Below are 71799 nucleotides of genomic sequence, written 5' to 3'. Positions count from 1 at the left end.
CCTGGGCAAACATTCCATAATGATAAATGCAGAATAGCATTTGAAAATTGAGGTCATGGTGGTAGGTGTTTCATGTGTGTTACCAACGATCCTCATCACAGCCCCATGAAATAGGTGTTATTACTACCATTTTACAGATGAGAAACTGTGAGGCAGAGAGCAAAAGTTCCAAGGTCATGCTCAAGTACACAGCAGATCCAGGATTCAAACTCAGTTCTGTTTGATTCCCAAATCCATGCTCTCTCCATCAAACTGAGCACACTACCATCAAGTTTTACGATGTTCTATGATTTAGCGGTTGCTCCATCAGTATTCTTCAGCCTGGCATTCAGAGGCTCTTCTGTGCCACTCTTCCCCTTGGCTCTAATCAGACTGGCCTCCGGGCTGGCCCAGTATTGCTATCACCCGGCAGCACTCCGCTCATGCTGTTCATCTTCGATCTCCCCATCACCTTCTCCCTCTCCCACTGGAATGAAATCAAGTAAGCAACTGGACGATGACCCAGAAACAAAACACACTGGACATGGTCATACAAGCACGTGGGAGGAGATGTTACAGGAGAGGATATCTGAAGCCCAACTAGGCCTTCAGAGTAGCCTTAGTAGAAGGAATGACAGCACAAAGCTCTTGGTAGGCAGGTCACTATCGGGAGTTCCTGCAACTGCGACAACTGCACCAAGTACAGTGGGGTAGAAGACACACAGATCCAGGCATGATGCTGAGCCAGAGTGGCCCGGAAAATGGCAGGGGAATCCCTGAGACTGTGGAACTGGGTCAAGTACCAAGACAGGCACTTCAGCCATGAGAAACAAGGCAAGAAACACCACAAGAATGGAGCCCAAGGTTGGGACTTGGCTCCAAAGGGCAAAAAAGGAGCCCAATCATTGATGAGTGATGCCTCATATGAGCCAGACCAGCAACAAAACTTCCCAAATAGGATGAGGGCTGGTCCCAGGTGTTGGAACAAATCTGAGTCTGATATCTTGGACAGGGAACCAGTGAGACCATTTCAATGATCTTGGCTGCTTTGGTTCTAATCCTATCCCTGATGCTTACTAGCTGGGTAATCTTGAGACAGTAATGAGAGACAATTCTCCTTGGGTCTCTCATAAGTTTGCATGGCTTATGAGAGAGGCACTGACTACTCTTTGTTCCAGATTTATCTTTTCAAAGACATTGGTATAATAAACAGCCTTGGAAGACAGAGTCTCCCTTCGGAACAAAAATCAAGGCTTTTACTACCCATTATAAAAGATTTGGGTTCCCTAAGCTCAAGATTCCTCTTCTGTAATGAAACCCACTTCGTGTGCAGGTGTCATCTGGTCCACTTAGCATATTTTTCGACAAATTCTATTCCTTCCTTCCACCACCTATCTCAGAGAGGTGGTATAGGGATCATAAAAAGAACTCACTGTAAATGGTAATGTGCTCCATTATTATAATTATTATTAATAATACAAATTCTACAATTTTTTCAAGTCCCAGCTCATTTCTGGATCTCCATGATGACCTTCCCCAGCACTCCAGGACAGAGGTTAGTCACACAATTTATACATATTGTCAAACATTTTTATGCTTACATCTTGAGTGTTATTTTTAACTCCTGGACTTTATTATTAGTGTTTGAGGGCAGGGACAATATCTCCCACCTCTTTTGGATCAGGCATCTACACTTAGCTTTATAGTAAAGATGTCCACTAAACACTTGTAAATTGATAAGTCTCATATGTCACCGTTCTACATACCTATTACCAGAAGAAGCTTAAGAAAAGCTTAAGGAAATAGGAAAGAATAGGAATATGAATGTTAGATATAGGAATAGGAAATAATGTTATATTATTTATAGGAATAGGAAAGAATGTTAATTGTTTTTAATCAGTTTTACTGTCTCTGTGATACAGGTTTTGTAGCCTGGAGAGAGGGCAGCTGTTAAAAACTGTTTGTGGGATGACAAGCCCATTGAACTTATCTGAAAGGCTGATTTAGCAGTTCATGTGTTCATAGGATATTTACATCAAGGATATTATTAAGCACAGACTTAAATATTTATATATGCAAAGCAGAATACAATAATTCATGTAAGTTCTTTCCAGCAACTCAGCATGTGGAACAGACCACCTGCCCACCCACAGGAAACCGCCAGGGTTAAACTTCAGAAGCCACATCTTCACACTGTTCCTGGGATCTCTGAGCCACAAGGTGTGTCATCTATTCAAAAAAGGTGTCAATGGAATTAAGTTCTGAGCCATTATGGTCAGCAAGCAATAACTCTTATGAGCAAAAGCAAAACTAAGGCAATAAGAACCAAAATTAAGCAGATACTACAAATAGTTATCATGCTATTGACATCATTATACATGTTCAGGGTATCCAGTGAGTTTATTTTCTCTGAGATACTTGTCCTGCAAGATGGGTAGAGGTACGTTGGTCATGGCCTGATCACCTAACAGCCATGCATCTCAGACACATGATTTATGAAGTGCTGAGAATGTTCTCTCAATGAGTCATGCTAAGATGCTAAATTGTTTCTTCAGGGTCACCAGTACAAATCCAAAACGCTACTGCCATTGGGTATGACAGTCCACAAAGTAATATGAGCCTATCATTTCACAAACCTGCAAAGGAAGATGTGCACTCCCAAAAAGTGCCCAAATGTGGAAGTCTATCAGTGTTAGAATCTGGCATTGTGTCAGCATTTTCATCTCCTGTGAGCAGAGAGAACTGAGGAGCTTCTACAAAGAGAATCCTCCTGTCCCCTTATCTCCTGTGTTCTGGTCTGAAGTGTAGATCATCCGCCATGTTCCTTAACATGGATTTTCAAAAAAGCCAGGATTCTCAGGGAATGTTACAACCTGTGAAATCATGTATGTAATGTGTCTGATTCATTATAAGGACTCACCAAATGTTAATTCACTTCTCTCTGTCCTTCTCCTTAAAGAAACCAGAAATTAGGAATAAGAATGTGCCACCAAACCCAAGCGGGCAGTGACAGAGACTACAGATCACTTCATCAAATGCTTCCTCCATCCCACCAGCCATGTGTGGGACAGAGGGCAAGAGGAAACCCAGGCACATCTGTTGCCACTGGAGATGGGAACACACATCTTTGAAAGTCTGTGCTGTGAAGAGATTCTCCCAGATTAATAGATCCTCATCTTCCCAAGAGGTTCAGGTTATCCCTAGGCAGATGACACACCCTATTGAGAGTGTTCATGTGGCCATCAGGAAATGGAATTTTAGCATCTCTTTCTTTCACCAGAGCATGAGGGATTTGCAATGTGATTGAATGCAGCCTTTGACCATTCACGGTTGTGCGTGTGACAACCTCCAAATCACCCACTATGCTGTAGGGAAGCAAAATTTGCCACCCCAAAATATGCCTTTTTGGCCTGAGGATTAATTTAGGCTGATTATTTTTAAGAAACAGAAGACTCAGGAACTTTGACCTTCCCCATAACTTCCTAAAAGAATTTAGATAGAGGGCCTGTTCCTGGAATAGAGCTGTCACTAGAGGGAACTGCAAAGACTATGGGCTGAGTGTAGTGGGGAAGCTCAGCAGGGCCTGGAGAACAGAGTCCACTCTGTATCCCACTGTCTCTGGATGGCCCAGTAAACATTCGTTTACCAAACATTCGCTTTACTAACTCCATGTGAATTGCTTTCCTCCCCTTCCAAATCCCAAACCCCATCCCCAACATTTTCTTTCGTCTTTAGCTGAAGGTAGTATTTAAGGGGAGGGCTTTGGCCAACACTGTGGTGAGTTACCCCATTTTCCTGGGTCTCTCCCATGTATACTTGTTATTAAACTTTTGTTTGATTTTCTCCTGCTAATCTGTTCTGTGTCAATTTCATTCTTAGACCAGCCAGAAGAACCTAGAAGGGTGGAGGAAAACTTCCTCCCCAACAATGCAGTCATGCCCATGCAGGTGGCCAGGCCAACCATGCTGCCCAGAGCTGGGACCAGAACAGACCTCCAGCACCTCCTTGATTAAGGAACTTTGCAGAGTTAATTAAAAATCAGAAACAATGGGACTGATCTCACAAACCAATATATCGTTGTTGTTTTTGCTTATGCCTAAGAGGTGAAATTCTAACCATGGGCAAGTCAAAACACTCTCTACATAAATTAAGTACAATTATGTCTGACTGCAGATACAGAAATGTCAAGTATAAATAGCTGTGAGGTCTTAAGATGAAAGGTCCAATTCTCTTTGCTGTTTGTGATGTGATTTTGCAGGAATCCCATGTTACTGCCTTTTTCCTCTTTTGGCCTGCGCCTTCCTCTTCTCCCATCTGAGGAAATGGAGCTGGAAGGAGTGCTCAGAGCCTTTGTCTCTGGTTTGCCGGAAGGGAAAGAAAAAAAGAATGGAAAGGAGACTCTGGGTTGAGCTTTGAAATTTAAAGCTTACTTAGAATAAGCTCTTAAAGCCCAAACTTCAGATAATGAGCAATTACTACAGATAACGAGCTGTATCAGAATGACTTCTTGTACCTGCCATACAAATGTCCAGAATTTTAATGATTGTTTTGGCTTCATTTATTCAAGGGCCTTGGAATTCTTTAGCATGAAAGGCCCCAGGAGCCTGAAAGGGATTAATGACAGGCTTTCCATGTTATTATCCTCCCACAGAGACACCTGCAATCTGGAAGGCAAACGTGAGTCTCCAGCCTGAAGCACTCAGGTGAGTTGTAGTTTTTGCTGCTTCAGAAAAGTTCTCCAGGAGTGACCAACAGCACCAAGAAAAAAGGACGGCAGAGAGAGCAACAACACTTATAACAATAATAGCATGGGTGAGACTTACTTGTCACCAGGGGCTGTCCTCAGCACCTTAAATTCCATCCTGACAACAGCAATATGATTTTACATTTTCCAGATGAGGAAACTGAGGCACAGAGATTAAGTAACTTGCTCGAGTTTAGACATCTTATAAGTGGTACAAGACAGGATTTGAATCTAAGTAGTCTGAGTCTGGAAACTAAGCCCTTGACAGAAAGTCAGCCAAAACTATTTAATCCTGTCCATTTCGTAAAAGGCTTGACCAGCTCAGGTGACCTTTGGCCCCTGTTCCTCCTTCTGCACCTGTGGTCTCATCCCTGATGCCTGCCAATCCTTGCCCACCATGCCCGAGAAAGTGTGTGGAAAGAAGCTCAAGAAAATAAGAGGGCATCTGCTGAGCATCTGTTCCTCAGGTCTGTCTAAGAAGCTGCTGTGTCAGGCCAGGTTGAGAGATCTAATAGCTACAGGCAGAAGGAGGACTGCTTTTGGCTCTGGGCAGACACTTTCAAATACAGACAAAGTGGAGCTCTTTCAGAAGAGCAGCCCGGAGGGCAAAAGACCAAGAGACTACACCAAATAAGGAATTGCTGAAGGAACTAGAGAGATTTAGTCTGAGGAAGAACAGACTCAGTAGACAGGAGAACTATCTTCAAACATCAATCTGTTCTTGTGGGAAGAAGGATGAGGTCCTGCCTAATGGCTCAATGGAGAGAATCCACACAAAGGCAAAGAAGCTGATTTCAGCTAATGCTCAGAACTGTCCAGAGACTAATGCACTGCTGAAACCGAGCAGGACCCTGTGGGGCCCTCCTGGGTACAAAAGACTTTCCATGTCTCAGTTTCTTATTTGTAGGGGAAAGGCTTCAGCCTCCTACCTTCTCCGAGTTCCAAAGGGCAAATTTAAGCAGTTACTAATTATGGAAGTAAGGGAGTATAGAAACAAAGGAGAAGCAGTCAAGAAACAATAGTGCAATGATGGGGCAGGATCCAGGCCCTCCTCAAGGGATATACATAACAATATCTTTGAGTCCTTCTGCAGGAACTAAGGTCCCCGCCCAGGTGGAGGATAGTAACTTCAGGCTGAGCACAAGTACAAGATTCCTAGAGTACCACCCTGTTACCTCACCACCAACCAATCAGAAGAAAGTCACACACCCTGCAGCCCTCACTCCAAATGTTGCCTGTAAAAACTCTTCTCCAAAAACCATTGCGGAGTTCAGGTTTTTTTGAGCACCAGCTGCCCATTCTCCTTGCTTGGCCCTGCAATAAAACTTTCTCTGCTCCAAACTCTGACATTTTGGTTTGCTTGGCCTCACCATACGTCAAGCACACAAACGTGCATTCAACAACACTGCCTAGTCTTAGTAAAGGTATTTAAGTACAGACTAGAAGACCACTGGCATCCTCGTTAGTAGTGCATCCTTTCACTCTCAAATGAGTCCTGGTTTGGGTCTAATTGTTACCAGAAGGGGGACCCCTTCCAGGGCCCAAGAGTGGGGCCTTGTCTAACACTCAGAAATGAATTATCTGAGGAGACACATGTACTGACAAAGCAAAAGACTGTATTGGGAAGGGGTGCCCAGGCAGAGAGCAGTGGGGTAAGAGAACCCAGGAGAACTGCTCTGCCACGTGGCTCACAGTCTCAGGTCTTACGGTAATGCGGTTAGACAACCTGGTTGTCTCTGGCCAATCATCTTGCCCATGCCCATATTTGGCCCAATTCAAGGCCCTTCCTGGTGGTGCACACATCTCTCAGTCAAGATGGTTTCCAGCGCAAGGGTTTCTGGAAGGTTGGCAGGACATATTATGGGCTGGCGTCTCCTCCCTCCTTTTAGCCCCTCCCGAATTCTCCTGGTTAGTTTTCCAGCAGCAGCATGTTCCTTATCAGAACCTCTTGTTGTGAGACAGCTCATGCAAGCAGTTATTATCGTGCCTGGCCAAGGCAGGCAGTTTCGGTCAATGGTTCCCTAACAAAATTACTGGTCACCAGAAGGAGGGAACACAGCCCTTTGGCTCCCAGATAACTTGAGCAGGTTCCAAAACATTTCCAAGCTGTAATTTTTATATTTGCATATACAAAATTTTTTGAGATAATAATCCTATGAATGATTTGTAACTACAAGGATTATACTTTGTATCTACTTTTCCATCGTTTCCATTGTGGTAATTGAGCCTATTCCTTCACAGGCTTGCTCCATTTTCCTCTTTTTGTGAGTCCTCTGCCAGCAGAGAAAACAGTCCTGTTGTGCTGAATGGAAAAGGCAGGAAAGCACTGTTTGACTTGGAATTCCATAACATGTGGCAGACAGGGTAGAGGACAGACTGGGCTCACTGAACAGGGTGTTCTTTGGGGTCTAGGGAACTTGGTGAAAGAATCTAAGTTCAAAACAAATGGGAGGGAAGAGCAGAAGGGATGAGCAGGGACCAGCCTGGTGTCCTGATGTGCCTGGCGGAAAACAACGTTTGGGATACAGTTGCCTTGCCACATGGCAGCACTGCTTTGTTTTGCTTTGTGTCTTTTTTTTTTTAAAGAAAATACATCACAAGCCTAGGGACTAAAATAGTAATATTTAATTATAGTGTATAGGGAGGGAGGAATTAAGAGAAAAAACAAGCAAAAATGAGAGAGTGAAAGACAGACTTATAAGAGACCTCAGTGAAAGAACATCATGTAGGAAGATGAAGTAAATAGATTTGCCTACAGTCTGGGTGCCAGGTCAATGCTGCCTCAATCAGGGGACTAGAGCAGAATCTCGCTCAAGTTTCCTTCTAGTTTATGATACTCCGTTTATTGCAAAGAGGAATTTCAGCCCCATGCAGTGTGAGAGAGCAGGGAACATGTAGCTGGAGCCAACTCGTCCCTTAAATCCCCTCATCTCTTTGAGCCCCCAGGTCCACATGTGTCCACATGAAACTCTTAGGACAGCGGTTTCCAAGGCCTCTACTGACTCTGAAGTTCAGTGATTCTGTGATTAAATTCTAAAGGAAGTTATAATTGCCCTGGAAATGTCTTTCTCCAGGTAAAGTGAGAAGTGGAGGGAGTAGCAGGAAGGGAATTTGTCCATGAGCGTCTTGGAGTATTTGTAAAAAGGAACAGAGCCGATGAGAAATGTAAGCAGGGAAGCCTCTAGACTTTTCCAGAGGATCAATTACCTCTGTCTACTCACGTCTGATGATTACCAATGCGAGGGGCAAAAGCAATCTCAGATATACCCCTCTCTTCCGGAAATGTCCTCAAAAAATGAGGTGATGGGTAGTAATGGTCACAGCTGATAATGTCCCTTCTCCTGAGGGACCTGGGGAGACATAATTGACCTATGACGCATCAGCCAACGATTTTGCCGTTGGCCAGGTCAGACGTCATACTCCAAGGATGAGGTGTACAAGTGGGTCACTCAACCCCAAGAGTTACAGCAAAGACTCTGGAAGGAGAAGTCTGGCAAAATGTAGAAATACTTATAGAAGACTCTGGAAGCACCAGGAAGCCGGAACAGTGGGGGAATGGTTACCCTCCCACAAAGAAATTCTGTTCTGGGGTCCTCGACTGCACACCAAATACAGCCAGTTGCTGCCTAAATGTCTGCTCGTGGCCACAGGCAACTCTGGGCAGAACAGTGACTGGTGAGTGCTGGAGCCGGGGGAACAGATTCATGCACGCCTCCCGCTTCTGGAGAGCCAGGTTTGGGCCCTGGTTGCTTTGGAGAAATTGACAGCACAGTCTGTGAGCTGGAGGACGAGGGCCACTGAGGGGGCACAGCCCCTGAAGTGTTCTGGACAGCAACCTCTCCTGGAAGCCAGTGGAGTACTCAGCGCTTCAGATGTAGCTGACTGTCATCTCTGGGCAAGAAGCCACCAAAAAGACCCATGCCCGTAGTGGGGGTGACATCATAATAGTACCTGTGTGTACCCAATCCCGTGTATCAGTGTGCATAGCTTTTATGTATGCCTTCTCATCGGTGCTTAGGACAGCCCCGTGAAGCAAATAGAATGGATATTATCACCCCATTTTACCTTCTTTTAAATTTTTTAAAATTAATTTTTATTGGAGTATAGTGGCTTTACAATGTTGTATTAGTTTCTACTGTACAGCAAAGTGAATCAGCTATATGTATAGATATATCCCCTCTTTTTTGGATTTCCTTCCCCTTTAGGTCACCACAGAGCACTGAGTAGAGTTCCCTGTGCAATACAGTAGGTTCTCAACCCCTGTTTTAAAAATAAGAAAATTGAGGCTCAAAGTGACCTAATGACACACTCCAGCTCCCACAGCTAGGAAGTATCAGAGCCTAGACTTTGGCGTCTAAATTAATGTAAGCCACTACTTCAAAAGAGAAAGAAAGGAGCCATAACCAGTCCTCTGGGCTTTGCTTCAGAATTTACTTTCTTTCATACCGCTGTGGATGTCAGCCCCAGGGAGAAAAGCATGTGCGCTCTCCCGAATAAGAGGCTCCCAATCCTAGCAAATCATTAGCATCTCCCCTGCTCCATGTCCCCTACGCGCAATTCCCCAGAATCACACTGGGCGGAAATGTGAACCATTCCTGCCATGCCCCAACACCGATTAGTACTTAATGTATTGAACACACATGCCATCCTCACCAAGGCGCACGCGGCTCAATAGTCACCGAGAAAATGCTGTCTTTATTCTCAAGGAATTTACAGTCTTAGGAAGTAGAAGATGCATATCAAGTTACACATGGAGCAAAACGCTTCACAAAATGCCAGGATTAGTAGGAATACCTGAAATCGAAATAGAGGTGGATAATGTCTCAGCTGGGGAAAAATCATTAGGGCTTGGTCGTACTTCTGTGTCTAGAGCTAATTGCCCGAACAAGCATATTTGCCTTGCTCACTGTCATTAATAAATAAAAACGTATTTGCATTTTTCACAGGCATGCTTAGATCTTGCGAGCCTTGTACCAACTACTACTGCTACTATTCAGTAAGATGCTGCACAGTTCCTTTTAACCTTTTAAATTCCTTGTATGTCAATTATGACTCTTAATAATCAGAGCTTCTATGAATGAGATGTTTACTCTATGCCTGGCACTATTAAATGCGTTGTACTTGTTATCTCGTTTAATTTCCTCTAAGACCCTATGCAGTAGCTGCTACTATCTCCACAGTTCAGACATAGAAACTAGACTAGAGAGATTTTGAATAAACTAGTTCAAAGTTCTCTAAGTGGAAAAAGTAGATTAGAACCAAGATCTGTCTAAATCCAAAGCTCTTAAGAAGTTCACATTTCCTCATTTTAGCTTTACGACATCCTCATGAAGTAAGTAGGAAAGATTTTATTAACCCCATTTTAGATATGAGGAAACAGATTTCTTCAAAGTTTCAATGACTTAACCTAAGAGTTTTGGCACTAACCCTGCAATTCCATTCTACCTACCATCCATCCCGTCATCTTTATACAGTGCCAGCAACTACTTATATCAAGAGGGAAAGCCAGAATATTATAATTGGCTTAGAGACTGAAGTATCAGCTGCATTTTTTAACCATGCATTTTTTAAACTGTTCTTTGCCACATGGGTAATATCACCTCCAAATGTTCAAATTCTACCCGTTACCCAGTAGAGAATGCAGATGGTTTAGAATCTTCACAGCCAAGATAGAAATGACCTACATTCAAGAAAACTCCTGACCTGGACTCTCTCAAAGTCACATGATACCAGAGACAGTTGGAAACCTAAGCAGACTTAGTTATGTTGGAATCACTGATGACTCCACCAACTTCAAATTCCACCGGAATTCCTGTCTGCGGGCCCTGTCCATTCTGTTTGCCTCCGTGGAGATTCACCTTCTCTGAACTTCTGCCATATTTGCTAATCACCCCAGGAAGTTGGGCAAAATGTGTGTCCAGGCCATGCTTGCATAGAACTCCCCTTAGATCTGCCATCCTACCATAACTTATCAGAAAGTCATGAATCATCATCTGTAAAGTCACTTCCTCAAGGTCATCCTCATCAGGAAAATAATATTAATAAACCTACCTGGTTGCATTATGGGGATTAAATGAGACAATGCACCAAATTAATGATGAGGAGTTTAAGTGCATTAAATTTTATTAAAGGGAGTATGACTAATAAGTACATGCAATTGGATTTCTTTTTAAATTCTGAATTAGATCCTTTCTCAGCCAAATAATGATTTAAGAAAGAAAAAGACAGGAGGTAGGATTATTCATATAGTCAATTTGGATCACCTTGTGCCTGTGATATCTGGATGGATCAGAGAGAGGTGGCAAGGTTGGGAAGCACCTACCTTTCCGTATTAGAGGGAGGAAAGGCTTGCATGATGAGGTTGTATTTTGCAGACCTTTGCTCCTTTACCCTCAGTATCCCTACATATTCTATTTTTCTATGTTATAAATTTAAAGCAGTAAGGCTCAGGGAGGACACACCTTCCTGAAAGAATATGTAATGGGCTGGAGGGTGAGGACAGAAGTTGAAGAAAGTTCAGTTTCTACCACTGTGTTAGTTTCCTAAGACTCCTCTAACAAATTAACACAAAACTTGAGAGCTTAAAACAGCAGAAATTTACTTCGCCAGATTTCTGGAGGCCACAAGTCTGAAGGTTGTTTCACTAGGCCAAAATCAGGATGTCAGGGGCCCACGTTCCTTCTGGAGGCTCAGGGGAGAATTCTCCCCTGCCTCTTCCAACTCCTGGTGTGACTGCCAGCATTCCTTGGCTTGTGGGACATCACTCCAGTCTCTGCAACCATGGTCACATTTGTGACATTGACATTTTTAGGAACACAGTCCAACTTTTTAAAATAGAATGTTATATATTTATTTGTTTATCTATCTGCCTACATATTTATTAGTAGGGACTTATTAATTCCTACTTTTTTCAATGGTTTATTATTCAATGCTATACTTAATTATTTTGGTGCTCAAACTGTACCAGATTTAACCAGTAGCAATCCCTTCAAGGTGGTTCCTGTGTCCTTGTGAATGCCCCTCATCATTTTTTTTTCATGCATTTCTTTACTTTCTGGCCAAATGTTCCAAGCTCATAATGTACCTACCTTGTCCCAGCTCTGGAACTGGCCATTTCTTTGAGAAGCTCTTGGAATTAGCAGCCAAGATTTGAGTTGTAGGTGCTCATTGCTACTGGGGTGTCTCTGCTTCTAGGCCCTTTCAGTAGACAAAGCTAGAAAAAATATACATGTATTTATATACATACATACAAACATAATACTATATACATATTATATATAATACACATGCACAATACATATACATGTATACATATTTATGTGCACATGTGTATGTATATATGTATATGTATACATACATATGCATATGTGTGTATGTATACATACATGAAATCATGAGTTCACGTTGATGCCTCTAATTCCAATCCAGCCCCACAGGGTTCCTTCTTGCCTTCCCCATTCCACATTTTGATGTCCATTTCCCATACGGTACTTCTCACTGCCAATAGCATTAACACATTTCTTCACTTGCCCAATGCCACAGTACATCTAAAATAGTTTCCAAATTTCTTGACACATCTTACCATGAGATGAATAAGATTATATACTAAGAAGAGTTCGGGAGTTGATTACAATTCTCCTCCACTCAACCTCAGCCAAGACAGAAGATAAATAGTCAAACAACGTGTTCATGAGTTACTTAGATTTGTTCTTTCTTTTGCTTTTTCTCCTTCAGTGTGGTTGAAATACAATTGGATTCATTCATTTCAGTTTGTTTTGTTTTAGGCTTTTCTTTCCCTTCCCATCTTGTTTTAATTTTATTTTTGAATATGTGGAAGATTGACATGCTTCCAAAAGTCAAACTATACTAAAAGTATTATTCACATAGAAGTGTCACTCCCTCCTGAATCACTTCCATCCCCTCCCTCTGGTAAGTAATCAAGTTTATTGCTTTCTGATTTATCTTTCCTGTGTTTGTTTTGATAACGATAAGATATATGTATGTTTCATTTCCGTTCCCCTTTTACACAAAAGATGGCATACTATATATCCTCTTCTGTACTGTCCATTTTTTCAGTTAGTATTTCCTGGAAATCATTTGATACTAGTTCAGAGAAAACTCCCTTATTTTGTTTTTTGGGTTTTCTTCATACAGCTGCACAGTACTCCATTGCATGTATATACCATATTTTATTCAACCCATCTCCTATGCTTGGAGATATAGGTAGTTTCCAATATTTTACAATTACAAATAATGCTGCAGTGAATAACTTTGTGCATATATATTTTCATACTGTTGGAGGTGCACCTTCAGGGTAAATTCCTAGAAGTTGGATTTCTGTGGTCAAGGGATAAAGCACATGCAATTTTGTTAAATACTGCCAAATTCTCCTCCACAGGGGTGGTACCATTTTGGATTCCTGCCAGCCGTGAATGAAAGGACCTGTTTCCTCACAGCCTCATCAACAGAGTATATTGTCAGGCTTTATAGTTTTGCCAATCTGACAGATAAGAAATGATTTCTTTATAGTTTTAATTTGCATGACTCAAATGAAGTTGAACATCTTTTCATATATTTAGGGCCATTTATATTTCTTTTTGTGAACCACCTATTTCTGAATTTTTACTTTTCTATAGGAAGTGTGGCCCTTTTCCCTCCTTAATTTTTAAAATTACTCTCTATATTAGGGATATTAGTCTTTTATCTGTCATACGTAGTACAAATATTTTCCTCCACTTTGTTTCATTTGTTTGGTTTTTTAGTGTAGTCAAATTTATCAATCTTTTTTTCTCTAGTATCTGGATTTTTAGATCATTAGGAAGTCTTTATTTACACCCAAGTTGTAGAGGAATTTACCCATGCTTTCTTCTGGTACTTGTATAATTTCATTTTTGCATTCAGATCTCTAGTTCATTTAGAGTTTGTTCTTATATAGGGTATAAAAATGAATCCAATTTATATTTTTCTAAATGGCTATCAGTTTGTGCCAACACCATTTGTTAAAAGATCATCTTTGCCCCAGTGATTATAGATATCACCCTTGTCAGATACTGGATGTCTACCTGTAGCTGTGTTTATTTTTGGACTTTCTCTTCTATTCCACTGGTCTGTTTGTCTAGCCATGCACCAGTAAATACCATATTGTTTTAGTTACAGAGGCTTAGCATGCTTTAATATGTTAGGGCTAATCCCGCCTCAGAGCTCCTTCTTTCCAGTGGTTTCCTAGCTAGTCTTGGGCATTTGTTTTTTCATAGGAACTTTAATATCAATCTGTCTCTTTTTAAATGCTCACTAGTATTTGTATTAGGGTTCCATTACATTTATAAATTAACTTAGGGAGAACTGACATCTTGATCAAATTGAGACATTCTGAGAACGAGGCATGTTATTCCTTTTGTTCAAGTTATTGGTACTTTGAGATCTGATGTTCTCTCTCGGACATTTACTTAGGTACCTTAGCTCATTAAATCAAATAATATTTATTGAGCAGCTATTACGCCCTTAACGCTATATTAAGCACAATCAAAGTAAAGAAGTAGGTCTGTCCTTCAGCAGCTTAGGATCTCATGAGAGAGACAGGCTAACACACCTGAAGCATAGCAAGCAGCACAAGAGCCCCCGGAAAGAAGCTCCCATAGTGCAGCTGGGCCATCCATGCTATGCAAGCTCAAAGGCAAGGGAGAGAAATGAGGGCTAGAATAACAAGGCAGGACTTTTGGCTGAATTGAGGTTGGAATTGTGTGCCCTGAAGGTCATGTAGGATTTACGTGGGGTGACAAGGAAGAAAAAGGAGTCCCAGTGAGGGGCCCCCAAGTAAAAGCTCAGAGGTGGACTGAGCATGACACTTCACAGGGCAGAAAGTCCCCAGCCAGACCCTTGGCTGGAAAACTCTCTTTAAGCCTCAGAGTTACGTCTCAGTGTTAACAGCCCCCAAATCCTCATTATGTACTTCTTAAAATAATATTAGTGAACACCTACTAGTTTCCAGATACTAGTCCTTTAGAGTGCTAATTTCTGTACATCACTGTCTTTTCTGGGAATGGTCTAGAGCTGAGATGTCCAGTAGCCCAGTTTAGCCACATGCAGCTACGCAGTCCTCAAAGCCCTCGGCGGAGTGCAACTGAGGCACTGGATTTCTAATTTTATTTCATTTTAATTGAAATTTCAAAAATGGAAGCAGGATTGCCCTGGCGGTCCAGTGGTTAAGGCTCCGAGCTTCCAGTGCAGGGGGCATGGGTTCAATCCTTGGTCAGGGAACTAAATCTTGCACGCCACAAGATGCGGCCAAAAATAGTAAATAAATAAATAAATAAAAATGGAAACAGTGTAAATTATTTTTCCATTGAACCCAACTTTATCGTTTGGGGGAGGACTGCATTTGACTTTGACGACAGCACTGCATAAGATATCATTGTTGTATTTCAGGGTGTGTGTCCATTTTCCTTTTTTTAATGTGGCTACTAGAAAATTTTAAATTACGTCATATCTCATTTCTCTTTGTCAGCACTGGTCTAGGGTCTTACAACCCCATGTGGTCTGGTCACTTTCACGTGGGAGCCATCCCCAACCTTCAGAATCTGATCGTTTACTAAGATGCCCAGGTGATTCTTATGCATAGTAATCAAAGCACTGATCCAGATGACAGAGAAGACACCCAGGCCTCCGATAGGTACCCCCGGAGTGGCCCCAGTCCTTCTGAGAGTGGGGGGATGAGGCAGAGGGCGCAGCAGGGAGACCCCTGCTGCCACTGTGATGTCACAGAGGCAGCCTCCTGTGTCAGCCAGCCCCACCTACATAGGTGTCCTGGCTGCAGGATATCCTCTTCATCATCTCCAGCCCACGTCACACCACCTGACCCCTCTGCTGGCAAGAGGGGCCTTGATTCATCTTCAACTCCATCCTCATCCCATGCAACCGATTAAGACAGAGCAGAAGAAACACTGAAACCCCTTGGCCTCAGAACTTCAAAAGTGAATGAGCAATTCCTCTCAGCTGACTCAAAATGTTTCTCTCACCCAGAAGGTAGGTACCTTGAATTCTGAAATCTCAGGGCTATCTCATGTATAGTACTCTTAATGTTGGATTGGTAATAGGTGTTATACAAATTCATCAATTTATTTCACATGCTCAAGGTAAGGAGCTTGAGAACACACGGTAGGATTATCCGAAATGCAGTAAAAATGTGTTACTCAAGCCCAGTTTTTATGGATAAACCTGGTGATGTCCCTACCTTGGCCTCTTGTTTTTTCATCATCTTCCATTAAAACTTCCATTTCTTCCTCCTTTGACTCTTATCATACTTTTCCTCTCTGTTCCCAGGGCAGCTTAGCGTCTTCTAGCTCTTCTTTTTTCCTCTCCATCTGTATGATTCCTGTTACAAAATCTGGTCCCCGGTAGAAGGCCCAACGACCATGGCAGCGATAAAGATGTGTATCACTCTAGTGAACAGAAAGAGATGGTGAGGCAGCCCCATGGCCCCACTCAAAGCCAGCTCTGATGGGAAATCTGCTGGAACTAAGGAGGATAGCATGACCTTAGGTTCTTTCTGGTCTCAAAGAATCTGCAGAGATGCTTCCAGACCCAGAAAGACACTCACAGCCAGCAAAGATGTCTTGGCTTGTTTAGGGTAGAACCCACATCTGGAAGGGACTTGCCTCCCATTTTGAGAAAGTTGGGAACTACCAAACTGCAGCTCTCAGGGTTACTAACAAAAAAAGGCAATGTTCATTCTCCTATATCTTGCCTTTCTCAGGAAAGAAAAATGAAGCTTACAATTAGCCAGAGAAATAAAACACACAGAGCAATGTGGTGTGCTGTTCATGGGCTGGAATTTAGGGATCTCAGAAGAAAGGATAGGACGGGTTCTAGGAAAGAGATCCTTCTGGGGCCGCGGAGAAGAGCTCATGGTGGGCTCAGCCCGCTTGCCTGGTTCAGAAGCTCCCTAAGTGAATAGATCACAAATAAGAGAACCCTCAGAAGTGGACAGGCATAGGACAGGAAAGCCAGCCACAGTGAAAAAACATTTTGTTGGTCTATGAGGAGAGATACAGAGGAAATATGGGAGAGTCTGTTTATCGGTATAAATCCGTGAAGTTTAAAGTACGCAATCCGTCACCTCATTCTGTGTGCGTTCTCCTAACTGGGCCTCAATCTGGGCGATGGTTAAGGTGACTGGGCCTCCCCTTCGCTGCGGGGCGGACAGGCCATGGCTCAGGACGTTTCCAATATTTACCAGCGCTGTGGCCTTGAGCGAGTCAGCCTCTGGGAATCGGACTCGCGTCTAGAACGGAGCGGCCGCCTCTCCTTCGGGCTGGTTGTGAGGATTAAATGTCTGTGGAGGGACTGGTAAGCCGTCCAGGACACGGAAGGGGTCCGTCCTCTTCCTTTCCACGTTCACTCCACCGCTTTTGATCTTCACAGCAGAACCGTGAAGGTCAAACTCTTTCTAATTCGCCTCTGAGAAAACAGTCGCTCGGGGAGATTAGGGAACTTGGCCAAAATCTTTAGTCCCGTCCTGGGGTCGTGGGTAGAGCAGTGACTAGAACTCAGATCTGCTGAGGGTTCGTGGCCCCGAAGTTTAGCCTCTTGGACCCACGAAATGAGGCAAAGGCACGGCCTTCCGGCAGAACTGGAGCCGGGAGAGTAAGTTCAGGGGAAGGGCAGGGGGCGGGGAAAGCCTTGACTGGATTCCAAGGCACCCGGCTCCTCCCGACCCTCGGCCCACCAGCCGGTGCTCGGAATTCAGGGGATGGGCAGGGTCTCCGCACTCCCTCCGCCCGCCCCGCCTGGGAGGGGCCCCGGGCCGCCGCTCCGGTCCCCGCAGGAAGATGGAGGGCCCGAAGGGCCCTGGCGGGGAGCCCCACCCGCTCGGGACCTTCTGGCGCTCGGCCGCTGGGCGGAGCCTAGCCAAACAATTCAAAGCACGCGCCCGCGCGTCGCCATGGCAACGCGCGCCCGCTGCTAGGCGACCGGGAGGCGTAGTAAACCTTGGGCTGGGGTGTTACTCCGGGAGGGAGGGGGCTGCGGGATGGCGGCGGGCACTCGCCTATGCTCGGGCCTCGCGGCTGCCGGGGGCAGGAGGAGAGGAAGGGACGAGGGGGACGCACGCGGGATGGAAACGGGGCAGCCCAGTGCTGCCCGCCCGGGGCCGCGCCCTAAGCACCCCTCGAGAGGCTTCTCGCGTTAGAACCCCGCCCCACCCATCGGTCCCCGAGACCCACCCCCCACCACCACCACCCTCACCCCCTCCCCAAGCAGGCCACGAGGGCTCTGTCACCCCAGCGTGAGCGATTGCCCCACAGGATGTGCGGATGGGCTGCCCCTCTGATTCACTCCAGCTGCTTGCGGCATGGAAGAAAGGCGGCTTCCTCTCCTGGAAATGACTGCATTAGCAAAAGCCCTCAAACAATTCCATTAAAAAGCGGAAAGGGAAAAGGCACAGAGAGGAGAGGCCCCCAGATGCTTTTCTTTGGGCCTTCCCACTGCACATAAGTAGGTGTTCCCAAAACTCCGGGACCCATGTTAGGAAGACAGGAGTCGTTTTTTATTCTGTGAGCCCCTAGGGTCATGTGGACATAAAGCATGGTTACATGAGAATTAACCTGACGCTAGGAAATCCCAGAGCTCAGTGTCCTAGAGTGGTGTTAGTATTTTGGATACTCGGCATGGGCATTTTAGCGGCATTAGTCTTCCCTTTAGGGCTGGGAGGCAGATATCAAAAATGTCCTGTGTGAACCTTCTTTATCTTCGTTAATAAATGAGTCACATGTCAGGCATTGAAGTAAAAATTGTAATTTAGAGCTTCGAAAGCTCGAACGGTTCCAAGATATGTCAGCCGAAAGGGCTCCAGTCAGTGGGGAATCAACGAGCTTGGGAAAGGACATAACATTTCCAATCTGTCACTGGCTTGTGAGCAATCTGATTGTACCCTGGTGTCTGTGAACTGAAGATAATACTGGTTCATGAGATCATTGCTGTTTTCTGGGCTTGGCTGGTCAAACAGCAGGAATGTTTCCACAGGTGGGAGGAAATGTATTGGCAGAGGGTCTGTTTGATGAAACTCTGGGTGCATCTGTGTAGAAAGGCATAGGGTGTTCCTGTGGACCTGTGGACCCTCTTTTTAGCTTCTCACTGCTCTTCTGTATGTGAAGCAGGAGGATTCGTGTTTCCTCTACAATAGAAGGCTGTTTGAACACCTTTCTTCATTATCTTATCTTCACCCATAGTCTTCCTAATTGTATTCTAATTGTATTCATGAGCCTGGTTTCCATTTCACACTTAATTCATTCATTCCATTCATTTGTGGCTGTTAGGGCTAGGCTCTGAGGATCAACAATGAATAAAGCATAGTTGCTACTGTATCTAGAAACTTAGTCAAGTGGGCAGAACAGCCAAGTAAACCACATGATGAGTTACATGAGAGAGGCACACAGTAGAACACGCTGGAACAGAGAACAGGGCAGTGTAGATCAGAGCCAGTGACAACCAAAACATTTACTCTTCATTCCAGCCTTTTGTCTACTGAGTAACAGAAAGGAGTTAGTTAACAGGGCCTGGGTCAGAAATCTGACTCCTGGGAGAAGGACAGAGATACTACTATCTGTCCCAAACAAACCTCTCTTGGGACAAAATGCCAGAATGGATATATGAAAAAAAAAAAAAAAAAAAAATGGGGATCCTGTAGCCCCAGGCTTGGACCTGAGGGAAGTGGTGTGCTATACAATCTTCCACTGCTCAACATCTCAGCATTCTTACCCATTGTTTTAATCACTTCTAACCTTCAGCGTAATCACAAAGCAAATTGAATTCCTGTTTACAAAGTAAGTGTGGGTGTCCCAAGACCAGTTTCTCTTCATTCATACCTAGTAAATGTGGTTTTGCACAGTGCAGGGCATGGCGACTTAAGACCTTAGCAAGACTAGGTTAGTCCCAGCCCTTGGCTTTGTGATGTCATAAATGTTCAGTCGCACATACATCCCTGTGAGGTCAATCCTGAGATGGTAAAAGTCCAACACACAAAAGTTCAATATTGTTTTGAGATGTGGAATCTTCTCATCTGTCTTGAATCATGAGCTTCTGAGCCTAACCAAATTATATGTATGTGGCATTGACTAGTGATTACTTTTTCTGTCCTAAGAGAAGAAAAAAAAAAGATTAACATGCCCAAATTACAATGAAAGGAAGTGAGTGGGATGCTGGGCTCTGATTTTTGTGGCCAGGCAGAGAAACTCATGTTTTGTCAAAAAGAGGAAATTAGACATTGTGGCCCAGGGTCCTTGGGGAGGGAAGGGGGGTGGTCTCAACATTGGTCACAGCTCGGAGCCAGCCAGCCAGTCAAGGACACACACTAAATGCACAGCCTCCCAAGGGGTAGATTCAGGCTTTGGGAAGGGCTAAAATAATATAATTTGAGAGGCCCTCTTTAAGAAAAATAATACAAAATGACAAGTACAAATTAGGTAACAGCATCTTGGAAGGGGCCTGAGTAAGTGGGGGACCACAAAGCTGAGGTTTCATCAGCTACACTCTCGAAATCCACCTCTAGACCTCCTCATGTGACCCACCTGAGACTCTGCCACTCCCATCCCCTTTTCCCTGGAGAAGGCACACTTCGGGCTATTAAGACACAGGGGGCACGGTTCATGAGCAGAGGCAATAAAAACCCAAAGACAGAGTACTGTGCCAAACGGTGACTCAAGCGGGATATGAGAAGTGTCTCCAAGTATTTGAAGGGTGGAAGCAGAGAGAAAGGAAAAGAATTGCTCACTGTTCTGGGGTGGAAAGGGAATGAGGATACGATTAAGTAGGGAAAAATGTGCGCAAAACTCATCAGGAAACATTGGCTAACAATATTTTCTGTTACTGCGGAGTTGTATTTCCCATGGGAAGTATATGAGGACCTATTGAGTTACTGAAAACTAAAACTGGCCACACAAAAAAATGTGCCACAGCAAACAGTCTTACAAGATGTCCTCAGGGGAGCAGCTGGATGGCCTCAGAGTTCTTTCTGAGCCCTGAATTCCAGAAGGCTGACGCACGGCTTCTATAGATTCGTGTGTGGGGAGGAGGCCAAGGGAAGAAGAAAAAGCGAGAGTGCCAGCCTGCCCAGCGGGCAGCCACCTCCACCCACCTTTGCCAACTGGTGGGGGAAGCTTGTGTCCGAAGAGGGAAAATATGGGGAGATAGTGCCCCCCAGCGTTGAGATGAAAACTGCAGCCTAGAGACCAACAGCCAATTCAGGGGTAAAAAGTGACCACAAGCATCCCTGCTCCCTCCTCCCAAAAGAGAGGGAGTTCTGTCACCGTGAAGAAAGGGCCATTTGGGTGATACAGACATCACGCCTGGACAGAAGGACATGTGTAAAACGTGCTGTTAAGAGTAGAGAACATATCCGGTGACAGACTCATTTGGCTGGAGTGTGGGCCAATTCAAATGCTCCGAGGGAAGCCTGCCTTTGATTCCCTAAACCAACTGCACAAACATAGGATGGGAAGACCATGACTTGGTTGGTGGCAAATCTGGACAAGGTGGCAGAAGGGCAGGGCAGGGTAGAGAGGCTTTCATTAAATGTCAGCCCAAAGTGAATCAAAGAGGTGTGATTTTATGGTACATTAATCCCCTGGCTATATAGTTTTCAGTCTGTTCAGCTTTTTACTTGTTTTTTGGTCAGAGTGGTGACTCCCAAGGTTCTCACATGCAGAACCGGAAACCAGAAGTCCATCCCTGGTTGGGTACCAAAATCTTTCTAAAATTACAGATTCCTGGGCCTCACCCCAGAACCACAATGGCAGCTCAGGATGGAGCCCAGGAATCTGCATATCTTCCAAAGTTGCAAAGATTGTTCTGATGCTCAGTCAGAATTGAGACCTACTGCTCTTGAACAAGCAGCAACCTTTGAGGACTTTACAGTCAAGGCAAACAATTAGAATGGAATATAGAAAGCGTCATGGGAGGGGTACAGTGTGACAAGGACAAAGCAAAGGGAACTGTTCTTAGGAAGCAAATTTTTTTTTTTTTAAGTATTTATTTATTTATTTATGGCTGTGTTGGGTCTTCGCCCCTGTGCGAGGGCTTTCTCTAGTTGTGGCTAGCGGGGGCCGCTCTTCATCGCGGTGCGCGGGCCTCTCACTATCGCGGCCTCTCTTGTTGCGGAGCACAGGCTCCAGATGCGCAGGCTCAGTAGTTGTGGCTCACGGGCCTAGTTGCTCCGCGGCATGTGGGATCTTCCCAGACCAGGGCTCGAACCCGTGTACCCTGCATTGGCAGGCAGATTCTCAACCACTGCGCCACCAGGGGAGCCCCAGGAAGCAACATTTTTAAAGAATGAGTGACTTTTATTAATCTTGATGAGAAGCAGATCACCAGGTAAAAGAGAAGACATTCCAGGAAGAAAGAGTATCTGTCAAGGGGAGGAGGATGAACTCACAGCAGTCTTCCCGCCTTCTCATCCCACTTGGTACAATTTTTGAGTACAGAAAGCACAATTTGTACTTCTAGGGGACTGACGGCAAGAAGAGATGCAATCAAACCCTTATTGATTTGCCAGATTCGTTTTTTTTGTTTGTTTTAGAAATGATTTTTTAAAAAATAAAAAATTTTATCCCTTTGCCCAAAGATTGGGAGAGAAATGGTAGATAGCTATAGCATTGCTGACCCTGGGATTTATTTCTCTCCAACCCTCCTCCAACTGCATCCTCACCCCCAACCCTATCTAACACTCTGACGGTCTCAGGATGTTGTAATAATCCTTACTAATATCGCTAACTGGACGGTGGAGACCACCCACGACACCAAGAAGCCTTTTCATACCCATGGCTCCATGAGGCCCTGACACTGCAGGTCACAGAGTTTATTAAAGGGATGGAAAACCCAACACAAGGGAATGTAGTATTTTGTAGTAATGGTGACTCTGGAATATTTTGTCTGCCATAAAATCAAGACCAGTCCATTCACACTAGTTACCTAGGGAATGGCAGTGAGATGGAAACTCAGTGATCATGTACTCTTTAAAGAAATTTCCCTCTGCACATGCAGAGGTCCAGGTTCTTGCTTCTTATGCTGAATCCCAGATCCCCACTGGCAAGCTCTCCTGTGTAATCTCCCAGAACAGCTGGGTCATGATTGCACGGTCAATTATTAAATGCCCAAGTTCCCTGCAAGGCAGCATTTAATCATGAGGTACTCCAAAAAAATATGAGGTAGAGGGGAGGGGTGGGAGGGGGATGCTGACCACGGCCAAGGTAACCAGCTTCCCTCTCTTATTACTCAGAACATAGATTCCATAGCTGGTTTGCACCTGATTCTTTTAAGAGATGTGCCAGTCTCATCAATTTGCTCTCCTTACTAGCCTATGTTAAATCTGAGGGTTTTCTGTTAACCTACGTCAGTGGAAGAATTACTGACATTTTCACATCTATGTACTTCCTAGTGATCTGAGCAGGGAAGCCACACCCTGTCCCTTTTCTAGAGAGTAAATAGTCCCCTTGGCTTGGGGCTTATCAGTACAGCCCCAAGTATCTGGATCCTAGTGAGAAAAGGCATATTTTGGAGGGAGGAATAAAATATGTGATGCAGGGCATGGCACTGCGGGTGTTGAAGATAATTCTTGAAAATACTGTTGAATGGATTCTCATTCGATGATTAAATGAGGCTCCTTGAGTCTGTCCTTGCTGGACACTCCTGGAAACAACCTCTCTGGGCTTCATTCTAAGCTCTTTTTCATTCTCTGCTTCTCAATTCCTTAATTTGCTTGTCACCTTAGTGCTGCTACAAAGTGGTTGCACTGTGGTTCATGATTCTTATTTCGGAACAGCCTGAAGAATAACTTACAAATATATATGATTTGAAATGGATTGAGGGTAGAATTAAAATCTGATGTGATGTGATTGAAAATAAAGTTGTCGAAAATGTAGAATTGCATAAATCCTTAGTTCTACTTTTATACAGGATGATTGATGAAGATGTTTTACCTTGAAGTCTATTTTCCTAGTCAAGCAGTGGATATAAAAATAGAAAGGATAACTAACTCATAGTAACAGAACAATGACAAAAGCCAATAGGATTTTCATAACTAAAAACAAGAATAAAACATTCTTTTGCAGGAAGAAGGGGGCCTCATAATGACTCCCGTATCTGGCAATATAAGATCATCCCCCTTCCGGATGCCATGGCTTTTGAGTCCTCAGCAGGGTCATCCAGAAAATTCTTGGTGGAGTTAATTTGTTGAGTGCTTAAAAAAAATCATATTAGCAAATTGCTTTTCAGAAGCTGTTTCATCATACGTTTTGCTTACTGGCTTTTTATATACATGTGAATCTGATATATTTCTTATTGCCATAAAAAAAAAAACCTGCACTTTGTCTGTGGTATGCACTGACATAACAGTTTGAAGAACAAACTGTTATGTTTCTAAGAGAAAGTTCCCTGTTTAATGTAGAAAACGTTAAGCTGGAGGTGATGAGAGGAGATGGGCCTGTCTCATTTAGCTATGGTTTTATTTACATCTCTTAAGCTAAGCAGATTTGGGTCTGATTAATTCTGATATGAGCGATCGCCTAGAAGGCTCAAGATGGTTTACTTTAAGAAGTGTCTGTCAGCAACTAAGTATGGGCTTCTTCTCCATTCGGTATGTATTAATATAACAGTACAAACCGCTTCGTAATGCAAAGGTCTCAAAATCTGAAACCTGTCAGATTTCTTTATTTTTCTAAATCAGCTTAAATCTGGCTCCAAGCCACCACTCCCCAACGTTGAAATATCTAATAGTGGACTTTTTCAGCCCGCCCTTCTCTTCTCTTAGGCTAAAAATGACGAGGTCAGGGGCCCCAGCCAGAGCTGCCCGGGCCACGTTCATTCTGCTGCCACGCACTGGCTTACCCCCGGGAGTCAGGCACCGCGGCTGCATCAGTCTGTGGGCCCGGCCCTGCGCGTTCCTTGTCCACCCACCAAGGGCACCGTCCCGTGTCTCCAAGGTCACAGCACTCGGCGTCCAGCCTCCATGGGTACCATGCAGCCAGCTGGCGTTTGGAAGCTGGACCCATATCGCCACCCCTCTGAGAACCCACAGCTTCCTCTCCTCTCCAAAGGTCGCGGCATCCCCCCATCCCAGTTGGCCCACTGCCCTCTTATCCTCAAGGGCCCAGTGCCTCTATCTGCTCCCCCAGGGATGATCCACTTTAACATTCGTTGATAGGATATATGCCCCTTTACTCCTCTCAGAGGAATCTAACGCAGGGAGGAAGACATCCAAAACTTACGTTGTCACAATAACAAATACCTCCACAAGTCAGTGCTGCTACCTTTCAATGAAGACAAAGGCAAAAATTACCAGCAGGAGCATTTGGAGAGCTCCCAATTCTTTTTCTCAACCAGATAGATACTAGCGCAGTGGCTTAATCTCATTATTATCTGATGCTTATTCAGATTATCCCCAATAAGCGTTTTAATATAATAAGGTCCGGCTTAAATGAACATCATCACTACGGTGCCTACTCTGGGCCACTCCTGGGGCCCGAGCTGCCTCACGGCTACTTGGAGAAAACTCCCTGTGGCTCGTTGTGCCCGTCTTGTTGGAGGAAAGTGGCTCGAGCTTAGGGAGCCGCAGGGGAGGGCACTGATCTCCGAGGAGGTTCTGAAATCGGGCTCCGCTCTTGTGTTTGTCTGTTACAGATGGAGCTCCCGAAGGCCGTTTCTGACCAATGGACATGCCTATCTGCCTTCCTCAACATGCTGTCACTCAGCCTCTCCACAGCACCCCTGCTCAGCAACTACTGGTCTGTGGGCATACAGAAGGTGCCTCAGCCCCTGTGCTGGAAATGTCTGCCAGCCAAGTGCGTTGATGTGCCGGTGCCATTGCATGGGAGCAGCGCCGACGCATCATCCCAGCAGGTGGCGCAATACAGCTGGGAGACTGGGGATGACCGCTTCACCTTCCGTGCCTTCCGGAGTGGCATGTGGCTCTCCTGTGAGGAAATCGTGGGAGATCCAGGTGGCCCCTCACCCCACCCACCTGATAGCTTTTCCCCACCAGGGATCTCATGCAGGCAAAGAATCAGTGGGATTCTTTGTACGGCCCTCACTCGCCCCCGCCGGGCCTCACCTCCGCCTCGGGGTCTCCCCACTCTGCACTGTGTCCCTTCCCCATTAGACTTTCCCAAAGTCCATCCATCTGGCGTTTCACCTCCAGTCTCGCTGGTTTCAAATAGCATTACCCTTAAAGGGTTTCATGCAGACTTTTTTTTTTTTTTTTTAAATTGGGGTAGAGCTGTTTTACAATGCTGTGTTAGTTTCTACCGTACAGCAAAGTGAAGTAGAGTTCCCTGTGCTCATGCAGACCTTTAACATTATGAGAATTTCCATCCCAGCGAGCTAGAGTTGCCTAGACAAAACGAGGAGAATATCATAGAAAAAGCCCGGGCTCTGCCCAGCTGTGACCTTATAGGGAGAACTTCATTCCTACAGGCCTTGATTTTCTCATTTGTGAGATGCAGGGATCAGAGTAGATCGCCTTTAAATAAGACCCCAAAAGGGTGTTCTCATTCTAAGTGTTACTGTTACAATTGAAAAGGTAGGGGAACTGAAGCCCAGAGGGGATAACTAGACTGTGGAAGGTGGACCCAGACGGACCCTCCCAGGTCTCACGCCGCTGGGTCTCACACTCGCAAAGCAGGCACTGTGCCAGCCCGTTAGGTAAGGGTCGTCCTCGGGCAGGAAGCAGTGGGGTTGAGGACACCCCCTCCTCCCTGCTCAAAGCATGCAAAGATTCCCCTGGTCGTGAAGTTTTTCTAAAGCCCAGAACTGTGTACAATTTGCAATCTGCTGCTTCCCCCGATTTAGGCTAAGGGGAAAAGGAGATGGGACAGGATTATAATTCGTGTGTATTTTCATTTACACTTGAGTTATTATTCTGCCACTTAGCACTGCTTCAACTCCAGTCCCGGAAACAATTTAGAGCCCTGCAGGCCAGTGGTACAGCAGGAGCAAAAGGTGCTGGTGAACCAATGCTGGGAACATTCCCCGGGGTGACTCAGGGAAGTGTACTCTTCATTATCAGGACTTGAGAGAGAAATTCATCTTGGATGACTCTGGCCTATTTTGTTCATCCATCCATGCATCCTTCCCTGCTTCCAAAGAGACATTCATTGCCTGCCTACCACCTGCTGGGCAGGCCTGTGTGGGACCAAATGGAGCAGTACCTGGGATGGGACTGGGGAAAAGTCTGCATCCCTCGTCCAGGGCAGCACCTCATCGCCTTGTACCTTGTCTGTTTCAGGGGAGAGGTGCCGAAGTTTCCTTGAACTCACACCACCAACCGAGAGAGGTGAGAAAGGACTACTGGAATTTGCCACGTTGCAAGGCCCATGTCACCCCACTCTCCGATTTGGAGGGAAGCGGTTGATGGAGAAGGCTTTCGTCCCCCAGCTTCCCTTGGGGCTTGGGGCAAGTATGTGGCTTTGATAACGAATTTAGTTGCCATTGAGTTGGGCCTCTGAGTATCTAAACTGTACTGTGATCTCTTGCTTTTCTCTTCTTCTGAGCCCTATAGGGTGACACAAACTCCTGCTAGGCTGACTCTCATTCCTATGCAGGAATGCAAAATAGGAACAGCAGGGACAAATAAAGTCCGCAAATAGAAATCCGCCAACAGCTCTAACCTACTCCAGTTGCCAAGTAACCATGTAGAAAGCTTGGGTTTTTCCTTTTTTCCTCCCCCGCCCCCCGATAATTTTATTGTAACATAGAAGGGAGTCAAAGAGGGCAAGGCGGGGGTGGGGATGGGGGGGAGGAAGAAGAGAAACAAAATGGATTGGTCCAAAATTAAACTTCAAAACAAAGGAGAAACAAAAATGATAACTAGCAAAGTCATATCCCTGCAAGATTTGGTGAAACTTGGATGATTTCTTCTCAAACCTCCCTAAGAGTATTTACAGTCAATCAAGCGTACTTGGCTATGTATTGGGTACTGAGCAGAGTAAGAACACAGAGCCCCAGGTTAAGGGCTGTCCCAGCTGCTTTCAGCTCTGTCTCCTCCTCTGGTGCCACGAGGCTCTCCACTTCTCATGGGCAGCATTTGTTCACCGCCGGCTCAGTTAGTTAACTGTCAGGGTGAGGGTTCTTCTTCCTCTGGTTTCTGACAGAGATCCTGTGCTTATCACTGGGAGTCCAATTCGTCTACATCGGACTTGAACTCATCAGCTTCTTCCTGCTACTGATGGACTTGCTATTCACGGGGAACCCCGGCTGTGGCCTCAAGCTCAGCACCTTCACCGCCATCTTCTCCGTCTTGTCAGGTGAGCATCTCCAGAGCTGGAGAGGAGGGTGGGTGTCCTCTGCTACCTTTGAAGCACTAGCCGAAAGGCTGGAGTCTCTGTCCCAAGGGAAGAAGGAGCCCCAAGGCAGTCTCAAGAACGGAGCCAGGAGATAACAGCACAGGCGTCTTTAATTTTAAATTGAAATAACATGTGAAATGTTGTATTAGATCATCATGTCCTTTGCTAAATGATTTCTCTCTAGGCTCTTTTTATTTTTCATTTTCATTTAAGTTTTCTCATTATGTACAATACAGTCTGGTTTACTTTTGAGTCATGACATACACACAGCTTTTCCACGCTCTGTTGGATAAAGTGAGAGATGCGTGTAGACGAAGGACAGGGATACAGGTGGGAAAGAAGTAAAGAGAGCAGCAGCCTGTGTGCAGCATTGACTCAGAAATGTTCCCACAGCTTGAAACCAAACATCTGGGGAAGCGACTGCAAATATGCCTTCAAGGAGAAGCCCCCATTGCAGAGTAGTCTCCCTGGAATGTGGTGGCATCGGGGTAATGGAACGCCTCGACACAGGTTGTACCTGCTGCCAAATGAGGACGTTGCTCCCGAATCGTGTTCCCTGTACATGGCAATGCCAGCCTGCCTCTAAGGGAGCTGCTTTCCTGTTTCCTCTGTAGGGCTTCTGGGGATGGCGGGCCGTGTGATGTATTCACAAGTCTTCCAAGCAACGGCCAACTTGGGTCCAGAAGACTGGAGGCCCCATGCTTGGAATCGTGGCTGGGCCTTTTAGTAGATGCTCCTCCACCTTTCTTCTCTTCCCTGGTCCACCTCAACTAGAGGCTTGCTCTGTGTCCTTCTGCCTTCTCTTCATCCCTCATCCCAGATGTGCATGAGTCACCCAGAGGGCTGGACCAGCATCCCACACCCATTCCCTCCCCACCTTCTGAGGAGGTACAGAGTGGATTCCTCGGGCTTATTTTTTCTGCTGATAAAGCTGTAACAGGTGCTTCTTCACCTGATACGTATGACGCCCTTGGGAAGTGAGACTAATTTTGCATGGCTTACAGAAATGATGCTCTCTGTTTTATATACTTTATGATTCAAGGTATTGGGAGACACAGAAATGAAGAATCAGCCTTGCAATCTGGATTGGAGTCCATTCCATGAATGGCTCACTCTTCTCCTGTGACGAAGAGCGACTTCATCCTGTTTCCATTCTTATTCCATCAAACTGTGATAGAAATGAAACTTCCCCTACCGGTCTCTCTCTAACCCTTAAAGAACTGAGGGCTCAGTTAGTTTAGATTTCTCTTAAGAGGGAAGCACCAACCATGATGAAACACACACCTTCAAGGGAAACACCCCCGTTTGTTTGGGTTCCTCACCTTCTCCCTTGAGGATCGCTCTCCATTCACTGCACAGGTGCTGACTTGGACCTACATGAACCACCTGGGCCGAGTGCTAAGCACTTAACAGCGCTGGAAAGACAGTCCGTGCCAAAGAGGCATATGGAAGCCTATATATGTCCATCACACGATCTCATCCCCTTTTCTCACGGTGTAATATGTGCTGTTGGATTCAGGGGCCTTTGATCTCTCCATCAGCCACCCGATCAGTTTAGCTCATTTTCCAGACTCATCGTTTCTCACCTTTTATCCATTTTCAAGCCATTCTGGGCATTTCAACTGCAGAGCTCAGACTTCAAAACTCCCATCACTTGGCCTTGTGAAATACCACCCCCCCCCCCGACCTACACCACTCCTGGTGTCCTGGGCTTCCCATGATCATGGAAGACTTAGGGGTTTGACTTCCCCAGTTTTTAGGAATGTGTTTGATACAGTTTCCTGGTGTCTTTTCCTCTTTGTTGAATCCATCCAGCTTCTCTTCATCTCCAGCATCTCTTCCATCCTTTACAAACTCCCGTAAGCCAAGAACCACACTGTTTCCATAGTAGGCAAATTCCACTGGAGCAACCTATAATAATACCTCTAGACGTGTAGTCAGTGTTTCCTGAATGCCTCTCAGAGGCTCAACTTTGTGGACCCTAAGACAGCTAGGTGCAAAACCAAGGAAGATGGAAGAGGTATCTGGCAGGAAGTATGTGTGTCAGGGAAAGGAGGGATGTAGTGCCTCGGGCTGTGTCCACTGTGTCCAGCTGAGCTACAGGTCTATGGAATCTTGGAGATTATACAAGGGTAACTGTAGCTTGGGAAACAACCGTCCAAAAAATTGTGTGGCAGGGTGGGGGGTGAGTGTGTGTGTGTGTGTGTGTGTGTGTGTGTATACACACACACGTAAAATAAGCCACCAGGTATGAAAGAACACAGCACTTACGCTAATCAGTGCAGTGAAAATGAATCCGTTAAACTCCTAGCCTGACTTTAACACTATACGAGTCATTGTCTTTTACTAGGAAACATTCAGAACCTACCCTAAGACAGACCAAATTCAGTCCTCTTGCCCACAGCTCTTTACCTGCAACATGGTGGAAGGCAACACCATGAGATCCTTAAATCCCTAAGGCGGCATCGGCCTAGCTGACTAGTAGGAAGGGATCCCGGTATTTTTCTTTCAAACCCGTAAGGAAGTCAGTCTTACATTCCAGTTTTTTCGTATATTTGTCCCTAGCACGGCCTGGGTTTCCTTTACCTGCTGCATGGCATCAGCTGTCAACCACCTTCAACACATACACCCGGCTGGTGCTGGAGTTCAAGTGCAAGCACAGTAAGAGCTTCAGAGGAGCCCCGTCGAGCTGCCTATGGCATCACCACCTATGTTTCCTTCAGGAGCTGGCCTGCACAGCCCACCCGAGGGGCCTTTGACCAGCTACCCCCAGTACCACCATCAGCCCGTCCGCTCCGTCTCCGGAGGAGTGGACTTCTACTCAGAGCTACACACAAGGAATTTCAACACGGGACCAGCTGGGAGCCGCAGGAAGAGGCGGCCGGGTCATCTGCAGAGGAAGAACAGTGTTAGGGGCTAGTGGGTTTGGAGAGCAGGCTGAGCCCTAGATGTTGCTTTGTTATCAACACGTGCTTAAGCCTAAGTCTGTTTCTTGAGCATGATTTTCAGAGGTTAAGAACAAGGGCATTTAAAGTCCAAGTCCAGGGGGCGTGTGCCCGGGTGCCCAGTGCCCTCGCTCCCTTTTCTGTCACAGCTTGGTCTCACTCCCGCCTCCCACTCCCCGCCCCCTGTGTCACTCATTCAGAAGTCCCTGCTCGCCTTTTCTGATGGTTGGTTATATGCCAGGTTCTGGGAGATAAAAAGAGGAGTAAAATATAGTTCCTGCCCTTTAGAGGCCGACCAACTTGGTCATCTGTCCTGGATTTGGAAGAATGGAGGTGGGTAGTTGGTGGTGGCTCAGCTTTCCGTGGTGCACTTGACTTTTCCTGGAAGCCACACACTGGAAGCCTCTCCTAGGAGCTCTGACCTGTAGAACGGGCGTCCTCCGCACTGCCTACCATGGTGTCCTGCACCCCCGCGACAGGGAACATATCACATCACGTTAATTACACATTATCCTCAGAGCCATCAGGAGACTAGGGCACACGAGAAGGCTCCTGCAGCCTGCGGGGACAGGCCACCCCCAGAACGGCCCACTGAGGCCACGCAGACAGGATGGCGGCTCCCCAGCGACCAGTGCATCCATCCACTCGCCCTTTCTCTTTTCCGTCAGGGAAAACCCACCATCCTTGACGGCTGAGAAGAATGAGAACAGCACACACGTATGCTCCTATACACAGTGTTTATTTGTTCGGTAACGATTCACATTTTAAACAGCGCTTCCTGACATCGTACCAGCTGGTTCTTCTTTAACACAGGCAATAAGGGCGGCCATTCACATTCGCGGGGGGGGGGCAACCACACTAGACGGGGCAGCAGAGTCCCTCTGGGGGTGGGGAGGATATCGTCTAGGATAGAGGGCTTGTACGGGAAGGAAAGAGGAGAGAGTGGAACACCCTGGCATTCACTGAAGTCAATACTCTCTAAGTAGTGCTTGATTGGCTCCGCTGGCAACCCCGAAAGAGAGGAGCACTTCCTATCTTTGACGTCTGGCTGGGGGGTTGCCTGCGAGGAGAAGGAAGTTTAGGGACACACCTGACAAGAGACCAGCACCCACACCGATCAGGTGAAGCTTCCTCGATCTTCGGCCACCACTTACTCCCCCTATACTGGCTGCAGGAGGAAGAAGAAACCTAGAGCTTGCGTCCTGTGTTCAGCAAGAGAGATTCAAACCGGTCAGAGTCCAAACAATCTATGTGAAGCTAGTCTGCAAACACACCACAAAGAATTTAGGGACGCTGTTTTCCTAGCTGCTGCTTAGGTATTTCTGGGACTCACCCAGCATAAATATAGTCTCCTGCCCCAAACAGTCCTCCCAAACCAGATCCTCCGTAAACAACTTGGCATTTGACTCCTGCCTAAAGCGGCTGGCAGCTCTGAAAGCCTCCATGTGGTAGAGAACGAGGTGGCCCAGCCCAGGCCGCCACTCAGGCTTCAGGTATTCGGTTGACTATGAATCAGTCCTTAGAATTCTCTATTAGACTGAACTAGATCCTACGCCCTTCTACCCAGGCAGATTCAAACCCTAGAAGTGAATCTGGAATCAATCCCATACTCTTGGGCGTCTCCTAATTGTTCTCCCAAGTTCACAATAAGCTGGACCCACATGTGCCTTCCAAAGTGTTGAAACCAAATTTGCTCTCAGGGACTTCAGGCGGCGGGGCGGGGGGCGGGAAGGGGGCAGAAACCTGGCAAGGCCAGTCTCCAGGCCAGGCAACATGCCTGCTTACAGCTCTGGCTACCAACCTTCCTTTACGTCACAATGCCTACCAATGGGCAATTCAGACATACCCTTTTAAATCTGGCATCCCGATTTTCTGGAATCTCTTTAGTAACACAATCTAAAAAGACACGGGCTCAAGTAAAGAGAGAACCTGAGTGCACTCAGGGATGACCTATCAAAATTATTCGAGAAGAACAGCGATTCTCTGTTATATAAACAATGACCTAGAAGTTTAGGGGAGAACCTGATAAAGTAACATATTCATACAGAAGAAGGAAGAAATAAGCTCTGGAGATAATTCTAAAGAACTTCTCCATTTATAAAAGCTATAGTATTTACATAGACATTTTCTCAAAATAGAAACAATGACCTAGAAGTTTAGGGGAGAACCTGATAAAGTAACATATCCATACAGAAGAAGGAAGAAGCAAGCTCTGGAGATAATCGCAAAGAACTACTCCATTCATAAAAGCTATAGTATTTACACAGACACATTCTCAAAATACTCTGCTTCAAAGGCTCTACAAGGAAGGGAGGGTACAGGGCAGAATGGTTGCATGCTGGACTCAAGGAGCCAAAGTCCAGAAACAGCTTTGCTCTCATGCAAGCAAAGCAAAAATATCCCTGAATAAAAGAGAGCAACATGAGAGGCAGAAAGGAGGACGCCCACTAGGAAAAGGTGCTGAGAAAGCAGGGTGGAGATAAAGGGGATGAGGCCACCAGCCCCAGGCATTCCTGACTTGAGTTTTCCTCTAAGCTGTGGACGGTGCACACCTAAGCACGTCCGAAGTGACCACGGTAGGAACGGTCATGACTGGAGGAACCACCCGAACCATGTCATAACCTATGGACCTTGTCAGAGGTGGGGCGTTTAAACTTCTCCTGCTCCCCTTCTGATAGGAACAGGCTTATTGTTATGGTCACTGAATACAGAGCGAAGGAACATGTGAGGAGAGAGGAGACAGGAGCCACAAAACAAGGAAGAGATGAGGATTCTGGGTGGCCCGCACCACCCCCGTGTCAGTCTTTCTTGCTACTGCAGCCAAGGTACAGGTAGGGGGAGACGGAGGGGAGAAATGCTGAGGGGCCCTCCGAGTCAGAGGTAGGCTATCTGGGAGTCTCAAGAGGCCCAAACCAACCAGATGTGTTTCGGACGGATGAGAACCTGGGTCCCTGGAGCTTAGGACATACTTATCTAGAGAAGGTTTCATCACCACACCAAGAGATACACAATCAGGGCGTAACACACAACAAAATGTTGCAGGGAAGGACTTCACTGGAATTTCCCAGCAAGGGTTCATAAATTAGACACACAAAAAATAACACAAGACTCACATTTCCAAACTATCCACACAGAACACCTAGGAGGGGTTAATTAGGGGGTTGGAAGGGCAGCACCCCAGCCAAACGGATCGTGCTGTTATCCAAGGCCTCCAAGTGCCTTCCAAAGTGTTTGGCAACCTTCACGCAGAGGTGGTGGAGTGGGTGACAGAAGTCGTCCTCTCCAGCTGGAGAGAGACGGTACCATTCAGTTCACTTCTTCTGAAACTGAAGAGTCCAGCAGCCTAGATCTAGGGAGAAAAGTGCAAGTATCAATGACTTTAATTTTTTTCACGGTAGAGACATGGAGGGACCCTAAATGTCAGAATATCCCTCTATTTTCCTGTGCTTTTGTCTAGCCCCAGTGGTTTGGAAGTGTCCCTCCAGAAAGGCCCAGAGACTTTATCTTTTTCCATGATACACTCTTGAACATTGAACTAGACCGTAGTATTTTCAGAGGGGTGGGAGGGAGGGTTGCATCTTGAGCAAGATAATTCTTCGTGGTGTGTAACTGCCACAAGCCCTGCACAATGCTGGCACAACGAGCCCTTACCCAGAAGGGGCCAGAAGTAACAGTAAAAGCCATGAGTCCACACTTCCAAATGTCTCCTAAGAGAGATGGTACCATTTCCAGCTCAAAACAACTGAGCAGTAGTTCATGGTCATGAAGTACCCTTACAAAATAACACTGGTTGAAAATAACTGTTTCCTGATACCCGGCTACTCGAGAAGGCTCCCACTCCCCAAATCTCCTAAAGAGCAGACTCGGGGTTGGTAGTATGTGTCTTAACCCTCAGTAGTAACCAAACATTTCTTTCACAAGCTCTTCACCTGGTAGGGAGAGTCAACGAACTTTATCCTAGAGAGGAATCTTCGCAGCTCCCCGCGGCCAATTTTGGGGGTGGTCTCCCTTAGCTGGACCACTTGGCCCTCCATCAGTGCCCACCGCAGACTAAGCTTGCTGACCACCAGGGGTGCTGGATGCCCTTCAGAGCTTGGCCCTGTTGTCCTGGTAACATAAAAGGCATCTTTCCAGAGGTCGTTGATCCCAACTGAGGAAAGACAAAAACAAGAGCAGTTAAAAAGGACAGAAAACTTCAGCTAACAGGAGAGTGGTTTGGTTCGGCAACTGGATTCATTCACTCATTTCCTCCTTCGCTAATTCATAGAAGTTTACTGGGCACCTGATCAACGCAAGGCACTGACTAGACAATGGGTGCCCAGGGGTGCAAAGCAGCAAATTCTCAGCCTCTGTACCTGTGCTTCTCCGAAGCTATTTCTAAGAAAGCCCCAGATCAGGAAGTGAGAGGAACGGCCAACTGTGGCGACAACTTGGTAGAAAAGTGAGTACAACAAACTAGAAATTCTGAGAATTCCTAGACTGTCAGTACCTGGTGGCATAAGCTATGTACACAGCCAGTGTTTATTTTGCCTCATCTATAAACCAGGTATTGTAATAAAAATGGTCTCGATTCTTAATTACCATTACGTAACGTTCACTGAATAATAATTTATGCTACTATTGAAAAAGAGGTCATTTAGGTCCAGTCACAGGATTTTGCAAACTCACGCCTCCCCACCGCGGCCCTGCTGCGCACAAAGCCAGTGGGCAGGAGTGCCTGCAGGTTCCAGATGAGCTATTCTTCCCAGTGCAGCCCAGTGGGCCCACAGCCACAGCACCAACCTCACCTTCAAGGCAAACGAGTTTGTAAGGAGACAGCAAGTCTCTGAATGGCAAGGGAATACGGAAAAGAAGTGAAGAAAGGAACCATGGCCGGCCTGGCCGGCCCCAGCAGGACTGCAGACTCCCAGAGGCCAGTGTGGGACGGGACCCTCCAAGGAAGGGACCATCGGACGATCCCCGACCAGCTGCGGTGGCCGACTTTCCAGGGCTTTGCATTACAGGTCTCTAAGATGTGATCCCCGTTTTGCTCTGTGATATTACTTAGATGCACATATAAAGTAGAACACTTCCAGATGTTAACGGCGGTTATGAGCGGTCAGATTACGGGTGATTTTCCTTTTTCCCTTTTACTCCTGGCGCCAGTCTCTATGCGATGGTCATGTGCACTTTAGTCCAAAGAAAGTCTCTACTGAGCCTAAACGAATGCCCTGAGGGAACATCCTGCCTCTGCTTTATCCTTTGCGGTGAATTCCAGGTGCTAAGCTCCTACAAGGTCGAGAAACTCGTCTGATTTGTATTCCCAGCCCCGGGCACAGCACCTGGTGTATGGCCGATGCTGAGCACACACCTGCTGAAACTTTAGCCCCGCGGACCCTTGGGGATGCGACAACACTGCCCCGCAGCTGCCAGCATGTTTGGAGGCTGGGGGTCCTCACGCCGTGAGCCGGGTGCTGCCCCCAGAGGGCGCTCTCAGGCGATGGCCCCGGGCACCAGGGCCACCAGGGGGAATGCATGGGAGCAGCTCGGCACACGCGTCCTGCCGTCACCTGCAGGCACACACCCTCCCCTCGGTGGGACGACGGAGTCACCCTCACCACGGCCAGCACATCCCCTCCCCTCCTCTGTGTACACAGACCCCACCGTCCCCGGGACTTACCCTCTGAAGCCGTCACGGTGCCGGTGGCGTTGGCCAGATCCAGAAGAATGGAGGGGAAGGCTGGATGCAGGAGGTACAGGTGGTGAAGGCTGGGTGGCTCGGTTCCCGGGACGACATCCTGACAACAAGCAACAGTGAGAGCAAAGGTCAGTCCACACACTAGCGTACGATGTCACTCAGATGAAAGGGTGGTGGAGACGGTGGTGATCACTCAGCCCCTGCGATCACTCATCCCCTGCGATCCCAACTGTGAGGGTGTGTCTGAGAGAAACTCCCACATATGAGAGACATGTCATTTCAAAGAGCTGAAAACACTGATTAAACACTAACTTCTTCAAACCACTAGAGCTAGAAAATGCTTTCTCCCTCATGAGAAAAAGAAAGGAAGAAAGGAAATCGGCATGCCCCAGGAGATAAACTGATGGGGGCCCTCGCAGTCTGGTGCCAATGGAGTATTAGGAACAAGTTCTTCCCCGACAGTAGGCGGGGGGGCTTCGTGGAGGCAAAATCTGCATATAAAAAAAAATATTGAGCCAAAGACATTTGCTTTCACTGGATATTGAAGCCAATCGCAAGAGTCAGGCTAAAAAAAAAAATCACAAAGATCTTATCTGTTCCTGAAATAAACAGGAATGGACCAAACAGAACTCACTAATCGTAAAATAAAAATTCCAAGGCCTGAGTGTCAATCTCCTGACCCCCGATGGCAGAAAAAAATGCACATCAGGGACTTCCCTGATGGCGCAGTGGTTGAGAATCCGCCTGCCCATGCAGAGGACATGGGTTTGAGCCCTGGTCCGGGAAGGTCCCACACGCCACAGAACAACTAAGCCCGTGCTCCACAACTACTGAGCCCGCGCTCTAGAGCCCGCAAGCCACAACTACTGAGCCCGTGTGCCACATCTACTGAGCCCGCACGCCTAGAGCCCGTGCTCCCCAACAAAGAGAAGCCACCTCAGTGAGAAGCCCGCGCACCGCAATGAAGAGTAGCCCCCGCTCGACACAACTGAAGTGAGTGTCAGCCCTGCTTCCACACTGTCGGCAGAGGAGGGGACACGTGTGCGGGAAGCTCGCGGTGCGCTCCCACCACTGTCACAGAGCAGAAGAGGGCTTTCCCACACACCTCAGGACCCCAGCATCGGCTCAGCTAACATGACAAGAAAATAGCCCAACTCCCTCCTCATTGCCTATGGCATGGTGCCCAAACTCCTTAGCGTGAAAACCAAGGTCTTATGCCTTTCAACCCCAATCTGCCTTCCTTGGCCTCCTACGATTATATGCCTACGCACCCCACGCTCCAAGAACGTCTGTGAAACAAGCACACGAGCACACGCTTCACTTGACTTTACCTGACCTTGGCCAATCTTATTCCGCCTTAGACGTCTTCCTCGTGAGCCCATTTCCACACATTAAAACATTTCTTGTCCGGAGGTCCCCAACTCGATGCCACCTCTTTAAAGAAAAGCTCCCTAATCGTCCCCAACAAAATGACTACCCCCCTCCCTTTCTGCTTCCATCTAAACTTCCTATGTGCACCTCTATTACAGCATTGGTAATATGTCTTTGTTTTGTGGTCATTTATAGACACTTACATTTGAGAGTCATCTGATCCGAGCCCCTCATTTTATTAAAGGAGGAAACCAGGAAGTTAAATGTTAGGTAGATTGCCCACATTCACATGTCAGGGAACCGCAGAGTTAGGACAACCATTTACGGAAATCTGATCCGAAAGCAAGGGACCATGTTAGCATCTTCATTAACGGATAAAGAGCATGGGGCCCAAAAAAGTTAAGTCCTAGAGCACAGGGCTGATGAACGCAGGACTCCCCCTCTGTCAGGCCACCCGATCGCCAGGGACCGTCCGCCTTCTCCTGCAGCGGACAGCACTGTTCCTAGTTTACCCCGAGGTCCCTGGCACACAGTAGGTGCTGGTCAGCTGTGTTTAACTGGACTCAATCAGGGTGAGTCTTACTCAAAATCCCCAGGCACCTTGTAGAGGTGGCCCCGTGCCCCCTCAACCCCGTTAAAGTGCTGCAGGACAGCATTTAAGACATTCTCAAACCTGCCTTCCGTGTATTGGAGCTTCTCTCCCGTGATCCCCCAGGTGAACCCTCACCTTCAGCCCAGCGTCCCCCCCTCTCTGCTTTGCCAGCCTGCGGCCCCGCCCATTTCCGAAATCTCAGCTTATTCACCTCAAATCCCAGCCTCAGCCCCCATGAAACCCTCCCTGCCCACTGCAGACCAGGCATGGTTATTTCTCTTCAGCACCTGCAACACATAGGAATCAGCTGTTAATATGAGTCTAGACTTCACCCTCTACCTACGCCTCCCACTGTCATGGAGCCAGTAGCTGGGAGCCGTTGTCAGCTTTCACTGCTCAGCGCAAAGGCAGAGCAGACAGAGCACAGCTCAGAAGGAAGCAGGTTGCTGCCCTGCCCACCTGAGGGCTGTTTCGTCTCTACCCATAACTGCTTGGAAGCGCGGCTGGTCTAATAACACCTCCGGACCCAGTCAGCCCCGAGAGCTGCTGCCATCTGAGGAAGCGACACAGGGGCCCTCCCAGGCTCACTCACAGGATTGGGCGATGCAGCTGACAGCCCTTCAGCCCAGAAGAGGAAGACAGACTTCCGGTCCACAGCGGCTGCTGAGGTGGCTGGGGTTTCTTCCGTGTGACACGGAACGCTGTAACTCCAAGCGACCAGGCCAGAGGCCCCATCCACCACCATCACCTGCAGAAGAGAAGACGGTGAGTACAGGCCATCCTCAGAGAGACAGCGGAAAACACAGGCGCACCCAAACAAAAACCCATGGACATGCAAATAACACATACATTAACAGGCGGAGCTTACCAGATGCAAACAACGGGGTGTTCAGAGAGCGTTAAATAGCAACTAGGCCCAGGACCCTAGATAGAATCTTATGGACTGCAGCCTTCCCAGGTGGGAAGGGACATTATAAATCATCTAGGCCTCCTCGCGTCCTCAGATGAGGGGATGGAGGCTCAGGGACAGGAAGTGACGCCGATTATTCTGCGTTCGGGACAGTCCTGGACGGAGCAACCATCCCACCGTGGAGGGGCTGAAACCCGACCCTCGTCCCTTCCCTCCAGCGATGCAGCTGCCACGATTACGGGGAACATGATTCGGCGACAGCTCTGTCCCGTCCCCTGTGCTAAAAGCTTTACAAGTTTGACTCTGTCCTGTGCGTCCTGGCAGGTGCAGCTCAGCCCAAAGGGAGTCTCAAATTTAAAAGAGCATAGTCTGAACAGGCACAAAAACATAAAATTAAGAGAAAAATTCACTCCTTAGTTGCATCTCTCAAGGGATAATTAAGGGGATTAGATTTATAATCCCCGGCAACACTTGTATCTCCTGTCACCCCAAATACCTCACACCGCACAGTTCTAGAACAAAACAGCCTCTCCTTTGCCAAAATCCCCGAGAAACTCCCCCATCACCTCCAGCCCCAGCATCTCCACGGCCTCTGTCCTCAGTGTGTCTGCCCTGCACCTCCTTCGACAGTCCCTTCCCTGCGCCCCCAGCGTCCTGGGCCTGCCGTTCTCTGCCCAGGATCAGACTCTGCTTCGCCGAGAGCAAGCAGAGAGGAAGCAGGCTAGCAGTCCAAGAGTCCCTTCATTAGTCTCGGGGAGAAAAGAAGTCTAGAGACACTGCACTAAAACACTTTAGCCAGTGACACGTATTATTCCATTTAACTGTCACGACAACCCTATGAAGGCAAGTGGTCTTATTACTCCCGTTTCACAGATGCAGAAACTACAGCTGGGTGAGACTGTGTCATCTGCCCAAGGTCACCAATAAGTCAGGGACTAAACCCCTTTTGTACCCTTCTTCCTTCATCCCGCTGGGAAAGCCAACGGACATGTCAGTCTCTACCTGAATTACCTGTGAAACACACTCAGACACTGCTTCCTTCCTGTCTAGCACTGCTGGAAGACTCTCCCCGAAGTGGTACTTGTGTCCTCGGATCTGTCCCCTACCCATGACTAAATAACCCTAGGCTCTACGCCTCATCTGAATTCCGCAGCCTGGCTTTCAGGCCCTCCACCAGCTGAGCGCATCCTGACCGCTCTGTAAGGAAGGCCCCTCTGCCCAGCCTCCTATATCCATCCAGCAAACCTCCTCCCTGCTCTCGTGACTCTGCACATCTAACCCCCAACCGACGGGAAGCATCTCTTGACACCCTTCACTCCAGCTGCTCCCCACGTCCCCGTGGCATCGTGCGAACTTCCGTTCCAGCACTTACCACGACATACGAGGTACAGGCACCCCGGTGACTGAACCACACGAGGCAGTGGCTTGTTCCCATTGATGCTGTGTCTCCACAGCCATCATCTGCGCACCTGGCACAGAACCTGGCATACATGAGAGGCAGTGATTAAGTGTTTGTTGAAGTCACTCTCAGGGAACAGGGTACAATCGTATATAAATACATATTTCACGCTGAAGATAAACCAAAACGCTCAGTCGATTATAAAAAAAAAAAGGAAATTTTAAAAACTCCAATTCCACCTGTAATGTTAAAGGAATGAAAACTGTCTATCCAGTCATTAAATCCTCACAATATACAACCTGACATAAAATCAGAATGACCTATTTGTGTCCTTGGAACACACCCTACCGTCTATCTCAGGGAGCTGGAGCTCCTGCCCCTGCCTGCCTGACCAGCCTCCTCTAGAAACGCAGTTCAGCGGCAAGGCTCTGCTCACCTTTCCCGCCTTCATGAAGTCCTCCGTAACAGCCCAGCCACCCCGGCTAGCCCACCTTCTGTGAAATCTAGGAGTATGTGTACTGAAGTAGTACATTTATGTATACCTGCCTTTCCCCATCAAGAGACTTCAGAAGGCTCCTGTACATTGAGAATCCAGAAGGAACTCCTGCATAGGAAGGAGGGCAGCTAGAAAAGCTTCTGATGCTGTAGAGTTTAGCACTGCATTGTGACTTTTCATTTTATCCATTCAGCTAGACTTGGAGCTCTTTGAAGGAAGAGACCATATTTTAGGTTCTTTTTATTTCTCACGATGCCTAGCGCAGGGCTGGACACCAAGTTTACACTGGATATATGTTTTGACTGATCTGGAGTCCCCAGGTTTTACCTTTTTCATCCCAACTCCATTCGGTATCTGCAGGAGGAAGTCTAACGTCTCATCATCCGTGAAATACCCAGGAGTAGGCTGGCTGCAAGTGAGAACAACGTGAGTGATCAAGTAAAGGAGAAAAAGAGGAGAACCTAACTCCTTCCCGCCCCCTTCCCTTGCACTAGCCCCAGATATCAAGCAATCATCCTGGGCGATTTTGAAACGCGGGCAAGTGGAACAGAAGAAAGCACACCTGCGCAGGCCTTGGAGGCTCAAGGTCCAGGAAGGTGTGAGATTTTGCCCCTGAAGCAGGACGAGGCCTTGTCTGGTTGTGATCAGGAGGTTGCTGCTGTTGGAATCCGGCACCTTCACCACCTGGAGGAGCTCCACCCCATCACTGCGTTAAACAAGACCCCGACAGTTAGTCTCAGGCTTGGATGAGATTCCTGCCCTGCTTATTTTGGCTCTTCCTCTCGGCGTACGTGTTTGTATAGACCCTCGCATTTGTCTTCCACCAGTGTCTTGTCAAGCAGGGCACTCTGCAATTGCAGTTGAATCTCCTTTTCTTGGTTTCTTTAGAAACCAAGGAGCCCTAGAAAATTCAGGCAAGTTCAGAAGGAACTGACAGGAGAAGTGCATCTCACGCTGGATGCTCTGGGAAAGAGAACAGAGCTGAGGACAGTGGCAGGGAAGGAGACAGAGGTCGGGACAGGATGCTTGAAACTGTCACTCAGCTCGGACAGCTGCTCACGCCATACACTTCATCCAATTACTTCTCCCTCTGTACAACCGGGACTACTCTATTTAACATCTGTCAAATGCACTGACACAATGCGATACTGCCTAAGAAAATGCTAGAAAATGATTTGAAGCTTCTGGGAGGAAAAGAACGAAGATAATTATTTCACCCCAGGCCTGGGGTGAAATGAGTAGAATCCATGGTAGATAACAAACAACATGCTTTTAGTTAAGAAATAAACAAGAAAAAAAAAAAATGAGATTTCATGGATGCTGCCCTTGCTTCTGCCAAAGTGATTCTTCAACTAAGAGAAGAATACGGGCGAAGAGCAAGGCCAATCCTTCCGCACGGTTTTACAAGCAGTCGTGTTAAATCAATCTACCTCCCTGCCTGAGGTTCCCCAGTCTCTCCCTGCCCTGCTCTGACTGCCACGCCAAACGAATATCCTTCTTCGCCGCCTACGTGCGAAGTGATCACACGCCAGGGTCACCCACACGTAGACGTCAACGCTTTATGTCACCAAGAGAAGAGCACTTGTAACTCCCCTTAACCAGATCAGAAGGTGGTATATGAAGGCCAGCACTGTTTTCCCCCCAAACCTCTGCCCACGTGTTCACCAGCCCAGCCAGACAATGACTTGGTCTCACTGTGACGGGGCCAGATCGCTGCCCACCTGTAAATGTCAATGAGCTCTGACAGGTTGATGGATCTCCGCCTCTCCCACTCGGGCTCGTCTATCTGCAGGGAAGGTGGTAAGCTGTCTCGATTTTGGGCCTGAACAAAAATGTCCCGCAGGGCGACAGCCTGGATATTTCCTAGCAGCACAGAAGAACCAACACGGAGAAGGTGAACTTTACAGCACTTTTCCAGGGTGAGGATGGGAGCGAGAGACCCAGAGCCTGGGCAGGTGGATGGGTCCCACACAGCCCGCCCGGCCCAGAAGGGAACGAGTTGGGGGGAAGTGCTTAAGGGGACGCTGGGCAGAGCTTCTCGTTGGAGAAGAGTGAGTGCCCTGCGGCAGGGGGCCCGGGCAGAGGAGGTGACAGAGGGCTGGTGTCAGTGACTCGAGGCTTTCCGACTCCAGGCTTTCTCTACGTCACACAGGGAGGCCTCACCATACACCCATGGGGACAGTAGCAAAAATGAGCCTTGCTTCTTACCAAAGCCAAACAGGATGTAGGCAGCCCCGCTGGTGGCGATGTAAACCTGAGGGCCGATCAGGTTCCCCACTCCCACGATGCTGTACTTCACGGGTCGGCCCACGGGACTCCCTGTCCGGCCAGACACCAGCAGAAAGCACAGATCTGGCTGACGAAGTGAAAGACGGGGGTTGAGTCCATAGAAGACTTATCGTTCCCGAATCAAATCGTTTCTCTAGATAGTCATTGCTTCCTCATTAGCTAAGAGGTCAGAAACACCTCCCGAAGTTGGAAAGCCCAAAGCCAAGCCCACTTCGTTCTACTTCCCTGGAAGTTAGAAAGTGGGGCCAATGCCCCGTTCCCTTGTTAGGTGGTAGCTCGGGCAAGTTCTCCGAAGCACAGTTGTTGCTGACAAGCAGTCTCCTGAGGCAAAGAACTCTAGCCTAGAGCTAAACAGAGTAGAGCCGACCCCCGGTCTCTACCCCCACACCCAGAAATGCCCAGTAACATTTGGTCCCAGGAGAATCAGCGCAAGCAGTGTGCTCCCATCATGACATACACATCTGGCCTGGCCACTATCAACCTCACCATCAAGCAGAGATCAGCAAACCTTTTCTGTGAAGTGCCAGACAGTAAGTATTTTACGTTTTGCCAGCCAGATGGTTTCCGTAGCAGCTACTCTACTCCGCCACTCGAGCGTGAGAGCAGCCATAGATAATACACGAATGAGCAGGCGTGACTGCGTCCCAATAAAACTTTATGAAAACAAACTGCAGGCCATAGTTTGCCAACCCCTGCGCTAGAGGATTTTCTTTTGGGAGTAGAGTCACTGGTTGGGAAATATAAGGACTACATCGATATCTTGACTTCAGTAAAGCTTTTGACAGAGTTTATCATCATGGATTCTTATGGACAAGATAAAGAAATGTGGTTCTCAGTGTACCCCGAGAAAGGGCCAATGCCAACCCAGAGGGAGGTTTCAGTGGAATGTCACAGCACCCAGCTATTAACTCATTCCTATTCATCATTCTTATCAACGACCTGAATGAACAGAATTCAAGTTTATCACAAAGCTGAGAGCGATAGGTAATATGCTGTTTGATTGATAAACTCAAAATTCCAGAAAGTCTTAGACTGGAAGATGGGTCAAAATCTGGAAGAAAAGATTAGGCCATTAATTAAGACGTGGGTATTTTATGGTAACAAGACTTATCGTGGTGATCATTTTGAAATGTATAGAAATAACAAATCAGTAAGTTGTTCACCAGGAACTAACACAGTGTTGTAGGTCAGTTATACTTCAAAAACAAATAAACTCATAGAAAAAGAGATCAGATTTGTGGTTACTAGAGGGAGGGGGGGTAGGAGGGAGGATTGGATGAAGGCAGTCAAAAGGTACAAACTTCCACTTATAAGATAAATAAGTACTAGGGATACAATGCACAACATGATAAACATAATTAACACTGCTGTACATTATATACAAAAGTTAAGAGAGTAAATCCTAAGAGTTCTCATCACAAGGAAAAATTTTTTTCTATTTCTTTAATTTTGTATCAATACGAGATAATGGATGTTCACTAAACTTACTGTGGTCATCATTTCATGACGTATGTAAGTCAGATCATTATGCTGTACACCTTAAACTTATACAGTGCTGTATGCCAATTATATCTCAATAAAACTGGAAGGAAAAAAAATGAAAGAAGTAGGGAAAAAAGACGTGGGTATTTTAACGGGTTATAAACAAAAACTGATTCTTAGAAAGGCTATCACAGCCTTTGGCTGCATTTATAGATATACAGAGTCTATATCAAAAGAAGCAACAATTTCCTTATGTTGATATAACTGGTTATATTACAAATAGAATACTGTTTTCATTTATGGGTACCATATTATAAAAGAGATATGGACAAAGTATAGTGAAAAAAGAAAGACATCAAGAAAGAGAGGGGTCTGGATCATTTTGCATGAGGAACAGTATGAGAAATTGTGACTGTTTAGCCTTGAGAGTAGCAGGCTTTAGAGGGACCAGGCTTCCAGCAAAAGGGCTTTCATGTAGAAAGAGGATTAGATTCATTCAGAGTATTCTATGGAGCTGAAGCCGGCACCATGAATGGAAGCTATGAGAAAGCAGATTTCTCACCAATAAGAATTTTCTAGAGTGGGCCAAGAACAAAATGGACTACCTCACAAATGCACACTATTGCCATCAGCCTGAGGACTCAGAGGGAATGGGTGCCAATGTATCTGGAACAGTGTATCAGCGACTGGAGCACAGTGTGCGGGGGTTAACTTCACGGCCTCTGAGGTCCCTTCCCACTGGCATGCTAGCCCAGATCTGTCCTCTAACCCCAACCGTGTCCAGGTGTCCCAGGCCTGCCTCACTCCAGCCCCAGATCTAAGAATGCCGCCCCTCTGTATCATAGGCCTAATACCTCTCACTCCTCCTTCCACATCTGCCGCTCGGAGCAGACACGTCCCTCAGGTTCTTTTTTGCTGGTATAGAGGTCAGAAAAGTCAGTATGAAGATGAAGCCACTGCTCTGAACCCACCACTTCTCCAAGATTTTTCTAGTCTTGTCTATCACTTTCCAGGCAGAATGGAGACTAGTCCATATCCCCTCCCTCCACCACCATATCCCCTCCCTCCACCACCATATCCCCTCCCTCCACCACCATATCCCCTCCCTCCACCACCAAAAAAGGCACAGAGTAGAAGCAGGTGAGAAGCCATTCCCGTAACACAGCCCCGTTGCTCGGGAGGGTCCCTCAGTCAGACCTGAACTATCATCCCATCCACCACCGCTGGCTGGAAGACAGATGCGATGTCAAGGCCAAGAGTTTTCAACTTGTTCGGGACACATAAACCTGTTCACTATGTCTTGCTATGCTTCTGCTAACAACCATAATTCCTTTAAAAAGAAACTCCCCTATGTGTAGTGAGGCGGATGAACCTAGAGTCTGTCCTACAGATTGAAGTAAGTCAGAAAGAGAAAAACAAATATATATGCTAACACATATATATGGAATTTCAAAAAAAAAAAAAAAAAGGTTCTGAAGAACCTAGGGGCAGGACAGGAATAAAGACGCAGACGTAGAGAATGGACTTGAGGACACGGGGAGGGGGAAGGGTAAGCTGGGACGAAGTGAGAGAGTGGCATGGACATATATACACTACCAAATGTAAAATCAATAGCTAGTGGGAAGCAGCTGCATAGCACAGGGAGATCAGCTCGGTGCTTTGTGACCACCTAGAGGGGTGGGATAGGGAGGGTGGGAGGGAGACGCAAGAGGGAGGGGATATGGGGATATATGTATATGTATAGCTGATTCACTTTGTTATACAGCAGAAACTAACACACCACTGTAAAGCAATTATACTCCAATAAAGATTAAAAAAAACCCAATAACCTATATGGGAAAAGAATCTGAAAAAGAATGGATATAATATATATGTATCACTGAATCACTCTGCTGTACACCTGAAACTAACACAACATCGGAAATGAACTATATACTCCAATATCAAATAAAAATTAAATTAAAAACAAAAAGAAACTCCCCATACTTTCCACTTTGGGACCTTCTGAGAATCACTCCCTGATGGATGTAATCATTAAAATGTTCCCTACTCCCAGGTCTCTTTATTCACAGTGACTGGAATGAAAAAAGATTATGTGGAGAATTCCTGACATTTTGGTTCAGTCTACTTTGAGACCAGCTGAAGAAAAACAAACAGAAAGGACCCCTAAAAGCGACTAGCCTTCGGAAATGTCCCTCACTATCTATCTTCTTTTCTCTCACCTCACAAACATAAGGTATCATCTGAGGCCCTAGAGCAGGGCTCCTGAAACTTGTGACTGGGGGAGTATGCTGAGTTAGTTCACGGTGCTCTTGACAGAAAACCGTAAAGTACTGATAGATTTAATTCCATTCTAAATAATTTTACTGGCAGATTTTGTAACTCCACTCCATATATACATTACATAAATCACAACAAGGTCTAGTAAAATTAAAAACAGCTATCAAATGAGGCACAACGATCGACAGCCACATTTTCCCACAGATATTCCTGGCTGACTGCTGTCCACGAGCCTTTCCTGGCAGACTCACACTAGACAGTCTGAGAAAAAGTCTAAGAGAAAGTCTGACAGAAGCTCTGAGAAAAGCTTCAGGAATAAAAACTTAAAATTGAGATAATTCTATCCATTAATATATTCTTTCCTGTGATTTACAGGGAGAAAAAAAAACTACTATTATTTTATCTGTGCAGAGAATAACTAGTTCCAGGTCACTGGAGTTCCAGCAAAGCATAATTGAGAAGCATAATTTAGGGACCACTGTACCAGAAGCAAAGTCTGCAGGCACAGCTTAAACGACAACTCTTTCTTTGGTTGCTGTTGTTATTACTTGTTTGACTTACAATTTTTTTCTATGTATATCTTATGAGCTTTCTATCCGTCTGTCTCATTGTTTTATAGTTGCAATAAAAGTTAAATATACATAGTAAAATCAACAATATGTACACTTGGTGAAAAACAGGCACCACTCTGGGCATTTCATATATGTTAGTTCTAATGTTCATAACCATCCTGCAAGTAGAATAACATCCCCGCTTTACATACGAAGTAACCAGGGCTGGGATAGGCTCTGTGGTTTGCCCAAGGCCACAGGGCAGTAGAGCAGGAATTCAAACATAGACCTATCTGGCTCCCAAGCTCTGCCACGTTGGTCAATGGGACCTGGAAAATGGGTTCATAATGGTAATTTATTCACTTAATCTCACAAGGAGAACTTATTTAAACCTAAGCCCTTGTAATGAGAAGGTTTCAAGCAGCATTTCTACTAATGATACTAGGAAACGACCGAAGTTGACACTTGCCCTGTAAGAGACAAGGACCACCTAACATGGCGCATACCTGCAATTCCCCAATGGCCAGAACTGCGAGATCTCTAATGCCATCTTCATCCAGGTCTAGCAGCACCACGCCTGGGGCAGCCAGGGTACCGTTGGATAAGTAGTGTGGGTCTAAAGTCCAAATGGCTTTCCCTGGGGAAAGATAAGTACACTCATCACAATTAGGGATTTCTGCCTCTGCAAAAGGCAGATGCAATGCTCCCAGGCCAGAAAAGAGACTCAACAGGCTGAATGACAGACAGCAACTCCTACACACTTTCTCCTTTCGTTTTTATCTTACTGGGGAGAAATGGAGCAGGGAGTATGCACTGAAATCCTGAAGTATCTGGCTAACAAGCCCATGTAATAACTTCACACCTGGATTTTTTAGGTAACACGGACATGCTGAAGACTCTCTAAGAAAGAAGAGCCCAGTTGTCTGGGATGGAGGAATTGATCTGTTAGAGATGATTCCAACTCCTAAGGAACCATCCAGGGGCAGCCAAACAGAAGCCCAACTCGCTCCTTCTACCATGTGTTCATATAAGTAGAGAAATCATAAAAGGTTTTCAAGATGAATTCATTGCTAGAGTTAACTCACACGCAAATTTTTTTCACTCAGAAGAACCCCACTCCCAAACTCCAACCTTTACAACTAGGAAGGAGGCTATTTTACTCAGCTTCACTCAAGTCGAAGGTTAACGAGCATACTGGAAGTATAAGACTCTGTAACGAGCCTTCATTGTATTTGATTCTCTTCCATTCCTTTTGTCACATATGTCTGAATGTGATAAAAAGATAAAAGAGGCCAAATCAACATGCCTCCACAAACCTTAGTTTCTTCACTGGCATATTTTTCAGTGGTTAATGCCCAAGTTTACATGTGAACACTTGTATGTCAAATATTGAATACAAAGAGAAAAAGCTCCATGGTCTTCTATACAAAGAACAGAGAAGGGAGATTCCTTAGAAACTGAAAGCCTTGGGATAGGTTCTGTTTGGATGACTGAGTTTAGCCCCATCCTATCACCAAACAGGTTGAACCATGGATCTATTACTCACTCTGCTCAAACCCTTTCTCCTTATTTCCCTTAATATCCACCTTACAGAGCAGGAAATCAGACCTCCCACCATGGGAGAGTGCAACGGTCCCTTCCCGACCAGACTGTTCTAACCTGAGATTAGGCCTCCCAGGAACAGGGATCTCTCATGGTCAGTGATTTTTTTTTTTTTTTTTTTTAATTTATTTATTTTTGGCTGTGTTGGGTCTTCGTTGCTGCACGCGGGCTTTTCTCTAGTTGCGGCGAGCGGGGGCTACTCTTCATTGCGGTGCGCAGGCTTCTCATTGCAGTGGCTTCTCTTGTTGCGGAGCACGGGCTCTAGACACGCGGGCCTCAGTAGCTGCAGCACGCGGACTCAGTAGTTGTGGCACACGGGCTCAGTAGCTGTGGCTCGGGGGCTCTAGAGTGCAGGCTCAGTAGTTGTGGCTCACGGGCTTAGTTGCTCCGCGGCATGTGGGATCTTCCCGGACCAGGCAAGAACTTGTGTCCCCTACACTGGCAGGCAGATTCTCAACCACTGTGCCACCAGCAAAGCCCCCGCAGTCAGTGATGTTTACCTGATGTCGCGTTGAATGCGCTGAGCATCTTGTGTGTCCCCGTCACAAGGCAGACGGTTTCGGCCACTCTCCCTGGCATTAGATCCAGACAGGTAATATCTCGGGCCTCCTCGGGGAGGGGACTAGACCAGAGCGTACTGCCATTCATCCCCGAAAGGCACACAAGGACAGCAGGTGGCCTTGAGACACCTAAAAGCACACAAGAGACAAGAAAGGGCAGGAGGCAGAGGAGATAAGAGGGAGAGATGAGCGGGGGGCTAGAAAACCAAAAGGAAATAGAGGTAAGGCAGCAACTCAGACCTGTGTGCTCAGCTCCCTCCTGTATTTCTGGCAACAAAATCTGCGAACAGAGTACCTGTCACATCTGTTCAACACATCTCTCATGTAAGACGACATCCTCCAGGCAACCCGTGTGCACCTCTACTCTCCCAACACACTTGTTGACGTGTCTGTCATCTTAGCCCTCGCTAAACAGGGATATCCTTAAGGCTAAAGCCTGTCACATTCATTTCTGCATCCTCAGTGCTTTGCAAAGCGCCGAGCATATCTAGCAGCCAAGTGCTTTCTGAATAAAAGGAGCAAAATCAAGAATATGGACAAGGAGTGATTGGAAACAAACAAACAAAAAAAACGGGAGGCACAGCGAGGCTCAGAAAATTGACACTGATCTAGAATATGTATAGAGCAGGAAGCAAAGTACCTGAATTCTAATCATCCCTAGCAAATGCTCCCTGAGAGCAGAAAACAATCTCTTTAAAAAATAAACCTGGGGAATAAAAAAGGTCATGAAGAACCTAAGGGCAAGATGGGAATAAAGACACAGACCTACCACAGAATGGACTTGAGGATATAGGGAGGGGGAAGGGTAAGCTGGGACAAAGTGAGAGAGTGGCATGGACATATACACACTACCAAATGTAAAATAGATAGCTAGTGGGAAGCAGCCAAATAGATAGCTAGTGGGAAGCAGCCGTATAGCACAGGGAGATCAGCTCGATGCTTTGTGACCACCTAGAGGGGTGGGATGGGGGGGGTGGGATAGGGAGGGTGGGAGGGAGGGAGACGCAAGAGGGAAGAGATATGGGAACATATGTATACGTATAACTGATTCACTTTGCAGAAACTAACACACCATTGTAAAGCAATTATACGCCAATAAAGATGTTAAAATAAATAAATAAATAAAATAAAATAAAATAAACCTGGGGACTTCCCTGGCGGTCCAGTGGTTACGACTCCACACTTCCAATGCAGCAGGCACGGGTTCGATCCCCAGTCGGGGAATTAAGATCCCACAAGCCGAGTGGCAAGGCCAAAAAGTGAAACAAACAAACAAAAAACCCTGAAGATTATACTTAGCAAAGATCAGGAGGTCCTCCTGGTCTAGAGTTCCAGGGAATCAGCTGATCTGGCCCCAGCCAAGAAAGAATACTTGGGCAAACTCACTACCTAGCTGGCAAAGGATTCGAGCAGCTCAGCTCTTTAACAATCCTTTATGGCACTCAATTAACCCATCAGAATAATAACTTTCTCTCTTGCCAGTTTCACATTCACTTTCAGGATAGGGATACGGCCCACCTCACACACTTCCACTTTTCACTTCTAGCAACAGCTAATAAGGATAAGGACACGTAGGCTTTAGAGCTTCACTGTACCTATTCCTCAGAACTGCTAATTAAACATACAACCCAAAAACAAGTGACAAACTGGTTTGCCCTTTCAGATCTTGTTGCCAGAAGCAGCGGTTTACATGACAAATCTCAGCCATGTATGTTACCCCCCGGACTTCCCAGGGATGTTCTGATTAATAGACTGTGCTCTCCTTCCTCCTTCATGACCCTATCGACTCCACATCAATTGCGTGACTCGTCTTTTTCCCGGTGGTGATGGGTCATCTCTTTCCCTTCACACCACGACTCCTTGAGGCAGAGACCACACTCCTCTCGTTTAGCTCAAAAGAAGCAGTGCAGCTCTATGTGAGGTGCGCAGCAGGTTGTTGGATGAATGAACAAATGAACAAACAAGTAAGAAACACAATCCCCCTCATGTTCAGTGGCACAGATCTTTGAACCCACTGGCTGGGGTTTTGGGCACAGCAGTTTGACATAAGGGTCAAGGGCAGGAACTCCAGAGTCTCCCGGCTACACCATTTGGATCCCAGCTCTGCCACTACCAGCTGTGAGACTGATCAAGTTCCTTAACCTCACTACCCCTCAGTTTCCCCAACTGCAAACGGGGATAATAACATTAGTCCACATTATAGGTACATTGAGGGATAAATTCGTTCATAATATGTCATGTACTTACAACAGTGCGTAGCACATACAAAGTACCATGTGTGTGTTAGCGCTACTATTACTTTTATAATCTATAACCAAATCAGGCTGGTCCATATTGTGTCCAAACTCATGGCCTTGCCATCATGAGTCCTGATATGTAGCAAACCATGTAAAATACCAAATGACTGGAAAAAATCTCTAAAAGTGGATGGGGGAAATTTTTACTTCAAAGGCTAATGAGTCATAGGCAGAAAGAAAACATAATTAAAGTTGAATCATATAAAAGTCAATTTCTAGGCTGGAGCTTCTTCCCATAAACAAATCTATGCCCAAATTGCTTCTGCATATTACACAAGCCCCAGAAAGGTATTTCTAATAACATCAGAGAGGCATGAAGCCTAGAATTCTCTATAACACACCTAAATGTTTATTCCAAGGCCTGAATGATTAAAAAACAATTGGTAGGGCATCCTCAGCCTCAAACCAGAGTTCCTGTATCAGTTTACAGACTTCAGTTCGAATCCACTTAAATGGAGGCTCCAGGACAAACCAAAAGCCCCCATGTACCTATAATGAAAATGCAACTTTTTTGTTGTTGTTGTTGCAGTTGACATGTATCAGCTGGGGTCCCAAAAAAAAACCCAGCTCACTCAATTAGGGTAAGTTGTGGAGGTTTAATAAACAGACTGTTTACAAAGATGTGGTCAAGGTGTAGGGAAACCACAAGAGATAGTACAGCCCCTCAGAACCGTGGCCACGCCCAGGCCCAAAGAGACAGGGGAAGGAAGCGTTTCCTGGAATGCAGAAAAAGAAAGTCCTGTAAGAGGACCACCTTGAGAGAGGCTGTGACCTCTGATCAAGGATGTGGCCAGCCTGAGGTGGCCCAGGCAGAGGGAAGCCAGGGGAATAAATACCCTCCGGTCACTCTCTTCCTCTCCTCCAGCTTCTGGCCTGTGCTCCCCATTGGCCAAACCCAGTGGAAGTCTGCAGGCCTGGGACCTGACGCAACGCGTACGGGTCAGCCTCCCGTCCCGCGGAGAGCAGGATGGAGAGCAGAGACGGAAGAGCAAACAGACGGGGTCAAAGGAGAACACCCAGCCAAGAGGTATGTGTATAAAGATATGTTAGAACGTGAGCAAAAGCTTTCCGCCAGGGAGGGGAAGGTAGATAGAGTCTGTGTTTATCATCATCTAAGAGGCCAGGGAGAACCGACTCGGAGAAAACTCAAGCAGCCTAGGTGCTGGTGCTGTTCAGGGCAGGCGTGCGGCCGTGGAACCTCCTCCCTGGGTCTCAGGTTGGTCCCTGGACCGGGGCGCCCTCCAGCTCTCGTGCTCTGTGATTCCCTGAACCAGGCGTTATGCACATGCAGGAGCCTTCCGACGAGGCCCGTCGTGTGGGCCGGATCCCCGAGGGCTTTCTTCTCACCGCAAGCCCGCACAGGAGGCAGCCCCAGCGCCTCCCCTTAGCTCACACCCTCCACTCAACCGGCCTCTCCCGCCGAGGCCTCCAAAGGCACCCTCTTACCAGCGGTGCTCCCGTTCCCTGATGTCACGAAGGAGAGGAGCACGTCACGCAGGCCGTCCCCGTTCACGTCCGCCAGGTCCAGCGGAGACAGGTCCCCACCTGATGGACACATGAGAAACACAGGGTCCTCAGCAAGTTGCACAGACCAGCTCCCTGCTCCAGGCTGGAAAGGGAATGCGCCATAAAAACCAGGCAGACTTCTGGGTCCTAGATAAGATACACAGACCCAGCTCTGCCCGTGCCTCTCGCCAAGGACAGCTAGAATCCCTGGGCGTTACACATAAAACAAACAGGAGAAGACTCTGGAAGGCGGAGAGAAGGCAGACCGGCTGGGGACGGCAAGACCCAAGGAAGGACAAGCTGGTGGCTCCCCTGGGTTTTCTTTGGCCTCATACCCCAGACAGGGTGCTGCAGAAGCTGGCAACCCCGAAATGCCACCAGGGACACACAGAAGGCCCCAGAAGAGCTGGTCCCCAGCCAAAGGACAGGAAAGGCACAGCCTAGCAAGCCAGAAAAGTTCTCCTCAAGCTCTGCTCTACCCCAACCAAACACCACAGATAAAACTGTGGTCCCAGCCAGCCCCATAGCAAAGGCCAAGAGGAAACCCTTGCCGGGCTGTAACAAGGTCCCCCTCACCCCACCAGGGTCAGGTCAGAGAAGGCCGGGTGGGGAGGCTGGACTCCCATCCCCACCTAGCAGCACTCAGGCCTCCATACACAAGGGAAGCCTACGGTTCTATCCCCACCGAGCATTAATGGGGCAGCCGCCCAGCCCTGGTGTCAGCAGAGGCCTGACGGGAGCCTGGACCTCCATCTCCACCCGGCAGTGACAAGGTAGGTAGTGTCATTCCCCGCCACACACCTCCAAACAGTGTGGAGTCAGAGGATGCTTGCCAAATTCGGAGAGCACTCACACATGGCTAGTGGAAGTGTAAACTGGTACAACCACTACGGAAAATAATTTGACAGAAACTCCTAGGGCTGGGCATGCACATACCCTGTAACCCAGCCATTTCACCCCCAGGTTTATGCCCTAGAGAAACCCTTACACACTCCAACAGGAAACATGCACAAGAATCTTCTTAGTGGCATTACTTATTTTTTAAAAAAACAGAAGTCACCTAAATGCTCATCGACAGTAAAGTGGATCGATAAATCATAGGACATTCATACCATGGAAAATTAGTGGTGAAAATAAACTCCAGTGACAGTACATTAATACAGATAAACCTCAAACATTCTTTCAATACGCTGAACAAAAAAGCAAGTCACAGACAACTACATGATTATATCAATATTTATATGAAATTCAAAAACAGGCAAAATTAAAGAACATATCATTTAGAGATGCATATCTATGTGGTAAAACTTTAAACACAAGTAAAGGAATAACGACACAAAACTCAGGAGAGGAAGACCCTCTGGCGGGGAGAGGGGGATACGGTGAGGAGCGACACATGGGGAATTGCAAAGATCTTTACAAGGTCCTCTTTCTTAAACTCGGTGGTGGATACACCAAGAATTCGTTACTAGTCTTTACGCTGCATATAAATATTACAAGAGCTAACTTAGAAAAAACAAAAAAGGAAGGAAGAGAGGGAGAGACATTCTATGTGTAGGAACATATCGTAAGACATATCCACCCAGTTTCGCCTTAAGAGAAAGTAAAGATGAGAATACAGAACTCATCAGAAGCTAATTCAGCTGGGATCAGAGAAGGGTCAGAGAGAAAATGTTTCTAGATCAAGATGATGCAGGGGTGTGGGCATACTGTAGCGAAGGGAAAATTTTTCCTCTGCCTTCTTAACGTTTCTAGCTGAGACTGACATAAGACAGATGAACAAGGGAAAAGCACTCAAATTTTATTTAGTAAAATTGTGCATGTGCATGGGAGTCTCCACAGTTAAAATGAAGACCCAAAGACGTGGCTAGGCCGCAGTGTTTATATCCCGCATTGCACAAAGAGTGGCGACTGGAAAAGTAACTAAAATATATGAGGGAACCACAGGAAGATGAGAGTTATTCTAACAAGGTCTGTTTGTACAAATGTCTCTCTGCCTCAACCTCCCGTCTCTGGTGATAAGAGTGTTCTTTCCTCCTGGAATAGGGAGGGCATCTTTCACCTGGGAGTTTCATCTCCTGCTTTCAGGAAGAATCGAAGGTCAGAGTGGCCCTCTTGCACCTGCTATTGGTCAAATGCCTTTAACTCAAAATAGTCAACACACCAAAGTGCCACGTTGGGCTGGTGTGTTCTGAGCCCCTTCGGCCTGGTGCAGTTTTCGAGGGACAGGACCGTTCGGCACTGACAGTTAGGTGGGATCCCCAATCTTGACCCAGAGCAAGCTGTTTTAAAGAAACCTGCTCCACAATCTAAAAGTCCATCAACAGATGAATGGATAAAAACAATACAGTACATATATACAGTGGAATATTACTCAGCCATAAAAAAAGAGAGAAATTTTGCCATTTGCAGCAACATGGATGGATTTGGAGGGTGTTATGCTAAGTGAACTAACTCAGACAGAGAAAGACAAATACTGTATATCACTTATATGTGGAATCTCAAAAATACAACATACTACTGAATATAACAAAAAGAAGCAGACTCACAGATACAGAGAACAAACTAGTGGTTACCAGAGCAGAGAGGGAAGGAGGAGGGGCAATGTAGGGGTAGGGGATTAAAAAAAAGGGGTTTACAGGAAATCGTGTGTGTGAAACTTTTGAAAATTGGAAAGCACGGTAAAATTTAAAGACTCTTTCATTCAATAAAAAAAATAATAATAAAAATAAAAAATAAAGAAACCTGCTCCAAAATGAGACAAAATAGCCAAAATTACTTGGGTAGCACCATCCCAACCATTAGGAGCAAGAAAGAAAAGTTGCAGCAAGGAAGCAACTCTCTTTTCCTTGAAAAGAAATTATTTGATAAACAACAAGGTCCTACTGTCTAGCACAGGGACCTATATTCAATATCCTGTAATAAATCTTTTCCATAGTGGAAAAGAATATGAAAAAGAAGATGTGTACAAAACTGAATCACTTTGCTGCACACCAGAAACTAACACAACATTGTAAATCAACTATACTTCGATAAAAAAGAAAAATAAAGAGAAATTATTTGAAAATTCAATTTAGATCAGGCTTCTACAATCAACAAAACCCCAAGGGCCCTACAGGAGCTGTGGCCTCTGGCCTGGCCAGGATGGGAGCTTCACTTTTCTCTGTAAACCGCCCTTCCCACAGCTTTGCTCTCCCCTGATGCAGCCTCGGCTGCACGGCAGGACTCAGCAAACCGGGGTTCTCCCCTCCCTGCGTCTAATTAAGACCTTCCCCAGAGACACACAGCGCAGCGATCCTCCCAAGGTTTTGGAGCCGTACAGATGCATCTTTCTGTCTCATTTCAAATCCTAACCTCCTAACCACCTCACACACAGGGGGAGAAATGCTAGATGACACACACGTTAATGTGTAAAGACGTGGAGGAAATTTTCAACGTAATCAGAAGCTTGCCGGAATGACATGCGATCGTGAAGGTTTTACAGACTTAGAGCTAAAAATCCCGCAGCTCACCTCCCTGCGGGCCCAAGTGGCGGCTCCACGTGCTGTGCAGGTCTCGGGGGGGACAGGGGATCAGGAAGGCACACACGAGCACCAGGACCATGGAGATCACCAGCATCAGCAGAAAGACGGATGTGCGCACGTAGGATGCGATGGAGGAGGCCGCCTTCCGCTCCAGGCCCCCCAGGGGCTCCAAGGGGTACCCCTCCGTGGTGACCTCCGAGAGATGGGGCTTCCCAGCCCCTGTGACCTCAGCATCCGAGTCGGGCTCTGGTGCTTCTCCCAGCGGACTCTTCCCGTTCTTGACCCCTCCGTTCTTCTGCTGCAGGTTAAGCACGAGGTCATCTTCACTCTCGTCGCTGTCGGCCTGTGTGAGGGGGTCATACTCCCCCAGGTCCGGGCTCTTCTTCCCTGAAAAGACAGAAAGCCAGACGGTCAAGGAGAACCTGGAAGGAGGGACCTTGGGCAAACACACAGCAACAGTAAACACCTAGGAGAACACACAGAACAGAACAGAACGGAACAAATCTAGGTTGACAAGCCTGAACCTTGGAGCCGTCTATAAAATAGATTCCAGCGAAATGGGGGAAAAAAAGAAAATCAGTGCTCTAGAATTATTGCTTTCATGAGCTTAAGAACATTGGAAAAGAAACAGAGAAAGCGGCAAATTTCAAATACATTTTAGTTGTTTTTTTTTTTAAAAAGCCCTCTCTTAATTTGTGTGACTCTCACTAACGAAAAAGACCATAGCTCTTCTATGAAAGCTTCCATACACCTAATGTGCGTATTTCCTTTGATTATCTTAGATTGGTGATGTTCCAATCTTTCCTGCGACTCCTCTAAACTTTATTTTTTAACATTTTTTTAAAATTTATTTATTTATTTATTTTTGGCTGCGTTGGGTCTTTGTTGCTGTGCGCGGGCTTTCTCTAGCTGCCGCGAGCAGGGGCTACTCTTCGTTGCGGTGCGCGGGCTTCTCATTGAGGTGGCTTCTCTTGTTGCAGAGCACGGGGTCTAGGTGCACAGGCTTCAGCAGTCGTAGCACGTGGGCTCAGTAGCTGTGGCTCGCGGGCTCTAGAGCACAGGCTCAGTAGTTGTGGCTCACGGGCTTAGCTGCTCTGCGGCATGTGGGATCTTCCCAGACCAGGGCTCGAACCCGTGTCCCCTGCACTGGCAGGCGGATTCTTAACCACTGCGCCACCAGGGAAGTCCCTTTTTTTTTTTTTGAAAATTTTTTGATGTGGACCATTTTTTTAAAGTCTTTTTTTTCCAGTTTATTTATTTTATTTTTGGCTGCATTGGGTCTTCGTTGTTGCGCATGGGCTTTCTCTAGTTGCAGCGAGCAGGGGCTACTCTTCATTGCAGTGCGCGGGCTTCTCATCGCGGTGGCTTCTCTCGTTGCGGACAACAGGTTCTAAGCACGCAGGCTTCAGTAGTTGTGGCACGTGGGCTCAGTAGTTGTGGCACGCGGGCTCTAGAGGGCAGGCTCAGTAGTTGTGGCACACAGGCTTAGCTGCTCCGAGGCATGTGGGATCTTCCCGGACCAGGGCTCCAACCCGTGTCCCCTGCATTGGCAGGCAGACTCCCAACCACTGAGCCACCAGGGAAGTCCCTCTTTAAAGTCTTTATTGAATTTGTTACAGTATTGTTTCTGTTTTATGTTTCGGTTTTTTGACCCCCAGGCATGTGGGATCTTAGCTCCCTGACCAGGGATTGAATCCACACCCCTGCATTGGAAGGCAAAGTCTTAACCACTGGACCGCCAGGTAATTCCCTCCACTAAACCTTTAGAACGACTGTTCTCTGCACACTGCTCCTCACAGGCCAATATATGTGGTTTCCCAGCTGTCACTATGGAAACCACGTAGAAAGTCAAATGCTGAAAGTCATCTGGAGACGTCTTACCAAAAATTTACTTTTGAGAACCTTCCTGCAAGTCTATCGCCCTTTCAGTACATGTTTCAGTAAACAGTGGTTACCTGAAAATTGCTATTCTGAGCCTGCATGCCGAGAGGGGTGGGATCCAGCCGGCACAAGGAGGTGGAGGGCTTGTCTTGAGGCTGGTTTACACAACAAGCACCCTGGTTTTACTTAGACCATATCTTTGCAGGGGTGGCAAGAGGCAGACATTACGGGGGGCTTAAGCCCACCTCCTCCTGAGCCACCCCAGCCCTCGCAGCCAGTGACTAGATGAGTTTATGCCTTTATTTCAGGCTATAGCCAAATAAAAAACAAGAAAAAGTTTCTGGTTTTGGAAATTATCTGGTAAGCTATCACTAATGTAAACTCTATGGTTAAATCCTTTGTTAAGAAGACATATAAAAAAGAAAATACAACCCAGATATTTAAAAGGGGAAAAGGAAGAATTTCTCATGTTCTCTGCCTCTGGTCACTGTGATCTTGGTGATGTCACTTCATTTTGTCCAATAAATACTGAATTTGATTTTTTAAGGTATTAAATTATAAGAAAATTAAGCAATTATTAGAAATTTAATGCAAAATAGTACCTCCAGGATATGCCACAGAGTCAGTGCAGCTGATTCCCATAATTTTTATATTTCCTCTATGAACCAAATGGTTTCATTAATTAGGGCCCATCATTCCTAACCATCCCAGATAACTTAATTTATAATAGTTTGCAAACAGAACCATAGGTTGTTGTAATATTAACTCTAATACTTTTTAAAGTTTTTTTTTTTTTTTGCTAAAAAAAAATACACCTGACAGAATGTTTTAAACGTGCTGCCTGCATATGGTGGAGTATTATTCAGCCTTCAAAAGTAAGGAAGTTCTGACACATGCTACATACAACACTGATGAGTCTTGAGGTCATTACGTTACGTGAAATAAGCCAGTCACCAAAACACAAATACTGTATGATTCGACTTATATGTAGTCACATTCACAGAAACAGGAAGTAGAATGGTGGCTTCCAGCACCTGGAGGGAGAGGTCCATGGTGGGGTTGTTGTTTGGTGGGTACAGAATTTCAGCTTTGCAAGACGAAAAAGTTCTGGAGCTTGGTTGTACAACGATGTGAGTATTCTTAACCAGACCGTGCACTTACAAATGGTTAAGATGCTAAATTTTATTATGTGTATTTTACCACAATTTTTTAAATTTCAAGTTAAAAAAAAGAATACACTTGACAAAGAGGAAAACATACACAGCAGCCCCAAATCCCAGGGTTCTTAGAGACCTTGAAGGTCACACAATCTACCTCCACCCCTATTCCAAACATGCACCTCCTTACCAAAGCCCACCAGGCAGTCACTCAGCATACACCTCAGCGGAGGCCTTATCAGGGAACTCACTACCCTCCCATCTAGAAAGCAGCGCCTTACTCTGATTCAGGAATCTACTTCTGGGCATTTGCCAACTACCCGTCTTAGTTTCAATTTCTGGGACCCCTCTTCCCCATGCACAATACTTGAAGATACCAGTACTTGAAGATACCAATCATAAGAAACATAAGATATGGCATTTACAAGCTCAAGTCTTTACAGTAAGCAATCTAAAGTCAAATCTTGGCTCCATCTCTCATTAACTGTGTGACCTCAATTCAATTTCTTCACTTTAGTAACCTCAATTTCCTTATTTGTGAAATGGGATAATTACCGTTCCTACCTCATATGACTGTTATGAGGATTAAATAGATAACATATGCATGGTTCCCAGTGCTGCCTTAGGGTCACACTCAGTGAATTTCAGCTTCTGTTATTATGGTTGGCATTCTGTCTCCCCACTGCCCTCACCCAATCTCCTCAGCCCCGGTTACGTACCTCTACCTCTTCAACCCATTACTTGAAGAAGCATTGTTTCAGATGCTCACACATCCTGGTCACTCCCCTCTGGACACAATGGGACATGTCTGTGCTCTTTAAAGGACGGTTCCCAGACGTGAATGCAGTCCCCAGGGTGCAGTGTGACCAGGGCAGAGGAGAGCAGAAAGGTGTCCCCCCTAGTCAGAGAGGACACTACGGTTCAATTCCTGTAACCTAGGATCAGGCCAGCTTCCTTGGCAGTCCCATCACAAAACTGATTCAGCTAAAACTCCCAAGCACCTTCTACACACACTCAAGCTGTCCTATCATTGCACAATTTTTAGTGAAAAAGTTAGCATCGACACTTAACTGAATTCAGTCTCGCTAGTCAATCTTGCTGGTCAGTTTCCACCCTGCAACAAACACAGCCTAAAACAGCACCTTTGCCAAAGTGAAATCATGACTGAAATACTGGCGAACAAAACGGTTCAAAGGAAATGCACTTTTATTATATGATATACTATCACAGGCAGGAAGAAAGCTCAACTGCACACGCTGCAGAAATCTGTAAATTCTTTAATAAATCTATAAAAATAAATTGCAAGCATTCTTTGAAAAACAAAGCCGCTGTTGAACTGATCCCTCTAACAAAATTATGTGCTTCTAGTTAATGATGGCAAAGGAAGGCCTTTCTGTCTGTCTCTTCCTAAAATCAGGGTGCGGGGGGATAAAAAGAAATAAAAATAGGAAAAAGAAAAAAAAAAAGGGAAACAGCCACATTCCCAAACTAGAATTTATGAAAAACCGTTGCCAAAGGCAGTGAAACGTGTATCCAACTGAGGAAGTACAGTGAGAATAGGGACATACATTTCAAGTCTCCAGCAATGAGGAGAGTTCACAGAATTAATAATGGTGATGATGGGGATGACAACTGGAAAGGTACTGAGAGCTACTATGCCAGGCACTGGTCCAAGCACTTACAGGGTTTAACTCATTTAATCCCGACAACAACTCTAAGAGGTAGGTATTATTATTATTCCCATTTTCATCAAAAAGATGAAAATATAGAGAGGTAAGTTGCCTAAGATCACAGAATTAACAAGAAAAGCCGGGATTCAGCCTCAGGCAATTTGATTAGAGTCCACAGACCTAACCCATCGGTTATGCTGCCTCCCTTGTTCCACGGATATAAAGCCAAACCAAATAATCTCTTGCTCGGAAAGACAAAGTTTGGGGTCCCAGAAGCACCAATGAGCCCCATTCAACACCACAGAGTCAAAGGCGAGGTTAGGACTGAAGGAGAAAAAGCACAAGCTTCTCTCTTTATAAGAAGCAGGCTGGCAGCACGGCAGGTTAGAAAAAAGCGCTGGAGCGCTGTCAGTTCTCGGGAGGAGGATTTTTTGGACAGTGTGGGTCCAACAGGGAGACAGAAAGCAGACAGTAATTCAAAGAGGACAGTTTCATATAAAGAATTATTAGACAGTGATAGGAGAGTAAATATAAATATGGGAAGAGAAATCCAAAAGGTATCCTAGGATGGGGAGACTGTATCCCAGGAAGGACAAACTTGGTATTTAAAGGGTCCAGGTCCACTTTCACAGATCAGGCAACAAAACTGAATGTGCAGCTCAGGGGCAATAAATTGATAGCTGGCACAAGAAGCAAAGAGAAGTAAACACTAAGTCAGCACTCTAAGGCCCCGTGACAAACGCCAGCCAGGAGAGAAACATCTGCAAAGGAAGAGCACGGATGGGAAAGGGATCTGAGCTGACAGCCTAAACTAGATTCCAGCCTCCAGCTGCCCCAGCCCACGGCTCAGCCAATAGCCGGCTGTAAAACAGCCACCCATTTAAATATGAAGAGAAATCAGAAAGGAGCCATCATTAGTACTTGGTCCATAAGCTACTGCAAAGTTCTACAAATACCTAAGAAAGAAGTTACAACAAAACCTAGTGAACGAAACCGGCTACAGAACAAATGCTGGACAAATTCTACCACGATACGGAAGAGATAATGAACCTATACTTCCCCCTGGGATCCAAGAAATTCAAGAAATAGTCTTCTCTGAAATAAGGGCTCATAGGAAAAATATAGTATTTCTAAGAAGAAATGACAATCCAATAGAGAAGATGAAAAGTAAACAAGGAGAGCTCAGGAAAACGATGGAAGAAAATAAAGCAATTTTAGGGACTTCCCTAGTGGTCCAGTGAGTAAGACTCCGCGCTCCCAATGCAGGGGGCCCAGGTTCAATCCCTGTTCGGGGAACTCTATCCCAGTGCATGCCGCAGCGAAGTTCCATGTGCCGCAACTAAGACCTGGCAGAGCCTAAATAAATAAATAAATAAATAAATTTTTTAAAAAAACAATTTTAGAAAGGATATCCTTACTGAGATCAGCAAAAAGAACCGACATGGCTAAAAACAGCATCAGAGACTTAAAGGATAGACTGTGAAAATCAAGCAGGATGAAATGGAAATAACAACAGTGGCTGGCAGTTCTGAGCACTTACTATGCTCTCTTCCAAACCCTTTTACTGTCTTAGCTCAGTAAATCTTCATAGCAACTCTTAAAGGTAGACACAGTATTATCTCCATTTTAAAGACGAGGAAACTGAGGTTTGGAAGTTTAAGTACCTGGCCCATAGTTAAATAGCAAGTAAGTGATAGTACAAGGATTCAAACCCAGGCAGTCTGCCCTGAAGCCTGGACTAACTATCTCTGTGCTTCCCATGGGAAAGATCAAAGCTTTTAAAAGGACTAGAGAGAAAGGGATAGATATAAAGAACAAAAGTGATCCAATATATGCATTACTAAAAAAGAGAACAGAAAAGAAAATGGAACCAAAAATGACATTTAAAAGATATACCAAAAAGGTTCTGCAGTAAAGCAAGACCTAAAATTGCAGAATAAAGGGTCCACTGAGCCCCAAGAAAAACTGATACAGAATAATCAATACTGAAACATATCCTAGTCAAGGCACTGAACTTCAAGGACAAAGAAGGAATCACATGAGCAGGCAGGCCAAGGGAAAAAGAATCAAGTCACTAATGATGGGACAAAAATCAGGCTGCCTTCTCCACAGTAACATACGTTTCTAAACGACAGTGCGGCAAAATAGAAAAATCCTCAGAGAAAGAAGAGGGGGCCACAAAGTCCAAGAACTGACCCACACACGACACTTCTGAAGTACAGAGGCAAGCATGCAAGAACGCAGAGGCTTTCTTCAAGGGATCACAGAAGACTGCGACGTGTTCGTGCCCAAATTATAGAGGAAGATAAATACTGACTTTAACACTATTAATATATATTTTTCCAGAAAGTGCAAAGACAAGCCTCAGCTTAATTATTACAGACTGCAAGTTTTAATTAGAGAAGTCCTAAGTAAATATTTTTTTTTCTGTCTATTCACAGAAAAAGAGGTATACAGTACGCTGACTTGCCTAAAAGTATACTCAGGCTGAGGAGTAGACACCAAATCCTTGCTTCAACTTTCCCACCCTCTTGTCTGCTGATTTCAGCTACCACTCACATTTTTAGTCAATGAAAGGTTTTCAAAGAATAAAGAGAGGACACTGATTTCAGAATAAATCAACATAAATGAGCTTTCCATGGCTGTCACTTTTCCTTATAGGAAGACTGGGGTTACTAGGTAAATAGCATTCCCAAAATGGGATAGAGGAAAACATCAGTAGGAAAGACATGCAACTGTACCACCCCCAAGTGTTTTCAGGAAAACATACTATAATATATACTATTCTATGACATGCACTACACTTTACATAGACTATCCTATGCACTCTACTACAACTAAAGGTAAATCAATCGCATCATGAATTAGTTTATCCAGGGGCACATAATCTTTCCAAGTTACATATAATAAAACAAACCATTACAATAACATTATGCTCTTATATTCCCTTCAGTGTTTGACCTTTAAACTTTTAAATGGACTAAAAATATATATTCTTAAGAGATAAGTTGCCCCACCCCCTGCTTTATGACTGTCACACTGCCCTTCTGTTACTAATTAACCTCATTCTATGCATGTGGACCAAACATCTTTCCATCTTGAGCTTGGTGAAAGGGTACGAGACCGAAATACATCCCCAGCAACTGTTCTTTCTTCACCAGGTTGATGGACATCTGTCATATGCACATTACATCAGGTCTTCCTCAAGGTAACACACTTGTAAAGATCATGGTGCTAATGATGAAGATAAGAATGGTTAATTGGGCTTCCCTGGTGGCGCAGTGGTTGAGAATCTGCCTGCCAATGCAGGGGAGACGGGTTCGAGCCCTGGTCTGGGAAGATCCCACATGCCACGGAGCAACTGGGCCCGTGAGCCACAATTACTGAGCCTGCGCGTCTGGAGCCTGTGCTCCGCAACAAGAGAGGCCGCGACGGTGAGAGGCCCGCGCACCGCGATGAAGAGTGGACCCCACTTGCCGCAACTGGAGAAAGCCCTCGCACAGAAACGAAGACCCAACACAGCCAAAAATAAATAAATTAATTAATTTAAAAAAAAAAAAAAAAAGAATGGTTAATTAACACTTACTGAATACTTAACACATGTCAAAGGTCAACAAACTTCTTAAGGACATCCATCTCTTTTACTACGCCAAATAACCCTACTGTGTGGCATACAGTGAATGTTCCACAAGAACATTATTATTACATATGAAGAAACTAAAGCTTAAAGAGAATAAGTAACTAACCTGATAAAGAGTGGATTTAACCCAAGTCTGTCGCATGCTCTTCACCACCATTCTACTCTGCTTCCTTACACGTAAAAATAGTGAGGATGTCATGGTGGTGATCATTTTGCAATATCTACAAATATCAAATCATGAGGTTGTACATCTGAAACTAGTATAATGTTATATGTCAATGATACTCAATTAAAAAAAAAAATAGTGGGAATGTTAACTAAGGTAACATGATACAGTAGCCCAAACAGGACAGTAGCTTCACAGACCCAAAATTGGATACAGGGTATCCAAAAAGAGCTATAAGAAAGCAACTTCTACCTAAAAACTGTATTTGGGGTGGAGGGGAGAAAAGGGCAAGAGGGAGAAAAGCAAAAGCACAAGCAAAAAACAAAAAACCCACATCACAATAAAAGAACATATGGCCTTTGTACCTGGGTCTAAAAGTATCAAACGCTCCTGAGTGCTCAGGGCCCTGCTGCTACCCAAACACAGGCCCAACGACCAGACTGTGCTTCCCCTATGCTGTCGACTGACCAAGTGACTGCAACTGAATACTCCAGGAGTAATAATACCAAAGCCTCCGCATGCAAAAGAGCTCAAGAGTTTCGAAAGCAGGATTTTGTTTGCATTCCCAGCCTTTGAGAATGACAATTACCTATGCTGGAGGGGAAGCAGGGGGGCAAGGAGTCTAAAAGAAAACAAGAAATAAAGCTAAATATGTCTGACATCCCATTACCCCTTGGGAGGATATCATCCTACACTAAGGATACACAAGGCTACTCTCTTCAAAGTTAATCCTGCAGGCAGAGGGACATGTCCCCCATTCCATTCCAATGTTACATACACATTCCAAGAGAGATATTATCAGTGTTCCTTCCGATGTTCTACTGAGCACATGTGGAAAAAAAAAACGTGTCTGAGGTCATGAAATCTGGGAACAGAAATAAAAATTCATACCAAATTCATATCCAACCCAGTGTCATCCGTGCCACAATGTAGCAGACTGGAAACTCCTTGAGAAACAGGACCCGGTAATCCCCCTGAAGCCTTATGCTGGATGTCTGCCAGACACCCAACTAGCACTTTCGACCCAAGCCGGGAAAACAACTGTTTTTCCCACTAACACCTTAAGTTACCATCAAACAAATGTTTATAGCTTAATATTTAAAACTTATTTAGGTTAAACCATAAATTTTTCTAAAGCCTTAACGTCTAAAATTTATTTGGGCAGAATAAATATACTTTTATTAAAATAGCACGTTTCTAGTAGCACAGTCCCATGCTGGAGGTTTAAGAGGAAAAACAAAAACAAAAAACTTGGAGCTGCTGCCCAAAGTACTGAATTAGCTCTGGAAGTTGACATCACCACGAGTGCCTCCTGAAAGAATATTCCATCCGTTATCTGCAACTTGCAGGTGCCAAATAATTTCCCTCATAAATGCTCAGGCTCGAGAACCAGAGGCCCAACAAGTGGAACCAAAAGCCCAGAATCTACAGTCAGAAGACCCCCCCCCCACAATGTTCAAGTCCAGGCTTTTCCAATACTGCTTGCGCGACCCTGGACAGGTCAATTTGCCAAATAACTCATTTTTTAGGAGGGGAAATGCCTGTCCCACCTACCTCAAGGCAGCATTAATGTTGTCATCAAGTGGTGAGGCTGCTCCAAGGTGTCACTCGCCATCCTGCCGCTCCCTGACCCCGCCCAGGTCCAGCCCAAGCCGGAAGGAGTTGGAGACCCTGCGGTACCTCCTTCGCGTAGCTCGGGAAAGGATGCTAACCTCACCGCCCTGCCCTGGGGACAGTGGCGACGCGCTCCCTGACATTCGCCGCCGCCGCAGCGCCGAGCCACCATCCACACGCGCCTCCAGCGTCCCCCCCTCCGTGTTTCCCAGGCTCGCCCAGCGCCGGCGACCCCCAACCCGCCGAACGCCTCATTTGCCCCCTGGTGGCGCGCGGACCCCAGCCCGCGGGGGCTGCAGCGCCTCGCCTCCCCGCGCCTGCAGCTGCGCCCGGGTTGGGGCCAGACCCCGATTGGCTTCGCCCCCGGAGTCTCGCTTCCCCATCTCCCCAGGCCCGGCGGGGGCGGGGTGGTCGCGGGGCTGCGGTTTCTTACCCGGGAGCTTGAGCGCCCTGGACAGCACGGTCGCCATGGCGGAGGCCCCGGTGCGCGTGCGCGCTCTCGCGTCCTGCCGGGAAGTGTAGTTCGCAGTCGGGGTGCGTGGGATCAGGACCTGCAAAGGTGGGAGCCGGACCGCGAGGCAGGGCCGGGAGGAGGGGCCGGGCTGCGGCATCCGCGCCCACGTGAGCTCTCCTCCCGCTCCACTCCGCCCCCTCGGGGACAGACCCCCTTCCTGGGCAGGTAGGTCACTTCACCACTCGGAGCCTCACTCTCCTTCTCGGTGAAATGGGGAAATAATACACCGCATAGGCTTGCAGTGAGCATGGAATGAGATAATAGATAGTAAAGTAGGCCCGGGTTGTGAAATGCGTGTGGGCGGAGTCGGACGGGATTTGAATCCTGCCTGCATCCATCACTCGCTGGGCCATCTTGGGCAAGTCACTCGGTATGGCTAAGCTTCAGCTTCATCTTTTAAATGGAGACAGTACCACCTACTTCATGAGCGTATTGTGAGGATGATATTATATAATCTGTTTAAAACACGCAGCACACAGTAGGCACCTAGTAAATGTGTTTCTCTATGTTTCTTAGGTAAAAGTCGAGGTTTCCTGGAGCTCTAAGCCTCATCTCTGGTTACCAGTTCTTTCCAGGTAATCCACACAGCACCCTACCCCGCAGCTTCTAGCTTGAAGAGTCTAAGGAAGCAAGACTAGACCTGCTTCTTCCCCACAGGCACCAGGAGATCGGCATTTTAGTCCAGGAATGCTGAAGATATTATTCATCTTAGAACTGAAACAGACCTTAGAGGCTCCTTGTTTTACTAAAGAGAAAACTGAGATCTGTAAAGGTAATGTGACTTCTCAGTGTCAAACAAAAGTTCTAAGATACCTGTCACTTGGACCGCTTCATTCCCGTGAGAAACTGTCCTAGGACAGTGCCGCCGTTACAGTCCCAGAGATTCTAACAGCGACCCTCACCACCCTTTTCCCCCCGCAAAAATGTCACTCACTCCGACTGAGCGCAGATTTCTGGAGCCAGACCACATGAGTTCAAATGGACTCCACCATTTCCTAGCTGCCAGATCTAGGGCTAATTGCTTAATCTCTCTCTGCCTCGATTTCCTCATCTGCAAATTGGGGATGAAATAGTTCCTATTCCACAGAGTAGTCTTGAGAATTAAATGGACACATGCAAAGCACTTAGAACAGTGTGTGGCACCTCGTGTTTTATAAGTGTTAGCACTTCTTTTTATTAACAATTTATTATTTTTGACAATTTAATAACTTAATCATAAATTTAATAAGACTTTAATGGGTTAGTAATTTATTTGTTTATTCTTTCTGCATACTACAATACCTGAAACTTCTACTGTTTGGCACTTCTCTGGAGGTATGATTAAAAAACACATTTTGCATCTATGAGGGTCATCTAAGAGAAGCCCCATTACAGGTCACAATAAACCAGTAGAGGCTTGCCTGAAATCAGATTAGCTAACTGGAACACATTCTTGAGATATGAAGATATGAGAAAAATAACCTTTAAGGTGAGTAGGATCCGTTTTTGCTGTAGGATAGGAACTTGGGTTTCTAGGAGAGGGTGCAGGTGGACTTAAACAGACAGGTTACACAGCAGAGAAGGAAAGGAGAAAAATCTGTCCACTTTTCTTAGGGAAAGTCCCTTCTTATGTGATGAAAGTAAAATAAAACTGTACAAAGTCTGATTAAAACTTTGCTGCAAACTGTATCGTCACCGAAAGCACCCGTGTGGGTTCACACACTTATGTGTTTGCACATAAACATGTGTAAGGGTATATGCATCCCCTAGATGTGGCATCTCTAACCCCTTTTTATGCCTAATCTTTATGGCATTTCCTCTCCCCCCACAGTCATCACCCCAGTTTTGCCGAAATGATTTTCAGGGGGAAGCAGACGTCAGGAATCCCTCCCTCTGGCTCCCTGACCTTTCCTCTTCTTTGACACTCTGGCCCCCTCCGGAAATCTCTCCCATCCCCTCCACATTTTTTTTTTCCATTTTAACATGGGAACCACAGCTTAAAACAGTGATTCTCACATTTAATGTCCTTTTCTTCAATTAAAGGAAAAAATTCAAAGCGGCCACCAAACAAATCAGAATCCTAGCCTTTAACCTAAAGAAAAGCTGTGACATCCTCTCTAGTCTCCTGGCTGACTGAGTGCCTTGCTGCACAGACACCCGCCGAGGGCGCCCTGGAAAGTGAAACGCCCAGGCTTCCTGACTTCCCAACTTGGCTTACCTCCCAGAGGAGTGAAACAAGGGTCGGCTGGGGAGACCAGCCTGTGGACAGCCTACCCTGCCTGACTGCTGTGCCTGCCATGAAGAGAAGAAACTCTATATCTGAAGATCACAGCTGAAGCCAGAAGAGCCTCTTCTCCCTACAAGGATCTGCAGCGGCATTGTTCTTCCCTAACCTTCCAAGTTTCCAATGCTTTGTGGTGGCAACCCATATTTGCTGGTTCTTTATGACCTTTGTGATGCCCCAAGCATTGCTCAAAAAATCTCCAAAGGTCCTACATGGGCTCATAAGCAAATCTGATCATCTGGTACTTCCCATTCCCTAGACACCGTGGCCTCTTCTGCTGGTCCTGCCCCTCCCACTAGCTTTTACCCCTTCCTCTTGGAACAAGTACCACTGTGTGCACAGCAGCGGCCACCCCTCCCTCCCAGCACTGCCATAACCGCCAAGCCTCATGGGCATTTCTGCCTCCTTTCAAAAACCGTTACTTCTTCCTGTATCTCCCAGCAGTCACTGCCACTTCATATTTGAGTGCTGCTGAAATGTCAGAGCTGTTCAGTGCAGTGACAACTGGGGAAGACTGTCTCTTTCTTCTTCTTATGTTACACGTGATTAGAAAAATAAATGCTGTGCTGCCTATTCTTCAAGGTCAAATGCAGTATTTTCATTAAACAGTGCTATTTATTTTTACCCAGTGAGTCAATCGGGGCAAGGTTATTGCTGTTAGCAACAACCTCAAAAGTTCAGTGGTTTTAAAGAATAAGAGTTCATTTCTGCTCATGTCACGGTCAAGGCGAGGGCGGGGACAGGCAACCCTGAGACTCTCTATTCCTCCAGTTCATTCAGGGGCCCAGCTCCTTCTGCCTGGTGCTTCTTCATCCCAGGGCCTTCAACTCCCCCACTGGATCATTGCATCTCCTGATCATGCAGGAAGTTTTATGGGCCAGGCCTGGAGGTGATATATGTGACTTCTGCCCACATTTATTTGGCCAGAACTTAGACACAAAATATGTGTGCCAGGGAGGTATGGGCCCAGGAAGAAAAGGAAACAGTTTGGTGAGCATCAAGCCAGTCTCTGCTACACTAGTCACCCCACATATTTATAGGATACAGACCTAAGTTCTTGGTGAAGGGGAGGGGCTTCAGGCTCTGCTCTACTTGGAACTGCCCTTCTCTTCTAGGGACCAAAGCTCTGCTCGTGAGCTGAGCTTGTTGTCCTAAGTTAGGACTTGCCAGTGCATCTAAAGTTAAGCTCTCCCGGGAGGCGCCTCAGCCCCTCCAAGGGTGGCCATTCCTATATCAGTCAGCAGGGCCAGGACAAGTCTGAACTCACTGGTAGACCCACCTCAGGCTCAGAGCAGTACCCTCTGCTACAGGGGTACCAAAGAGATTGAATCAGGGAGCAATACGTATAAGATCAAAAAGCAAA

General features: G+C 46.3%; 2 protein-coding genes across 2 annotated transcripts; one reads left to right on the top strand and one right to left on the bottom strand.

The window, feature by feature from the left end:
- Positions 1-15697: 15697 nt before the first annotated feature.
- Positions 15698-30963, top strand: GSG1 (germ cell associated 1). Its single transcript, XM_036866471.1, is given in 9 exon segments — positions 15698-15745; positions 25391-25709; positions 26994-27041; positions 27859-28011; positions 28665-28776; positions 30616-30658; positions 30660-30783; positions 30786-30878; positions 30881-30963. Coding segments are annotated over 9 exon segments (1023 nt in total).
- Positions 30964-31716: 753 nt separating this feature from the next.
- Positions 31717-68285, bottom strand: FAM234B (family with sequence similarity 234 member B). The gene is made up of 13 exons (XM_036866938.1): positions 68093-68285; positions 57520-57918; positions 53948-54046; positions 50145-50333; positions 48549-48679; positions 43649-43796; positions 43162-43303; positions 42003-42146; positions 41768-41849; positions 39228-39383; positions 36655-36772; positions 34925-35145; positions 31717-34344 (listed from the first exon to the last, which is right to left on the bottom strand). The coding sequence occupies exons 1-13, from the start codon at positions 68268-68270 to the stop codon at positions 34339-34341; spliced, it is 2013 nt and encodes a 670-aa protein (XP_036722833.1). The 5' UTR covers positions 68271-68285; the 3' UTR covers positions 31717-34338.
- Between the last annotated feature and the right edge of the window lie 3514 nt (positions 68286-71799).

This window comes from Balaenoptera musculus, chromosome 10 (assembly GCF_009873245.2).
Source record: "Balaenoptera musculus isolate JJ_BM4_2016_0621 chromosome 10, mBalMus1.pri.v3, whole genome shotgun sequence".
In the NCBI taxonomy this organism is placed as follows: Eukaryota; Metazoa; Chordata; class Mammalia; order Artiodactyla; family Balaenopteridae; genus Balaenoptera; species Balaenoptera musculus.
This window is presented reverse-complemented; position numbering and strand designations above follow the sequence as displayed.

What these genes read in the sequence shown, in the direction of transcription:
- FAM234B (XM_036866938.1), bottom strand. Translation starts at nt 68,270, where the DNA reads ATGCCGCAGCCCGGCCCCTCCTCCCGGCCCTGCCTCGCGGTCCGGCTC. An exon ending in CGCATTCAACGCGACATCAG is followed by an intron (nt 48,680 to 50,144) that starts GTAAACATCACT and finishes ATCTTTCCCCAG; the next exon opens with GGAAAGCCATTTGGACTTTA. An exon ending in GAGCTCATTGACATTTACAG is followed by an intron (nt 42,147 to 43,161) that starts GTGGGCAGCGAT and finishes TGTTTAACGCAG; the next exon opens with TGATGGGGTGGAGCTCCTCC.